The 72,089-nt window shown below is 41.7% G+C and overlaps 2 protein-coding genes across 3 annotated transcripts; both read right to left on the bottom strand.

Moving 5' to 3' along the window:
• Positions 1 to 5,725: 5,725 nt before the first annotated feature.
• LOC139343089 (sodium- and chloride-dependent betaine transporter-like) lies at positions 5,726 to 25,553 on the bottom strand. 2 transcript variants are annotated; one of them, XM_070980489.1, is made up of 13 exons: positions 25,450 to 25,553; positions 24,650 to 24,787; positions 14,321 to 14,432; positions 14,064 to 14,196; positions 13,175 to 13,309; positions 12,927 to 13,030; positions 10,384 to 10,508; positions 10,145 to 10,257; positions 8,640 to 8,777; positions 8,418 to 8,520; positions 6,880 to 6,980; positions 6,107 to 6,277; positions 5,726 to 6,011 (listed from the first exon to the last, which is right to left on the bottom strand). In XM_070980489.1, exons 1-13 carry the CDS (start codon positions 25,523 to 25,525, stop codon positions 5,895 to 5,897), a joined length of 1,566 nt encoding a protein of 521 aa, XP_070836590.1. In that variant the 5' UTR covers positions 25,526 to 25,553; the 3' UTR covers positions 5,726 to 5,894. The 2 variants fall into 2 exon arrangements, with proteins under 2 accessions (XP_070836590.1, XP_070836592.1); XM_070980491.1 differs by having other exon boundaries at positions 6,107 to 6,244.
• A 7,584-nt stretch (positions 25,554 to 33,137) lies between these two features.
• Positions 33,138 to 57,294, bottom strand: LOC139343160 (sodium- and chloride-dependent betaine transporter-like). The gene is made up of 11 exons (XM_070980645.1): positions 57,094 to 57,294; positions 55,924 to 56,058; positions 54,963 to 55,100; positions 46,078 to 46,189; positions 45,821 to 45,953; positions 44,739 to 44,873; positions 44,493 to 44,596; positions 35,210 to 35,334; positions 34,968 to 35,080; positions 33,675 to 33,812; positions 33,138 to 33,565 (listed from the first exon to the last, which is right to left on the bottom strand). Exons 1-11 carry the CDS (start codon positions 57,221 to 57,223, stop codon positions 33,455 to 33,457), a joined length of 1,374 nt encoding a protein of 457 aa, XP_070836746.1. The 5' UTR covers positions 57,224 to 57,294; the 3' UTR covers positions 33,138 to 33,454.
• Positions 57,295 to 72,089: the final 14,795 nt, after the last annotated feature.

Genomic DNA, 72,089 nt, shown 5'->3' with positions numbered 1-72,089 from the left:
AGCTAAGGACCGAGCAGCAGCCCCCTGATATGGCAACACAAGGTTAATAGTAGACAGAATCATACTTACAGAACTTTGTAATGAGATCCCAGTTAGTGCATCTTCCGTTGGTCAAACTCAGTTTGGATGATTGCTGTACAAACAAGTCAGTCCACAAGTGCTACTATAAACAGCAGCATTATCAGTGCAGCCAGTGGTGTGTTTGTGTGCCTGTGAGTGCAAGATTAAGTCCTTAATTTAAGTATTTTTAAGTAATTTAATTTTAAGGTGTCTGCTGAGATGCCTAATGACTGTTGAGATGTTCTATGTGCGAGTGTTGTGTATGCTTAAAGCCTGTGTGTATCTGGTCGTTGAGTGTTTTCATATGATGTAGTATTAAAAGTTTGGGGGAAAAAAAACTAGTCTTGTGTTCAGGTTGTGTTCGCATCTGTGATAGGCGGACAAATGATGAGTTTCTGTGTGGCTGTGTGCTGCTTGTCCAACAAAGGGTCTCTTTTATACTGGGACAGATCATCTGGCCGTCAGGCTTGGACTTTGGACTGGAGTGAGAGAGGGAGGGAGGGGGGCACACAGAGACAGGGAAAGATGAGGCTTCATATGATGACATGGATAAACTTGTGGTTTACAGAGGGTTGAATCTAAGGCAACTGGATATGATGTAGAAACCTGCAAACATCTCAGCTGTCATCCAAGGTGCTTTAGTTTTTGTGTTATATGTCACATCATTGAAAGCCCCATCCAGGACTAGCATGGCAGCTATGCAGTATTTCCTGCCTCTGTTGAGTAACTAGCTAAACCTGCATATCACGCTGGATGGTGCTCTCAGTTCAGCTTCGTTGTTAACTGTAGCCTGAGGACCACCAAAGACAAAGAGGCTCATTAGACAAGCTTGGGAAGTTCAGTTGATTGGTCCTGTCAGTTTGAGACTGACTGCTCTTCCACATTCAAATAGGAAACCTATGAGACCAGCTTAATTTTATCCAGTATCTTACCATCAAGATTATTGATTAGAATGATGATTAGATATTAGAATATTTATACAATGTGATTTGTTGAAAATAAAGGTCATTCTTCTCATTTGTCCTACACATAAATAAGACTGTACTGTAACATTTTTGGACAAGATATAAAATGAATGCAAGCAAGAGACATGATCAGAAAACATGAACAACAGGGGGTTAACAGTGAGGTTACTCTTTGAAAAACACAGTTGATTTCATGTTGGCCAGTATTATGTGTGACACTGTTCCACTTCCCCACCACACGTTTCCACTGTGACACAGGATCACCACATGGCTGAGGAGGAACACACGTGCACAGGCATGTCCACGTGTAAACACATCTGCTGGTCTGCAAACACATGCATGGATACACACAGACTGTATCCGATTGAGCATCCTCTGCACATCCCCTCTCCACTCATCACCCTGTCTGACTCCCCAGCAGTTTCTTTCTGTTTCAAAGCAATTCTCATGTCTTTCTTTGCCATACAGCCATAAAATGTCACTCATCTTCGTCAAACTTTAAAGGATCAGTTCATCAAAATTATTAAAACAAACATATATCTTTATATATCCAGTTACTTTGGACACTTTATGTAACAATTTAATCAATTTAATCGATGAGCAAAAAAACAGCAGGTTTGCAGGTCTTTGGTCATTAAGCACGGCGTCTGTCAAATAAAAATCCTGACCTGATGATGGAAGAAAAATTGAGTTAACTTATTTTCTTCTTCCTTCTCCTCACATGTAGTCTACCTGCACATCTGGTCACAGTTAGGCAGCACACTTATACAATCCACTTTCATACACACACTCAAACACAACAATCCCACTAACAAAAACTGAACTAAATATCTTCACTGTATTCAAATCACAACCTATGTTTGTTGTCTTGTGTTAATGCCTTTATATTTTGTGGCATCTTTGTCTAATTGATCACATTCCCACCACAATGCGGAAAAATAACGTTTAGGGGATCACAAAAATCTGGACCAAATTTCTAACCACTCCTGTGGCCATATTTACCTCAGGAACTTTGCTCTTTGCCCTATGTTATTGTGTTAGTTCAACTGACCTATTTTCACAGTCACAGCCATACAGCCACCAGTGTTTTGATGCACTGACCACATTAATTCCACTAACACACCCCTTCCATCACTGCCTTGCAGACACATACATTATGGTATGTACAGTAGCTAATGGATCATGAACCATATGGTGACCTACACCCTGCTACAGCTGGACCTGGTTGAGAAATGAGGTCACACACAACATGTTTTAAGTTGACAACACACTCTTGTTCCCAGGGTTGCTGCATTTGACTACTGCTTTAACCTTTTTCTGTCAATGACTGCACCACTCATGACGATGATCAGTTATTTACTGCAGTTGATAGTCTGCCTGTCAGACTAATGACAGGAGCTGATGAATCAGCGTACAGGATGAAGGTGACTAACTGACAGTAACTTTTGTTGTCCCTTTTCATAGAAAGTGGTAAAATTGTTTGTTTTAGTTAATGTGACACAGAGTCACAGTCCTAATGTCACCCCATTCCAGCCTATGTTAAGATTAAGATTTCACTTTTATTGATCACTGCACACAAGGAGGAGACTGCACACACACCATGCTTCGTGAAATTATTTTCTCTGCGTTTGACCCATCCTCTGTCCGTTGTTCCTCCGCGGCAGAGAGCCAGGAGCGGTGGGCTGCCAGCTGCCAGCCGATGCCGGTGCCTGCGCCCGGGGACCCATCCTTTTTTCGTCACCGTTGGTCAGGCGGTGATCTTCTTGCATGTTTTTAGTGGGGGTTATTTAAGGAGACACTCCACACAGAAAGGCCCCTTTTTCGAACCAGGGACCTTCTAGCTGTAAGGCGACAGTGTTACCACTTGTGCCACCGTGCTACCCAAACTCCACTGGCTTCTATAACTCAGTGTACTCTCTCATTCAGCATTTCTTTCATCGGTCTCTCAGAAAACAAAGAAAGAAACGTGTTCTTGGGATTTACTTTCCATATTCAATGCAACCCACTACAGCACCGGATATTAGAAGTTGATACCATGATACCCTCTTGATTTATAAGGTAAACAATTATTAATTTGTTAACATACATGCATTTACAGCTCCCCATTATGTCATTGTAACTTGGTTTCAACCATGGCCATAAAAGTCACCAACACTGTTCGAAAGTCATTGTTTCAACTTTTTGGCTGTAGGATGTGCTCAAGTTGTTATTATATGTGATTAGGAGTTTGTTTTGTCATTCGGTAAGTTGCACTGTGTGTGTTTTTTCTCTCTCCTTCTGTGTCTGCAGTGGAGGTGTGTCCTCGGGGTGCTGCAGGGAGACAGCGCACCTGAGGCTGACTCCAGTAATTTCCCCTGCACTTAAGCAGCGTGGCAGCTTTGCCTCGCTGCCAGATTGTCCAAGCTTCACGCCTTGACTTTCCAGCCATTTAGTCCTTTGTGCTCATGGTGTCTATAGAATTCGAGCTTGTTTCCTAGTCGCCTGTGTGCGGATCTAGTTTTGGTTTCCGATTGTTTGTTTTCTTAGTCTAGTTTCCTCAGTCTGTGTTCTACCTTAGTTAGTCTGTCTTTTGAGATGGTCTCTTTTCCTACCCACTCGCCACGGAGTAGTAGATATTTTTGTTTAGGGCTGAATTTGTATCCTCTTATCTTTTGGGTTTTTTTGGTTGTATTTAGTAGTGTCTTGATTGACCGTTTGTGTTAAATTTGTTCCTCGTGCTGTTTTCTGCCTCTTGGGTCAAAATCAAAATACTTAGACTCACTAGTCTTAACACAAGTGGGTTCAAACAACAACTCATTTCTACTCAACTCGCTTTTCTTACTTTTTGACAGGCATGACAGAGAAAAAAAGATGATGCAAAGTGATGCCCTATGCCCCCTGTCATGTGACACTGTAGCATCCAAACTGTTGCTGTGTGAGGGATCCTGGTGAGTCTGCTGAAGTTGTAAAAATGATTTGTCACATCTCCACATCTCCATCTCCACTTATGCTTCCAAACAATGCACACTTGGTTCTTAATACAAGTCAATAATGCACAATGTGATATGCATTATTGACTTGTATTAAGAACCAATCTTAGCTAGCTAGTTGGCTAACATATAGGCAGCAGGGCTAGGATTAGGGTTATTTTTTTCAGGTTGGCCGCTCAAAATGTTTATGCACATTCCTGTTTCTGATGTCTAAAGACTTTTACACCATTCACTCCTCTATCACCTGCTATAGACATACCGGAGCTGAATCACAATCCCTCAGCTTACCCAGGAATTCTGGGAAATCGTGTTTGTTAACGACAAAAAAAACTGTTAACAGAAATATTGAATTAAAAAAAAAATAACATAAGGTTGTTTAACAAATAAAAAATACCATCCTTGTCTCATCATTTGGACCACCATATGAACCACATGACATACTGTTATGTTCTAAGGCTGTATTTTTAGTTATGAGCATTATGCAAATGCTAATGGTATTTTGAATGAGGTACTATTTCTTCTGGCTTCATTCACGATATGTATTGTATGTCATTCCTAATATTTAAGACAAAGAACAAAATGGAAACATACCGAAATGGCCAATGAAACTGATTTCCCATCTTAGATTGAACAGTGTGATGAAATATCTTTGAGCAGCTGGTGCACTATTAAACTCTGTAACTAGTAAACTCACAGAACATTTACACTAAAAGTTACAACTCAACTTCTCAGTTCCAACTTTATTCTTTTACAATGCAGGAAAACAATAATCATTATAAATGCATGACAGCAGTAATTTTTCATCATGTTTTTCCCACCCCACCATTATTTAGCTAATATTTCAAACACATACACATGTACGCACATAAACACACACACACACACACACACACACACACACACACGCACACACACACACGCGCACACACACACGCACACACACACACACACACACACACACACACACACACACACACACACACACACACACACACACACACACACACATTTAACAAGTCCATGCAACAAAGCAGCAGGTAACATGCTACATGTGAGCATGTTGATAAGTAAATAAAGAGTACACAAACTACAAAAAAACATTGACCCATGACTTTTGAGCCAGACCAGCCCACCAAAACCCATTTGGACATACACCAGCAGCTCTACAGACCATGTTACACGGTACAATGTGACATTGATATGACTATGATAATTTGTAGAATAAACCCCTGTACAGTGTCATACAATAATAATACTAATACTAATAATACCACCACCACTACTACTACTACTACTACTACTACTACTACTACTACTAATAATAATAATAATAATGCTATATATAATATATTACCACAACTTATAACGTTATAATTGTTATTTACAGAGTGCAGAGTTATCATGTTTGTATGTCATGTCAGCGCTTTGCAACAGATTAAACATTTTAAAGTAGATGATGGTAATGATAAAATACACAACATCAGCAACATAGCTGATTGACACATTCAATCCCCAGCATCTTACTGATATATTACATAATAAAAATGTTGATCTTTTTTTCGTTACCTGGCATAAGAGCTTTGGAATCAAGTTAGTTGCTTAACTTTTTTAGCTTAAAAGAAAGATTTACTGATTGTGATGTAACAAATTCAACATGTTTGTAACACGGAATAAAAAGCTGAATAAGATTCTCATTTGTGAAATATTTATTCCCTGTAGCGTTGTTTTGGCATTTCTTTTGACAGAGCATATGAAAGCACCACAAAAGTCAAGCACATTCTGCTCTTTGAACGTTTCAGAACACCTCTGGTGTAAGATGCTGGCGGTAGCGATCCATCTCACAAGCACAAATGCAGCATCTACTGTATATATCTATGGTAATGACAAGAACGACAATAACTTATAACATGTCAGGTAAAGGAGCTGACACTGGTTTCATCTCCGTTTCATTTAGGAGTTCGTTGTTTGTCTTGGGTTCAACAGGATCTCTAACAGGATGCCACAGGACCGACAGGCGCTGTTGAGGACAGAAATAAGGGACATTTTGACATTGTGCATTTTGAGGTGTCAAAAAGAGTAAAAATTCTAAGCCAGATGTGTTGGTGGTCTTACTTGTCTGAGGGTGCCATCGGTGAAGCAGACCTTGTAGACAGCCCAGATTGGCACTGGAACCACAGAGGAGAAGGCCATGGCCCAGCCCAGATAGTAGGCCCAGTCTGGGTACACATAGCCCCCACCGGATGTCAGCGGCTGGTAGTCCAGAAATGTGCAGATGAAGAAAACCTTGAAGGACAAGCAAAGAAACAAACTAGTAATTCTGCAGACAAACAGATTACACTGACATGGTGATGTCATCCAGCTTTATGGAAGTAAACCTTTTACTGTAGCTTGATATTGTATTGCTTATAAATCAAGACATGATGATGTAACATCTGTTGCTGACAGTTGCAATATTCATGTATTATTCAGAAATTCCTTAGCATCTCAGAATCCCTGCACTGAAAGTGAACTACCTAGGACTAAAAACACTAATACCTCAGAGTAGGACATCAAAGTCATACATGAAGTCTCCTTCACTTAATTTCGTCAAATTACTTATGATGTATTTTTGATTTTTTTTTTTTGCCCAAACAATCGTTTAATAAGCTTATTGTCATTAAGTCCAAAACATCTTTCCTCTCATAGAATATGTTAGGTATGAATTCCTTATGTAAGACAGTCAACAGAATACACTTTAACACTTGACAATGGGCCCTGCAGAGACTCTCTCCACCTTCTTATTGATTGCTAATGGCCAAACCTTAATCGTCACCACAGTTGTCTTCATTTCATTCCATTTCTCCTTTGCATCAGACTCCTGCAGCTGTTAACAGTGTGTGACTAACCACGGTGATCAGAGGGGTGACGTAACGCCAGCACAGTTTGAACAGAACCCACGGCCTCTGTCCTGTCATGGCTTCAACTGCATCATACATCTGTTCAGCCCCTGCATGATAATTACAGTTTGTCAGTAACAGGTGTTAAAGAGCACACTTTTGTCCAAGCCCAACACTTACTATAGATGTGATCAGAAGTGCAGCTGACATAGAACTTTCAGACAGAGAGGACAGGTGAGGTGAAAATGGGAGGAGGGAATGGAAATGTACATCAGAAAGTACAACACCTCCAAAAGGAAAATTTCTGGGTATAGGAACTATGGCAGAGGAACTCAAATTGACATCTCTCCTGCCAGACATGAACTCTGACATTGGATGCTTCTGCAAAATCTTTATTATGTTCAATTATGTTTGTAATTTTGTAATGTTTCATAAACAATTAATACAATATCTGTGCTTGCAAACTACAGATACACAGTTATGGCAAATAAACTATAGGCTGGCTCTGTTTAAAGATAACAAAATTCATCTAACAGCATGTCTGTGAAGATACTCATTCATCCAGGTCATGGAACTAAGTCCTCTCCAAAGGCAACTGGACTTGCTTGCGGTTCCACGAGACATAATGGCTCTTGTCCAAGAGGTTTCTTCAGTTCTAACTAACTGGTGGAAGGTGCCAGGCATTTATCCTCTTGCAGGATCATAGCTCTGCTCAGCTATCATGTGAGTCCTTGGTGTCATGGTGTTGATGGGTCAATGGGTGTTAATGGGTGAGAATGGGTGGGTCGTAGACCCACTTGATGTCTTCTAAAACTAAAAGCAAGTCCAGTCGCTCTCGGAAAGCACTTAGAAGTACCATGAGCTGGATGAATGAGAATCGTCACAGACATGTTGGTATGCACTTTGGGAGGAACAGCCCTTGAGTGGTATGGGAATATGAAAGGACATCCAGAAAACTTGCGGATTATAGGAACCATCTGTGGTTCAACTTGAAGATGCAGGCAACACAGGATCATTCTCTATGGCCTACACCTGGGTTCCACCATGAAAGGCCACAGAGCTGATAGAATTCTCCAAAAAGCTCAGTATCAACTGCTCAACCAGAGAGACAGATTAATTTCACCATCAACACACTTGAAGTTAAGATGGACCAGATGCTCAAGGGACGGTCTACCAATCTACCTACTGAAGTCTCCAAGTTTGTGGACAAAGCACAGACATCACAATATACCAAGGGCAAGGAGCAGAAACACATGAGGGAAGCACTCAGAACGTGTGGTTACTCAAACTGGGCCTTCATTGAGATCGCAAAGAGACACAGAACAGAAAGATTAGGAAAGGACCATGAACACAATTACACTGTCATCCCTTACTTTGCAGGAGTATCTGAAAAACTCAGGAGGATTTTCAACAAACACCACATCCATAAATTGTTAGGCACAATCATCAAATATGAACAGAATTCCTAGGATACTGGGTTGTAATTTAAACCCTGGTCACCAGTGACAGATAGCTGGATAGTACAATTATATCAGGTAATCACTTACCAAAGGCCCAGCCAACAGCCACACACTCAATCAGAGACACAAACAATATGCATGCTCCATTTGCACCATAGTAGTCAATCAGCTGGAATAGGTACACTCCTCCCTGGACAACACAGAACAGGTAAATAAATGTAGTGTCACTTCTAATAAATAAGAGTACTTCTCCAATATGAGAGTGTTAGCTGGTGTTTTTTATTAGAATTACACAGGCCTGTGTAGTACCTGAGTGGTGAGAGGGATCTGTAAGATGAAGCAGACAGAGCAGAACAAGATGAGGAAGATTTCTCTGCGCCAGGGTTTGCGCATCTGTCCTGGGAAAATGTCAATCACTGACGATATTATAGCTTCCAAACCTGTAAACTAACACACACAAGCAGACAGAAGAAGATAATTTTACCAACTCATTACATCAAACAGGCAGAGTGAGGAGCCTGGCTGGGCCTTCAAGATCACTCCATATGTAACTGTTTTAATTATACCGGATGATTGACTGCCCTTTTCTCCTCCAATACAGTGAGCAAAGTGTGTACCCTGTTTATTTTCTTAGTGTTTGTTCTTTCGTCTCATTGGAATGCCTGGTGCATTATCCAAAGCAAAGAAATGCTTCAAAATTTCAGCAGCATTTCTATCGTTATTATATATATGTCATTGTTATCTAACCCGATCATACAGATACCATATACATATACTACCAAATACTACTAGCCATATTTCTATTGTTGCCAGAGCTGTTATTGTTATTACTGTCATTGGTGTGCATATCTGCTCTCTGACTCTCTCTCTCTAAACCCAACTGGTTGAGGCAGATGGCTGCCAACGTAGTGTCTGGTTCTGTTCAAGGTTTCTGCCTGTTAAAAAGAAAGTTTTTCTTCACTTTGACATCACCAAATGCTTCCTCATAGGGGAATTGCTGGGTCTCTGCAAATTAGAGTATGGTCTAGACCTGCTCCATATGGAAAGTGTCATGACATAACTTTTGTTTGCTTGTTTGGAAATATATAAATAAAATTGCATTGAATTGAATAAATGACTGCAGCGGCCATGTTTTGTACCAGCTAGAGATGATGAAAGGAGCCCTGGCTAATACTTGATTAACATGCATTGCAATAATCAAGCTGAGAATACATGAAAGCATGTGAAAATTTTCAAATCAGCAACTGATAAAAATGACTTAATATTGGAGGTTATGTTGACCTGGAAGAAACAAGACTGAACAACATTTGTTATTTGATCATCAAAACAGAGGTTAGCATCAAATGTTTCAAGCAGCTTGCTTAATATAATTTGACAGACTGCCAAGATGAGCAGCAGCAGTGCTGATGGAATATGGGAAATCAAACAGAACCTCAGACTTATCATACTTAAATTTAAGGAAATTTTTTGGGCATCAAGGATTAAATATTTGAGGGTCAGGCTATCAAAATCAAGCAGTCGCCTCATTAGTCAGTTACTTTCAAAAGTAAAGTGAAGTCAACCAAAATATTACTCTTACCATACCATACAAAATGTCATGGCAATACAACCAAAAGCTGTTGAGATATTTCAGAGATATTTTAGAGCCAGGCTGCTAGCATGGCTAAAAACATATACAAAGAAAAAGATTTGTTACAACTATATTAAATTCTCCACAAATGGACTCTAAGCTGCAGTTTTACATGTTCATTGTAAAACCATGGTTTTACAATGAACACAACACAGTAGTATGTTGTGTGTTCTCTTTATCTTACCACTGTGTCCAGTCCCAGCAGAATGAGCATAATGAAGAAGCACGCGGCCCACAGCTGAGGTATGGGCATCATGGCTACAGCCTGAGGAAAAGCTATGAATGCTAGCCCAGGGCCTGGAGGACGAAGACAAATTAAAAAATTGTTGTCCACCCGACTTGGATTATTATGCAGAAGTGTGAGGGTAAATTTAATCATCTGCATAACAGAGACAATAATGTTGAGCTTTAAGACATATGTACCCGATTCAGCCACCAAGTTGATGGGAATTCCTTGTTTGTGGGACATGAAGCCCAGAGCTGAGAAGACTGCGAAGCCGGCAACAAAGCTGGTGCAGCTGTTCAGCGCACACAACCACAGACTGTCCCTGCATACAGACACACAGAGCTTAGCATACAGAGCAGGATTATGTGGGAGAATGCACTTACAGTGTCTTGACTGTCCTACTGTTAGGCCTCAGATTGTCGAGCATCCTTGAATTTTTTTCATTTGCCATGTAGATCAGATCGACTGCCTTTTTTCACCTACGTAATATCGCAAAAATCAGGCATATTTTGTCTCAAAATGATGCAGAAAAACTAGTCCATGCATTCGTAACCTCCAGGCTGGATTATTGCAATTCTTTACTATCAGGCTGCCCAAATTTGTTGCTGAATATTCTCCAGTTGCTCCAGAACGCTGCAGCACGTGTTCTGACAAAAACCAGGAAGAGAGATCATATTTCTCCAATACTAGCCACTCTGCACTGGCTCCCTGTAAAGTTTAGAATAGAGTTTAAAATTCTCCTCCTTACTTACAAAGCCATAAATGGTCAGGCACCTTCTTATCTTAAAGAGCTCATAGTACCTTATTGCCCCACTGGAACACTGCGTTCCCAGAATGCAGGTCTACTTATGGTTCCTAAAGTCTCAAAAAGCAGAACAGGAGTCAGAGCATTTAGCTATCAAGCTCCTCTCCTGTGGAACCATCTTCCAGTCTTTGTCTGGGAGGCAGACACTGTCTCTACATTTAAGAGTAGGCTTAAAACTTTCTTCTTTGTTAAAGCTTATAGTTAGGGCTGGCTCAGGCTGGTCCTGGACCAGCCCCTAGTTATGCTGCTATAGGATTAGACTGTCGGGGACCTCCAAAGATACACCGAGCTCCTCTGTCCTTCTGTCCCTCTCCATCTGCACGCTTTCATGTCATGTCCTACCACAGCGTGTTACTAACTTAGCTCCTTCCCCGGAGTCTCTGTGCTTTGTCGTCTTGCAGGTTCCCATGGACAGTGGCTGAATCTGGATTGTGGATTGCAGCTGCGTCTCCTGCCTTGGCCCTGCCTGACATCCACTGCAACTGCTACTGCTGTTATTACATCCACTGTCACTGTTACTGTGACTGCATGTCTGTCTCTCTGTCTCTCTGTCTCTCTCTCTCTCTGACTGCATTTCTGTCTGTCTCTCTCTGTCTGTCTCACTCTCTCTCTCTTGCTCTCCCTCTCCAACCCAACTGGTCGAGGCAGATGGCCGCCCACCCAGAGTCTGGTTCTGCTCGAGGTTTCTGCCTATTAAAAGGAAGTTTTTCCTCGCCACTGTCGCCAAGTGCTTGCTCATGGGGGAATTGTTGGTTCTCTGTAGATAAAAGAGCTTGGTCTGTACCAGCTCTATATGGAAAGTGTCCTATCTATCTATCTATCTATCTATCTATCTATCTATCTATCTATCTATCTATCTATCTATCTATCTATCTATCTATCTATCTATCTATACTGTATATATGTAATCTGAAATTTATTTATTCTCACATCCCCTGCCTAATCCGACTGGCCAGATGCTTATCATCTCCAATCTAAAACATCAGATTTCAACAGGCTTCAACTCCACCACACTGCCAGTCCAAAGAGTCAGCTACACAGTTAGTCTGATTCCAGCCTTGGGAATATCTTTGTTTGATGAAACTCTCGCTAATTCTTGTTTCTCTGTGCCTGCAGCCTCTGCTCAGTCTTTGCTTGCCATTTTATCTGCCTTGCCTGGTTCACTCAAAGGTGCACTGCTCATCTTCTGCTCTCCCCTGGTCAAGTGATTTTGTTGCCAGCAAATTATTATTTGAATGTTACCAAACTCCCACATCTACTCCCTGCCTCAGCTTCTGTGTTTTGCACTTGGTCCACACAATTAGTCCTGCGTAACAGTATGATCTGGCAAACTAAGATGAACCAGACTCAGATGAGTCTTCAGACGTTTCTAAAATTAAGAGCAGTATCTCAGCCTTCCCCTCCAGATGCAGAGTTTTTGATTCAATGTTCACTGGTCTTTAAGCAGCAGCCCCTCTCACATGCCACAGATGGCATGCATATAGCGTATTTTAATTACTTTGTGACTAGATCTGCTCATGCCTGGGGATCAGCTGTGTATGTCAGCCCTATGGTTCTCCTGTGATGTCTTTACTTTGGAGATGCAAAAAAGTATTTGATGACCATGTTTGAAAGACTCTCCCAACCACCTTCTCTCCCTCTGCAGAGCTCCTGCATTGTCACAGAGCCGACTGTTAACTTCCAAAACCTGGGTGGTGTTCAAAATGGTTTGAATGATGTAAAAATGACACCCTTTGGTAGATCTATGTTTTTTAGGGTCGTTTTGAACCTGAATCTTTTGGTTCACAAGAGAAAAGACTTGAGAAATTATGTTGCGGAATCTTTCCAATCCCTGATTCAGAGCAGTACATGGCAAACCCATCACTGAATTAACAATACCAACAAGAAGCCTGGAGTGTGTTGAACATTAGTGGAACTACTGATCAAATGGCTTACCTGTAACAGTTGTTCTTGACTTTGTTGTAGCTGCCCAGTGTGATCATGCTTCCTGTTGCAATACTATATGAGAAGAGGACCTGAGTACAAGCCTCCATCCACACCTGATTAACAAAGATGAAAAATTGCATGTAATTCACTCATCTCCAGTGATAATTGGCCCAGGTGGGTGGGACACTTACACTTCAACAATAAAAAGAACAAACCAGACACTGTAAAGCTGCAAAGATTAATCCAAGGTGTCTCACCTGAAAATCTGCCAGACGAGAGAAATCTGGATACAGATAGTAGACCACACCCTGCCAGGCTCCTGGCAGAGTCAACCCCCTGACCAGCAGGATGACCAGTGTCACATAGGGGAACACAGCCGTGACGTACACCGCCTAAAATTTCAGTGATTATTTGGCATATTGCTGGTTATATGCAAGTACTGCATTAGGTGAGAGAAATGCTGCTGCTACTCTCCTGTTAATGTCGGTTACTTCTTTGAGTAGTGCTGTAGGTTTCAAGTAGTAGTAGTAAAGTTTCAAGTACAACAAGTACAAGACTTCAGCTGTCCTTCTGCAATGCCGTCAGTAACATAGACAAAATCAAAAGGTAATGCTGCTTTCATTTCATGTTGGGACAATGGGAAGAACGAGACGACTTTCTCCATTTACATTCAGCCTTCCTGCATTCTCTTTTAGTACTTGTGACAGTTGGGGTGTTACTCAGCTTGCTGAGAGAACCTTGTTGGTTCTCTGTAGATAAAAGAGCTTGGTCTGTACCAGCTCTATATGGAAAGTGTCCTGAGACAACTTCTGTTGTGATTTGGCGCTATACAAATAAATTGAATTGAATTGAATTGAATTGAATTTTCAGGTTTGAAGTTTTACAGTCAAAATCATTAAAGAGCAATTCAGTCCATGTTAATTCATTTATTAATTGTGGACTATAGAGGTGCTAGTTCACCTCTACAGGGCACTGTGTGTGTGTGTGTGTGTGTGTGTGTGTGTGTGTGTGTGTGTGTGTGTGTGTAATGAAAATAAAGTGTAAAAATTGAATTTTCCCAAATGAGATCAAAGAAAGTGTGAAATTTCATTTAATTTGGATAAGAGACTGGTTGGCCCCTGAATTTTCATGACAATGTTCACAGACCTTTCCTGTGGAATGGACCCCTTTCCAGATGCAGAAGTAGCAAGCCACCCAGCAGGCCAGGAGAGACAGCAGCAGCTCCCACCTGACTGTACCAATCTCCTCTATTCCCCCAGACATGGACAACACCCCTCTCCTGTATGGGAACACCACACAGTCAGTGAAGGTTACATGCATGAAGAATTACCATATTTGACATGAAAAGATTGCTGCTGCCCTATGTAATTTAGCACGAGTTTGATGTGACAAAATTGACTCACTCCCAGAACTCAGAGACGGAAGACTTGGTGAGATTTCCAGATGTCCAGTTTCCTGTCAGGTTGCTGCTGTGTATTGCAGTCCCGTTTGTTGAGGTGAGGTCCACACATCTGTCTGTTGATAGGAAGGGAAATGATCACAGTGATTAAATGTTAATCATCATAATGCATCACGTAATGGAAATTGTCATCAGAATGTGATGTAATTTGGCTCTTATTTTCAGTCTTAGCAGAACTTCTTTTTTTTGGCATTTAAATTAATGAATATTCCAATGATTAGCAGCCTGTGTCTTCAAGACAAAATTGAGAAATCAAAGTACCATAAAGAAAAGATGCATAAGTGATTTTGTATGAGCAAAAAAATTGTAGAAGTGGAATTTTCTTTGTTTGCACAATATTTGTTTCTTCACTGAAGATGGCGACATATGAGGTTGGTGTGTGGTGAGTTTCCAAATTGTAAGATGTACTATGTCAAAAACAGACAGCTAAACCAAACATTATGCCCACTGTGCCTAAGTTTTGAAAAAAAAGAACAATGTGAGTAAACGGAATAGTACCTAACAACATTTCAAACGCTGATATCCTGAAAGTGGTGGTTGAGTTGACAAAGTGCTTCACTACTCTTGAGCAAAACCTATCCAAGCGCACAAAAGACCTACAAACCATACAGCAAGGGATGGAACCTCCGTCTGTATGAAATGAGAGACACCTACAGAGGACATCAGAGGTGATATCAAACTTGTGGCATTGCCCACACCTGTAGGAAATAGTGGGCTTTCTTAGCATGTTAGCATGTTGCAAAGAGTTGGGGTGCCCAATGAAAATGCAACTCAGCCTGTTATTGTGCAGTACACAATGTGATCTTTGTGAAACAGAATCTGGAAGATTTGTCATAATAGTGGGATCCTGAAAGGGAAGAAACTACTAGTGACAGATGATTTGACACGTGATAGCACATGAAGGAAGGCAGTTATGCGCTTGAGTAGACTTCATGCAGGTATAGATTTCTTACAAAAAACTCTATCATGGAGTAATGATGAAAAATTTTGGAAATCTTGGTCGGGGCATACAATGAATTTTTCTCATGGTTCAAATTATTGGGTTAGGTTTGGATGAGGGCGCAGTGTTCTTGGGGGAGCACTCCGAGGGGCACGGGCTCTCGGGGGCTCAAAGGATCTTTGATCCTTGGAAATACTTAAAAGACTGCCCCAGTTTGATGTAGGATAAAATGTGCTTGGTGGATTGGGCCACGGTACAGGCCGGCCACGGGACCTTGTGTGTTTATCAAAGTCCCCCTTCTCTCTCCAGGGTCCCTGCTGTAACATTTAAGGCTGTCATTACTTAATTAAAGAGCAAGCTTTGTACAATGTAATAAAAGAATAAATAATAATAAGTGCTAAGATGTGAATGTAAGGAGTCAGACATAAAACAAGCGGGGTTAGTAAAACATAAGTGCTAAAAACATAAAATAAGTGCTTTCAAAAAAGTGCTGTTAAAAATCACACAATATATGCAAGTGCTAAAAAACAACTGTTAATTAAGAGAAAAACACACATATATATACACAGGGTTAAGAATAAAATCATGCATAATACTATTGTTCTTTGTCTAAAACCTTACATTTTGAAAAAAAAAAACAAATTCTAAAAGAAGCTTGCTCTTTGCTAAAAGATGTTTTAATGATAGCAATAAAAATGACACCAAATTTCCCAAGGTTTTGTAAAACACATTTTATTAATAGCAGGGATTAATTAGGGCTCAGGCTGCGGCGAGAGGCCTCTTTATGAGGAAGTAATCCTTTTGTAAATTTTAATAAGAACTAATAAGAATGATATATATGTACATGTAAAAGAGGAAAATTAAAACTATACTTAAGAATGTGCACCTATATAAATAAACACACACACACACACACACACACACACACACACACACACACACACACACACACACACACACACACATATACACATTTCAGCACCCCTACACATACATATCTGCACACATTCACACATCTAATCTAAACACATATATATCCATACATATAAGTAGAATAAATATATCAATAATAGGTACTAAAATAATTTAAGAAAAGAAGTTAAAAAGTTAGCCAAGGTAAAATGACAATAAAAGTAGATGGAAAGCAGAGGACATGTAAAGAAGAATATTTCATTCATGGATCGCCACAGCCGGAGCCCTGTCAGCAACCTGTGGGAGAAGAGACCCTGGAAAGTAAGGAGGTGAGCACTTCTAGTAAATGCTGTAAAAAAGGTTTGTTATCAAGTGGAAATGGACTCATCAGAATTTTCATTTAACCCAGTGGGATCTATGGTCTTTAGTAGATGAATCCATTTCCTCTCCGCCGCCTGTCTCTGGCCCGTGGTCCAATCCCTTCTGCTTTCCAGGCCCATGCTCTGGGCATTGTGTTGGCCATGGAGTTTAAAATGTGCATACAGGACACTGGTGCCACTCCCGTTGTTCATGATGTAAAAGTGTTGTTTTATTCTAGTTACAATTGAGTGTCTAGTCTGCCCCACATACAATTTGTGGCAGGCCTTGCACCTAATTGCATATATAACATTGGTTGTTGAGGGTTTGAAGGCCTGCCACAGGTTGATGCCTACTCTGGCATGAGGGTTAAAAATGTGGGGCAGAGAAATAAAACCACCCGCCGAGCCTCGGCGCGCTTCCCCAGTTTGTGTCGGTTTGTTTAAATTTGAATGAACCAAAATATCTTTAAGGTTAGGGTAGGGCTATTTACTATTTGCAATGTTTATGGTCTAAACTGTCTTTAAAACTGTCTTTAAAAGAATGTACAAAGAACCTTTCTTTTTTTTAATCATCAGAGGAGTCTTCAGTGATGCTCCAGACAATGAAGTAGATCGATGGCCTCCTAAATCTACAAACTCATTTGGTTTTAAACCATTGTCATTTATATGTGATCACCTGTTGCTTTCAAATGCTTGGAGATTCATGAACTCAGTGTCAAAAGCTACATATGGACGCAGGTGTTTTCAGTCAAGAATTTATTATGGTTATTGTCACCACAAGATTACAGCTTTCAGTTGTTTCTCATTCTCACGCTCAGCTGTCTCATCATAGAATCATGTTTTTGATTGAAGGGTTCTAAAGAATCCGAATCAACTGTCAGAAGATATTGGAATTTAAATAACAATACAGTGGATCATAGAAGTTTACTATTCAAAAGTCAAAAATGGAAATTCTTCAAATTCAAAGTGAGAGAAGATGCAAATAAAACACAGGGAAGAAATAATAATAATATTAATAATAATAATAATAAAATAAATTCTAGCTGAGAAAGTCTCTTAATTAGTCAGTTCTTAACATCTAGACACAATGTATCTTAAGATAAATAAAAAAGACTTAAAATTCTCAGTGAGCAACTTGATAGAATGTACATGTATATGAGTCTGGCCAGAGGTAGCTTCATCAGATGCAGGAAAAAGTGGTTTGAAAACAGAAACTGAACAAAAGAAAAAAAAACAGAGAAAGAAAGAATCGCATCTCATAACATAGCTGGTATCAACACCAGTAATATTGCTAATTAAATTGCATCCTTTTATAGTAAATTAAATTAGTGCTGTCAAAAATATCGCATAACGCGTTAATGCAAATCAATTTTAATGCCGTCATTTTTTTTGTCACGAGATTAACACTCTTTGTGACCTAGTGAACTTGTAGTTTTTTATAAGCTGTGGCCACTGCTAGTAACATAAGAAAAACTACAGGATCCGAATGTAAACCGGAAACAAAACAATAGGCACGCCCCACGCACGTGTTTAGTCTTGTCTGCTCGCTAGCTGTAGGCTACCGGTTTGTGTGGATGTCAAGCGTGAAACGCTGAATTGGTTGCGAACAAGATTCTAAATGGAAAGTTTAGTTTCAAAAAGTTGCCAGATGGGTCGACTGACAAGACCAAAGTTATCTGTGTGTATTGTTGGTGTGAACTGAATTATCATCGTAGCACATCCAGTCTGAAATACCACTTGATGGCCAAACACATGGCGAATGTGAATTCTCTGCCACCTCCTTGTCAAAACCAGGCGACAATGGATGGTTTTCGACAGAGGCATATGGATGCTATTATGTTCAAAGAAAACTTAAGAAAGGAAAGTTTAGGGCATGGTTTAACTGCACTATAGTCCTAGTTTACAATGATGTGCACTTCACCCTGTTTTGATCCCTTAAAAAGGGTTGTTGAATGTTTTTTTTTTAACCAAGTATTTATTTTTTTGTCATCTGTTTATTGACAGTGTTAAATTGTGTAAGATTTGATTCATTCAAATGTGAATGACTGCGCAAAGTGAGAATGTTAGTGTGAAATATAACACTACACACAAAGCAAGCCTAACCACTTTTACATGTTGATAACAGTATTAAAATGATAATTCAAGGGACATTTAGAATAGGTGAAAATGCGTGATTAATGTGTCGCGAGTTAACTGTGACATTCATGTGATTAATTGCAATTAAATATTTTAATCGATTGACAGCACTAAATTAAATACATCGAAATTTCAGTGTTAAAGTTTAAATGTAGCACATTTATGGAACATATAAAAAATGAGGCCCCCTGATTTCTGAAGATGTCTTTGAAGTTGTGCATTTGCACCCTCATAGAATCTATTACATCTATTACTCATGTTTAAAGGTCCCATATTATGAAGCTTTTTCAATAAGTTACATATGCCTATGAATTCCATAAAACATGTTTTATGTTTTATTTTAGGTGTTTGTTTTGAATGAGTCAAAGCAAAGTCTACAACGTTACCACAGGTAGAGCTTAGACTCATGTAGCGGACATGGTGGCAATGAACACACCTAGTTCTTCAGTAGTTCAAACGTACATGTTCGAACCTCAGATTCTGAAGGGAGGGGGAGGCTCCTGCAGAACCTCAGACTCAGAGAATTCAGCAGGACGCTTCTGAATGGTTAGTCAAACAATGTCTTTCAATTGTTTTTGGAACTTCGATATTTTAAAACCTGTTCCATACGAGTGCCCCCTGTACAGGGGGCAGTGTGAGATGCCCGCAGTTCAGATGGTCAATGCTCACACGAGGAAGCGCCAATCCTAACTTGTAGCATACCAGACTGACGGGGAGATACTCAGCTAAAAGCCTTAACAAGCATTGCCACCCAAACGAAACATAATTCCTACCCCAAGAAATTATATGGGCATGTAATGAAAACATGTAAATGGCGTATTTCCACTTTAGTGCGTCTCCTGATTTCACCACGTCATGCACAAGTCCGAACGTCTTGGTTGTTTACATAAACAGGAGCGGCTTTCTAGAGTGGGGGGAGCGCTCTACATGTGATATACTGTCTCTGGATCCTCCTCATCCTTCTTTCTGGATCATCATTGGTGTTTCTGTGGTGAACTTGGGTGCTGAGTCAGTCTACAATTTATAGGCCCCATGGATGCCATAGCAATAATCAAATCAAATCAAATTATACTATCATCAAAATTGTAATTAAACAAATCTTAACAGAACATGTTCAGTATATACAGTATTCGGCAGGCAATATGGAATCAATACAACTATTTACAATTCAACATTCGGAGAGCACAACATAACACAACTCACCATTTAATAACACACTCAATCATCACTTGACGACTGAACGGTAATTGCCTTAATGAAATGATGGAGTTGCAGTTGCTGGCCATGTCGATCTTGCAGTCTCCTGAGTCCCGAGAGTGCATGCACTGTGAGTATCTTTTTTTTAATGCGCTGTGCGTATAGTCCAAGCATGGATTAGTGTGTATGAATAGTCTGCTACGAAATGTTTAAATCTGGACAGTCGGGACCCAAATCCTTCACCCTCAAGATCCGCTCAAGATGGCGCCACGGACAGACAATGACAAACCCTGGTTCACAGCCAGACTCAGACAGCTAAGGTTGACAAAGGAAGTGTGTTACGGGCGTTATGTGCTTGACTGCATTTAACTAAGCCATTCATTCATAAGTATCTCCAGTTCTGCAGTGGGAACCGTGATGTCATCGGGGAATCCCTTTCGCGGCGGCTCCTGATTCAAAGACACCTCCCAACAGTCCCGGACCTGTGCCCTCGCTGAGTGTACTGCCCAATCCCGTGGTTCCACCTGGTCTCTCCTCCCTCCATTCATCAGCGCCCGCTCCAATACGGGCACTACCGCACATTATAAAAAGTGTGTGTCGTCGCTGCCCGGGGCGGCTGTGATTCAGTGATCAGTTCGCCTCGTTGTGCCTCTTCGAAAGAATGTAAAATTGTTAGTGCTTGCAAGTCCTGTGTAGATCCTGTTTTGTTTTTATGTCTACCAGTGAGTTTAGTGAGGTTAATTGCACTGAGGCACTAGGTTTCGGGAGCTGGGCTATAGTTAGTTTTTCACACATCACCGTGCACCACACCACAGGTAACTTTCCTGTTAGCACACTAGGTTTATGGGTGGCTGTTCCTCTGTGTTTTTGTCGAGGTTAGAAACATTGTAAATAGATCAATTCCTTTTTTAACTTTTTCTTTGTATGGTAGTTAGTTTTGGGGATAGGCGTAGCTGATTTTTGTTTGTTTTATGATTTGCCGCCACCCGCCGCCCTCTCCCTTTGTTATTCATTGCTTGTGGTTTTTGCTGTCTTTTGTTTTTTTTTGTGGGTTTAAACAATAAACAGTGTTTTTTTGCTCTTTAACATCACGGCACCGTGTTGCTTCCCTTTATCCCTAGTCTTTTCCATCAGAGGGTTGTAACAAAGAGGCTTCAGGAGTGGGGACAAAGACAGATTCAAAGAGTTTAGCAAGGCAGTGAAAGAGGCTAAATGACTGTACTCTGAGAAGCTCCAACACCACTTCTCAGCTAATGACTCTGTGTCTGTCTGGAAAGGGCTTAGGCAAATTACCAACTACAAGCCTAAAGCCCCCAACTCCAACAACGATCGATGCCTAGCCAATGACCTGAATGAGTTCTACTGCTGCTTTGAAAGACAAAGGGACAGTCCAGCAACCATCCACCACCACGACACCTCCCAACAGCTCCAGCTCCAGTCACCTCCACCAATTCCAACCCTAAAGGACCCCCCCTCCCCTTCACCACCCACCTCAGTGATGACTCTTTCCATTCATGAGAGGGACGTCAACAAACTCTTCAGGAGACAGACCCCCCGGAAAGTAGCTGGACCAGATTCTGTCTCCCCATCCGCCTTGAGGCACTGTGCTGATCAGCTGTCTCCAGTGTTCACAGACATTTTTAACACCTCACTGGAGACATGTCACGTGCCAGCCTGCTTCAAGTCCTCTACCATCATCCCTGTTCCCAAGAAGCCAAGGACCACAGGACTTAACGACTTCAGACCCGTCGCCCTGACCTCTCTGATCTCTGTGGTCATGAAGTCCTTTGAGTGCCTTGTGCTCTCACACATCAAGGACATCACCGACCCTCTCCTGGACCCCCTGCAGTTTGCCTATAGAGCCAACAGGTCTGTAGACAATGCAGTCAACCTGGCCCTCCACTTCATCCTCCAGCACCTGGACTCCGCAGGAACCTATGCCAGGATCCTGTTTGTGGATTTCAGCTCTGCCTTTAACACCATCATCCCAACCCTGCTTCAGGAGAAGCTCTCCCAGCTGAGCGTGCCTGACTCCACCTGCAGGTGGATTACAGACTTCCTGTCTGACAGGAAACAGTGTGTGAAGCTGGGGAAACACATCTCTGATGCTAAGACCATCAGCAATGGATCCCCTCAGGGCTGTGTTCTTTCTCACTGCTCTTCTCCCTGTACACCAACAGCTGCACCTCCAGTCACCAGTCTGTCAAGTTCCTGAAGTTTGCAGATGACACCACCCTCATCGGACTCATCTCGGATGGCGACGAGTCCGCCTACAGGTGGGAGGTTGATCAAATGGCAACCTGGTGCAATCTGAACAACCTAGAGCTCAATGCTCTAAAGACGGTGGAGATGATTGTGGACTTCAGGAAGAACTCAGCCTCACCTGCCCCCATCACCCTCTGTGACTCCACTATTGACACTGTGGAGTCTTTCCACTTCCTGGGAACTATCATCTCCCAGGACCTCAAGTGGGAGCCGAACATCAGCTCCCTCATCAAGAAAGCACAGCAGAAGATGTACTTCCTACGGCGGCTGAAGAAATTCAGTCTGCCAAAGACAATGATGGTGCACTTCTACACAGACATCATTGAGTCCATCCTCAGCTCCTCCATTACCATCTGGTACGCTACTGCCACTGCCAAGGACACGGGCAGACTGCAGCATGTCATTCGGTCTGCAGAGAAGGTGATTGGCTACAATCTCCCGCCTCTCCAGGACCTGTACACCTCTAGGACGCTGAGGAGTGCAGGAACGATTGTGGTTGATCCCTCCCACCTCAGACATAAACTCTTTGAGACACTCCCCTCTGGCAGGAAGCTGCGGTCCATCAGGACCAAAACCTCACACCACAAGAATAGTTTTTTCCTGTCTGCTGTCAGCCTTATTAAGAAGGCCCGGAACCCCCTTGACACACTCCACCTCTGACCCTACTTGTCATTGACATTGCCATAACTATATGCGTTAAATTAACGCTCTGCTTGGACTTCCTTTCGAAAAAAACAGACTGTGCCTCTGGAAAAAAAAACCCCAAAAAACAAAACTGACTTATGTACATATATTTATACAGTTAGATTTTTTACTTACTATGACAGTTTCTAATATTGTTATATATTTTACTTATTTTTATATTATTTACTTACTGTTATATTTTTTACTGTTCTGATAGCTTCTTTTTAATAGATGTGTCATGCACCAACCTCACCAAAGCAAATTCCTCGTACGTGTAAAATCGAACTTGGCAATAAAGCTTTTTCTGATTCTGATTCTGATTCTGATTCTGATTCTGATTTCTGATTCTGATTCTTTTCTTGTCCATATCTGACTGATGAAAAAAATGGAGTTTCATGCAGAGAAACAATTGAGTTTTCCTTCACCACAGTTGCCATCCTTCCTTCGCAGTCTCCACTAGTCATCTTTTCTCTTCTCTGGAAGTAGTTACAGCTGTGGTGCGATGCTTGCTGATGGATGTGATCGATTCAATGAATTGTCCAATCACGCTAACATTAAAAAAATGGAAAACAATGCCATTGGTCTGGGCGCACAGAGGTGTGAACTGGAAGGGAATTTTCATGCGCCAATGAAAAGCTGTCTTTGCTCGTAAACAATAAATAAGTTTGCTAGCTCTCATAGACTCTGGTTTTACCGGCGCCCTTGAGGAGGAGGGCTTTATATCGAATGGCAAATTGCAAGTCTAGCCTAAAGTCGGAGGCATTTAATGGTTGCCGGCAGTGTGGCGGGTACCACTACACCATTGCAAGTAAAAACACGATGTATTTTTGTTTATTTATTTTGTATTTGTTAGGTTTTATTGATTCATGGTTGATCTTGGTAAATATATAAAAGAGTAAATATTTCATGGGAGGGGCGGTGCTCTAGCGCCCTCTATTGACCAGCCGCCACTGTATGGGACCTTTAAAGAATGCATGGATAGAAAGGAGATGGCAACAGTCATGAGATATGGTCTGATAACCCTAATTCCTCAACCAGAAAAAGGTCATTTATTAATTGAAAACTGGAGGCTCACGTTTAAACATAGATTGTGCAAGTCCATCATAGGTTAATGATAAATGTTAAAAAAAAAAAAGAATCTGGAATAGATAATAAATAAGAAACCAAAATAGCTTCATGGCCAAAGGTTACATTCGCTCTAATATCAGATCAGAGATCAGATGGCATGCAGCATCACTGAAAAGAAGTGAGCAAAAAACACAAGTTTCAAAAAAACAGTTGTTATCAAGGACAGGAGAAACTAGAATTTCAACCATGCCATCTTTCAGTTTTGAACCACCTGTGTGAGGATATCAGGCCTTTATATTTAGTAAAAAATTTAAATGTGTTCTCCAACTATTATTTTTTCTGAACTTTATAACTTTATATGTGCAGTTCTTTGTTCAGAAGAGATGAAGACTAAGCAGTAAATTTATCACAGTGACCTTACATGGTGGTACATGACAAACGTTTCTATCTGCATATTTTGCCTTATGCTGCTGCAGCCTTTACATTCAAATCAAACTTAAGCCGCATTGAAAGGTCCGACCTACTTAGACTGCCATCATGACTTTACATGCAAGTGACCAGGGCATGTATTCAAATATCAAACCAACATCACATTAATGTAAAGGGGAGCATGTCTGAAATGTGCTAAGACTCATATCATGAATTAATAAAAAAAAAGTGCTGAGATTCTTTTAATTTGCTATACATCTACCCACCCTCATACCGCACTGACCTGTGTTCCAGGGATTGTTGCAGGTGGTCCAGGGCAGAGGGTCTCTGAAGCAGTAGATGAGGTAGATGAAGGCCCAGGCCAGGACAATGCTGTAGAGTCTGGAATACAGCTGGACAACTATCAATGAATACCCCGTCCCTGGAGGGAGACAACAGCCAAAACAACCCAGTTTAAGCTCATCCCCCTCGTCTATCTCCAGAATTCACTATCATTATTATGGCTACCCTTAGATCTGCTGGAGCAGGGATTTCAAAGTGGGACCCCCAGTGAATGTTCCATCAGTCATTCTTTTTGTTTTGCACCTTGGAACAGGAAAACTAGAAATTCCTTACTTTATATCCTCTCCTGCTCTGCATACAAGCAGTGTCTTGTCTCTTATATGACACCTACAGAACCATGAGAAAAGTGTGAATACTGTCCCTGATTGGTGTTGGGAGAGTAAGGTTCAAGGTTCAAGCTTCGAGCAGCATTTTTGTCCCCACAGCAAGATTAGAGCCAGGTTTTTAGACCTTTGTTTGTTTGTTTGTTTGTTAAGAATTTAACACAAAAAACTTAATTTCAATTTAAAAAAAAAAAAAGGCTGGTGATATTTTATATTTTTGTCATCTCACTAAAACACCAACTAACAATGTTCACAGTTCAGTTCGAGTCCATTTTGGCTGTTATCAGATTAAATGCTCAATGTATGTATTTAGCCACACACAGACAGAGAAGACATACAGTATTTCAAATTCACAAACCCACAGAGTTTGTGAAACACTTTTTGTTAACAGTGACTTAATTAGAAATAATGTGATTACCCTTTGCCAGGGGGCAGAGCTTGTTCCAGCTGGTGATGGCGCCCTCCTGTGTGTACTGGCCAATTGCAGTCTCCATCAGGAAGAGTGGCAGGCCACACAGCACAGCAAAGAGTAAGTAAGGCACCAGGAAGACACCTGCACACACACAAATACACCTGAGACCAGTGACGCTCTAGTGGGATGAGCACTGGATCAGCATTAGTTAACTGAGTGTTGTGGCTCTGTTTTTCTGTTATATGTTTTTGGTTTTGCTCACACTGACACTCTCTCTCTCTCTCCCTCCGGTAGTGCGAGTGACGGGGGGGCGGAGCGATCTCCAGGAGCGCTGACTCTCCTGGCACACCTGCAGCTTGTTTCTGCCTAATCATCTGGCTTCATAAGGCACCTTCTCGCAAGTACCCAGTGCCAGATTATCCTCTATGCTTCCTGCACTTGCTACGCTGTTAGAGATCATCCGCCTCTCGTCACGAGCTAACCACAGTGTGTTTTTTCTCTTGAGTCACTAGTTTATTTCTGATTGTCTTTTGTTGCACTTTGCCCTGGCTTTTTCCCTATCAAGGTGATTTTCAGTTTGGAGTTTTTAGTTGGTACTTTGTCATGAGTATTACTGTTGCTACTTTGTTTTTTGGTAGTCGTTCTTATGAACTGATTTTCTGTTGTCACTTTGTAAAATAAATTATTTTTGTTGAACTCTGCTCCTGGGTCCTGGTTTCCATTGTCTGGCCGTAACACTGAGTGTCTGATCCAATGTAGAGTATACTTTTCATTATGAGTTACTCTGGCCAATACTTTCCTGATTCATTGATTAATCTGTTGATCTATAAAATATCAAAAAAAGTGAAAAATGTCCATCAGACTTTAGCAAAACTCAGAAGTGATGTCCTCAGTTGTCTTCAATTATCAGACCTATTGCCCAAACCCAAATACATTCAGTTATTAAAATACACACAGTGACAAAGACGCTGCTGTAGGCTGATGGGAATGTCAACCGCAACTGAACGGCTCAAACCTGCGCACAGTGGAGTGGAACCACAACTATTCAGTTCAGCATATTTGTGTCAATAGTCACTTGACTTGGCTTGCTTTTCTTAGTGTAAACTGTATAACAAGTACAAATCAATGTTGCACTTACGTTGGACTTATGTTGGCAGTTCTACATTTAGACTAGATTCAGAAATAGTATCATGTTTTTATTTTTCATTAAAATTAGCAGCTTCCTTTTTGTTGCCCACAAATATCATTATTCTGGTAACTTTGTTTTAGCTGCTGGTCCCAGTTATGCATGTTGCTTATACAGTGAAGATATACAGAGTTGGGGTAAGCTTTCATAAACTTTTACAAATAAAATCTGAATAAAGACTTTCTCAATCACAAGCTGCTGTAGTATATACAGTTAGTTTAACCATGTTCTCCTGCAACCAGGAAATGGTAGATTAGTTTAATTCTTGTTCTTGAAGTATCATTTCAGATACACTTAATGTGCAAATAGTGACAAATTCATTACGATCAACTTGCAGTTCCTTTAGAACAATCCCCATTTCATTTGTCTGACAGAGTTGAAGTTCTTCTTCAACCATTCTACTTCTAGGTGTAATGAAGAAATTGATTAACTGATCCTAACCTTTACCTAAAAAGTTATTTCAATGAAAGGTGAAAGCACTCAGTCAAATGTGACAGTTCATTGACTTTGTGTGTTCCAGCTCACCTCCTCCGTTCTTATAGCACAGGTAGGGGAATCTCCACACATTGCCCAGGCCAACCATATTGCCTGCAGCTGCCAGAATATATTCCCTTTTCTTCCTCCACTGTTCCCTCTTTTCCACTTGCATCTCCATCTCTGTGTCACCTCCCCAGTGCCTGGTCAGTACTAGCAGTGCACACCTCTGTCAGGCTGGTGTCACGCTCATCTGTAGTCACAATACTGACTGTTGGCCCGAGGCCATGGCTGTTTAGGAAAGCTCAGTAAGGCAAGGACACACTCATTGGTAGAAGTTCTGTAATTTAACACCGTCATCACATGCCTTTCAAAATGTATGTTCTGTTTCAAATTACTAGTGTTAAATCCAGGTAACAGGATTGTCAACATTTAATCATTTTATAGCAGTAATAAAAATAAAATTGAGTACACTTTCCTCTGAAATTTATTAGTAGAGGAAAATGGACTAAATATACATTTAAAGTGTATGTTGTTTGTGATGTTAACAGTGTGATAATTTGATAATGATAATAATGTATAAGCCAAATAAGTTCATAAAAATAATTGTTAGAGAACACATTTAAAATTGTTACTAAATTTAAAAGCCTGATAGCCTCACACAGGGGGTTCAAAACTGAAAGATGGCACGGTTGAAATTCCAGTTTCTCCTGGACTTGAATAACAGGTTTTTTTTTTAAACTTGTGTTTCTTGCTTGCATGTACTTCTTTTTAGAGATGCTGCATGACAAGCAGGGGTATCTCTTGGGGCTGACAAGCCGAGACTATCTGGGGCCAAGGTCAAAAGTAAGTGCAGCACGGAATGCCCACCACATTCTCTTTTGGTGTGGTCTCTGCTCCAGAACACTGCTGCCTAAATTTCATTTGTTACTGCACTGTATGTCTGCCACCTATATTACATTTCATTTGCAATCAAATTTTTATGGCAATGTTAAAGAAAGTGTACAAGATTTCCACCCTCACCGCCTTTTTGGTGGCTGCTAAAAATGTGAAAATGCAAAAACGTACTCTCTAGAGCGTGTTGAGTCTGTCTGTTCTCAGCTATGGTAGAATAATGGTGGTCCAACATGATTCCATCCATTGTAGCTATAAAGAGCTCATTCTAAGGCAGACATGTCCAAACTAATCCACAAAGGGCAGAGTGGCCGAAGGTTTTCTTTCCAACCCAGCAGCAGCACACCAGACTTGCCTTATGTCATCAGCTGATCTCAGTCTTCAGACAGCTGATTGGTCAGACTGCATCCTCTTGATTGGTTGGAGGAAAAACCTGCAGCCACACGGCCCATTGTGGAATAGTTTGACCATGCTTGTTCTAAGTAATAAAGAGACATCAATTTTTATGTTCAGGTTATTGTACGCTAATGAAACCTGTTACGAACCTACAGACCTGTTTTCTCCCAGTGTGCTCTCTTTCCCTTTCCTTGTTATTGTTGCCTGTGTGTTCTCCCCTGTCCGTCTAACTCAGTGTTTCTCAATTCCGGTCCTCGGGCCCTATTGCCCTGCATGTTTTAGAGGTTTCCTGCTCCAACACACCTGATTCAGATGAGTGGCTCGTTAGCAGAGCTTAGTTTAAGAGCCACTGCAGAGCTTGATGATGAGCTGATCATTTGACTCAGGTATGGTGGAACAGGAAACATCTAAAACATGCAAGGCGGTGGGGCCGGAGGACCGGAATTGAGAAACACTGGTCTAACTGGTTGGTCACCTACACCCAGCCAGCTCCGCCTCCTCAGGTGCTCACCTGACGCGCATGATCCTGATTAGGCACAGATTAGAGGGGGAGAGCTCTCTCCTTCCGGTTGCTGGATTCTCCTGAATCCCTGGTACTACGCTACACTATCTCCTCTCCACGTGAGTTGCTAATGCTAACTGTTTTTGGACTACCACTTAAAGTGTGTTTTTGTGTTTCAGTGTCTGCCTGCAGTGCCAGTGCGTGCCTTGCCTCAAATCTCCTTCATCGGAGCTCCCTTAGTTGCTCTCCTGCTTCTTTTGAGTGTGCCTTACATTATTTATTATCCACTCCTTATGAGTGCATTTTTTGTTTCTCCAGTTGTGTTTAAAATAAAGTGTAATTATTTTTATATCTCTGTCTCTGGTCTGCATCTTCGGGTCCGAACAAAATTCTCAGGCAAAAGCCTAACAGAAAATACAATTATTAGTACTATATTCCTCGATAGATCCTCCTATTTCATGCAGAGAGTCAGTTGGAAGGAGTGATTATGAAAGTGGTGGTCATTAGTGGAGCATGTTTCTGCACTTTTTGGGTGCTTATGCTTGGCAGATTTGTCACTTTCCCTATAATAATGATAGATATCAATGATAGACAGCCTCTATGTCAATGGGAGCCTCGCTATCCTGTGAGGGCCATCTTGATAGCTAGCCAGGTCCTCTAAAGTGGGAAACATGGGAGGTGGAATCAGGCAGGAAGCTAGCCAACTCAGGAAGAGGAACTGACTAATGACAAATTTTTTTTATTTTTATGTAATGTAATTTCATTAATTTCATCATATTTTGTTCCCCAGCACAGTTCAGTCTGAGTTTATCTCTTTATGGAAGTTGTTCTATATTTGAATAAAGTTGTACTGTGTATAATATATGTAGGCTACGTACCTGAAAATACAAACTCCAAACCTCAATTGGCATGATCTGCCTGATTACGTAACAGGGAAAGCCATCACTTGACTGATGTTGAAAGATTACTGAATTCAGTCACACAAATAAAAAGCTGAATAAAATTCTGCTTGTTTATTGCCTGTAGCATGGTTTTGACATTTCTTTTGATAGAACATATGAAAGCATCATGAAAGTCTAGCATATTTTGCTGTTTGAACATTTCAGAACACCTCTGGTGTAAGATGCTGGCGGTAGCGATCCATCTCACAAACACAAATGCAGCATATACTGTATATATCTATGGTAATGACAAGAACTTATAACATGTCAGGTAAAGGAGCTGACACTGGTTTCATCTCCGTTTCATTTAGGAGTTTGTTGTTTGTCTTGGGTTCAACAGGATCTCTAACAGGATGCCACAGGACCGACAGACGCTGTTGAGGACAGAAAAAAGGGACTTTTTGACATTGTGTGCACCAGGACCAGGTGTCCTGAATGGTAATCAATTATTAAAAAGTCAGACAGAGTAAAAATACTAAGCAGGATGTGTTGGTGGTCTTACTTGTCTGAGGGTGCCATCAGTGAAGCAGATCATGTAGACAGCCCAGATGGGCACCGGAACCATAGTGGAGAAGGCCATGGCCCAGCCCAGATAGTAGGCCCAGTCTGGGTACACATAGCCCCCACCGGATGTCAGTGGCTGGTAGTCCAGAAACGAGCAGATGAAGAAAACCTTGAAGGACAAGCAAAGAAACAAACTAGTAATTCTGCAGACAAACAGATTGCACTGACATGGTGATGTCATCCAGCTTTATGAAAGTAAACCTTTTACTGTAGCTTGATATTGTATTGCTTATAAATCAAGACATGATGATGTAACATCTGTTGGTGACAGTTGCAATATTCATGTATTATTCAGAAATTCCTTAGCATCTCAGAATCCCTGCACTGAAAGTGAACTACCTAGGACTAAAAACACTAATACCTCAGAGTAGGACTTCAAAGTCATACGTGAAATCTCCTACCCCTAATTTCGTCAAGTTACTTATGATGTGCTCTTGATTTTTTGCCAAAACAATCTTTTAATAAGCTTATTGTCATTAAGCCCAAAACATCTTTCCTCGCATGGAACATCTTTGCCTGACGTACATCTTCTGGTGACTCCTGAGAGCTTAAGACTCTACCACGTCAATACTAGCCACGTTAGGAATGATTTCCTGAGTTAAGACAGTTGACAGAACACACTAATGCTTGACAAATATGGGCACTGCAGAGTCCCTCTTCACCTTCTTATTGATTGCTGATAGCCAAACCTTAATGATCACCACAGTTGTCTTCATTTCATTCTGCTTTGTGTCAGACTCCTGCAGCTGTTAACAGTGTGTGACTAACCACGGTGATCAGAGGGGTGACGTAACGCCAGCACAGTTTGAACAGAACCCACGGCCTCTGTCCTGTCATGGCTTCAACTGCATCACACATCTGTTCAGCCCCTGCATGATATGATGTTTGTCATTAACAGGTGTCAAAGAGCACACTTTTGACCAAGCCCAACACTTACTCAGTGGTATAGTTTACGTGATATGCACCATATACACCATATACCCACTGGAAAAGGTCAGTGATTTGCGTATACCCAGTGGTTTAGTCTGTGTGATGCGCGGCATATGTAAAAACATCATTTTGTGAAAGCTTTCAAACATTGATTAATTCATTTATTATGTTCATTCATTGACTGTTAAAATTGACTGTTGCTCTCCTAAGATGATTTTTCTTCATGCACTAAGCAAAAAATCTGAATTCAGATTCAGATGATTTTTATTCATGTACTAAAAAAAAAATCTGAAACTGGTTATGTTATCAACATGTTAGAAAGCAGCATCAGACACAAGGTCGTGATGGTGCTTATGAGGTGTTGCTCCAAGATGAATGTTGTTCTAAGATGCATTCTTCTGGGATGGGTGAGTACGAGTATAGACAGTATACCCACTACAAAAAACTAGACTACACCACTGCACTTACTATACATGTGATCAGAAGTGCAGCTGACATAGAACTTTCAGACAGAGAGGACAGGTGAGGTGAAAATGGGAGAAGGAAATGGAAATGTACAACAGAAAGTACAACACCAACAAAAGGGAAATTTCTGGGTACAGGAACTATGGCAGAGGAACTCAAATTGACATCATTATGTTTTGTAATGTTTTATGAAGAATTTCTAATACAGTATCTGTGTTTGCCAACTACAGAAACACGGTTATGGCAAATACACTATAGGCTGGCTCTGTTTAAAGATAACAAAATCCATCTACCAGTCTGTGAAGATTCTAATTCATCCAGGTCATGGTACTTCTAACTGCTTTCCAAAGGCAACTGGACTTGCTTGTGGTTCGAGAAGACGTTTTGCCTCTCACCCAAGAGGTTTCTTCAGTTCCTACTGACTGATGGAGCCAGACATTTATCCTCATGCATGATCATAGCTCTGCTCAGCCTTCATGTGAGTCGTTAGGGTCACAAGTCATGGTGTTGATGGGTAAATGTGTGTTAATGGAGGAGAATGGGTGGGTCGTAGACCCGCATGACAAGCAAGTCCAGTCACTCTTGGAAAGTGCCATGAGCTGGATGAATCAGAATCTTTACAGACATGTTGCTACACACTTTGGTAGGAACACCCTTTGAGTGGTATGGGAATATGAAAGGACATCCAGAAAACTCGTGGACTATAGGGATCATCTGTGGTTCAACTTGAAGATGCAGGCAACACAGGATCATTCTCTATGGCCTACACCTGGGTTCCACCATGAAAGGCCACAGAGCTGATAGAATTCTCCAAAAAGCTCAGTATCAACTGCTCAACCAGAGAGTGAGACAGATTAATTTCACCATCAACACACTTGAAGTTAAGATGGACCAGATGCTTAAAGGTATGTCTACCAATCTACCTACTGAAGTCCTGCAGGAAATCTCCAGGGTTGTGGAGAAGGCATAGACTTCACATCACACCATGGGCAAGGACTGACAGACATGACAATTTCAGACATTATAGGCCCAGCAGAGCAACTTCCATACAACAGAAAAGGATGACAACACAACACAGCAGGACAGTTGTGACAAGTGGATTAAGAACTTGTCCAACAGAGTGCTCACCTAACCAGAAAAGGATGTCTTGGACTGAATTTTGCAGTCACACTTGAACAGATACCAGTGATAGACCTCATCAAGTCCACAGAATCACCCATCAGAAACATCATTGACCAACCACGATATTACTGCCTGTACCCTGGAGAAGCTAATCTTTGTATTTATGGAGTTGGGGGTTTGTCAGAACCCTACACCACCAGGCTCAGACTGTTCCCACAAGGACAGAAGGCAAGGACAAGGAGCAGAAACACATGAGGGAAGCACTCAGAACGTGTGGTTACTCAAACTGGGCCTTCATTGAGACCGCAAAGAGACACAGAACAGAAAGATTAGGAAAGGACCATGAACACAATTACACTGTCATCCCTTACTTTGCAGGAGTATCTGAAAAACTCAGGTGGATTTTCAACGATCACCACATCCCTAAATTGTTAGGCACAATCATCAAATATGAACAGAATTCCTAGGATACTGGGTTGTAATTTAGACCCTGGTAACTGGTGACAGATAGCTGGATAGTACAATTATATCAGGTAATCACTTACCAAAGGCCCAGCCAACAGCCACACACTCAATCAGAGACACAAACAATATGCATGCTCCATTTGCACCATAGTAGTCAATCAGCTGGAATAGGTACACTCCTCCCTGGACAACACAGAACAGGTAAATAAATGTAGTGTCACTTAAAATACTACTCCAATATGAGAGTGTTAGCTGGTGTTTTTTATTAGAATTACACAGGCCTGCGTAGTACCTGAGTGGTGAGAGGGATCTGTGAGATGAAGCAGACAGAGCAGAACAAGATGAGGAAGATTTCTCTGCGCCAGGGTTTGCGCATCTGTCCTGGGAACATGTCAATCACTGACGATGTTATAGTTTCCAAACCTGTAAACTAACACACACAAGCAGACAGAAGAAGATAATTTTACCAACTCATTACATCAAACAGTGTTATTGTTATTACTGCCATTGGTGTGCATATCTGCTCTCTCGCTCTCTCTCTCTCTAAACCAAACTGGTTGAGGCAGATGGCCGCCAACCCAGAGTCTGGTTCTGTTTTTCTTCGCTTCTTCGCCCATTACCAAATGCTTCCTCATAGGGGAATTGCTGGGTCTCTGCAAATTAGAGTATGGTCTAGACCTGCTCCATATGGAAAGTGTTATGACATAACTTTTGTTTGCTTGTTTGGAGATATATAATTAAAATTGCATTGAATTGAATAAATGATTGCAGTGGCCATGTTTTGTACCAGCTAGAGATGATGAAAGGAGCCCTGGCTAATACTCGATTAACATGCATTGCAATAATCAAGCTGAAAATATATAAAAGCATGTGAAAATTTGTAAATCATCCATTCATCCATTATCTATACCGCCTATCCCTTTCGGGGTTGCAGGGGGCTGGAGCCTATCCCAGCTACAATGGGCGAGAGGCGGGGTACACCCTGAACCGGTTGCCAGCCGATTGCAGGGCCAATTTGTAAATCAGCAACTGATAAAAATGACTTAATATTAGAGGTTATGTTGACCTAGAAGAAACAAGACTGAACAACATTTGTTATTTGATCATCAAAACAGAGGTTAGCATCAAATGTTTGCCCTCAATTTCAAGCAGCTTGCTTTATATAATTTGACAGACTGCCAAGATGAGCAGCAGCAGTGCTGATGGAATATGAGGAAATCAAACAGAACCTCAGACTTATCATACTTATGTTTAAGGAATTTTTTGGGGCATCAAGGATTAAATATTTGAGGGTCAGGTTATCAAAATCAAGCAGTCGCCTCATTAGTCAGTTACTTTCAAAAGTAAAGTAAACCAAAATATTACTCTTACCATACCATACAAAATGTCATGGCAATACAACCAAAAGCTGTTGAGATATTTCAGAGATATTTTAGAGCCAGGCTGCTAGCATGGCTAAAAACATATACAAAGAAAAAGATTTGTTACAACTATATAAAATTCTCCACAAATGGACCCTAAGCTGCAGTTTTACATGTTCATTGTGCACAACACAGTAGTATGTTCCGTGTTCTTTTCATCTTACCACTGTGTCCAGTCCCAGCAGAATGAGCATAATGAAGAAGCACGCGGCCCACAGCTGAGGTACGGGCATCATGGCTACAGCCTGAGGAAAAGCTATGAATGCTAGCCCAGGGCCTGGAGGACAAAGACAAATTTCAATTGTTGTCCTCTCCACCCGACTTGGATTATTATGCAGAAGTGTGAGGGTAAATTTGATCATCTGCATAACAGAGACAATAGTGTTGAGCTATAAGACATATGTACCTGATTCGACCACCAAGTTGATGGGAACTCCTTGTTTGTGGGACATGAAGCCCAGAGCTGAGAAGACTGCGAAGCCAGCAACAAAGCTAGTGCAGCTGTTCAGCACACACAACCACAGACTGTCCCTGCATACAGACACACAGAGCTTAGCATACAGAGCAGGACTATGTGGGAGAATGCACTTACAATTGTCCTGACTGTCCTACTGTTAAGCCTCCTTGAATTCTTCAATTTTTCTTTTGCCATGCAGATAGTTTTGGTTTGGAGATTGTCATGGTCTCAGGTTTTGTTCTGGCACTTTAACTAATTTCTACCTTCTTTCCTCTCTGCTTCAGCAGGCTCGGTGCGGAGAGGCGGGGGCGAGGCACATGAGTCACACCTGCAGCAATTAGCCGGCTGCGTATGCTCCACTCACACTCACTCCTGTGCCAGACTATTCCTCAGTCCAGCCGTGTTCTCTCCTGTCTCTCGCTCTCGAGCCTACTTATAGCCTGCTTTATATTAATGTGTGATTTGAACGTATTTGTGCCATCCGCCAGTTTTTTGTATAGGGCGTGTTTTCTGTTGCAAGCAACTGTAAGTCTTGTCTCTCCCTTTTGGAGTGTTTCTGTTTATTTGCATACTTTGAGTTTCCGGTTGAAGTTAATCATCCGCCAGTTTATTTATTGGGCGTGTTTTATTTTTGCAAGCGAATGTAAGTCTTGCCTCTCCCTTGTGGAGATTTTTCTGTTTTATTTATTGCACTTTGAGTTTCCTGTTGTGGTGATTTTTGGTTGTACTTTTTATTCAAATGAATCCCTGATTTGAGACTCTGCATCCTTGGGTTCAGGCCTTGATTTATCGCACGTAACAGAATAGTCTGGCCATCATGAACCCAGCAGAGTTTGAATCATTGAAGCAAGCCCTCTCAAGCCAGGCTGCTATTGTCAATCAGCACGAGTCGTCACTGCACCAGGGTATGGATCACCTGCAACAGCTCTCAGCCAGTGTGGCTCAACTGGGCGGCCAACTGGCAGCCATGAGGGATCAGCTCAATCCACCTGCCGGTCCTTCATCCCATCAGCAGCCTTCAAATCATCTCATCGACCAGCTCGTCAGCTCCACCCCGCAGCCAAGAGAGCCTTTCATCCCCATTCCGGCCAGGTATTCTGGAGACTTAGGGACATGCGCCCAATTCCTTCACCAGTGTTCATTCGTCTTTTCCCAGCAGCCTAATACTTATGCCACCCCTTAGGCTAAAATTTCTTTTGTGATGAGTTTACTTACTGGACAGGCTGCAGCATGGTCACTTGCCATTTCGGGTCAGCAATCCGAACTGTTAACAAACTATCAGGCCTTTACTGATGAAATGAAACGCGTGTTTGACCACCCCGTTAAAGGGAGGCAGGCTGTGGGACATTTACTAGACCTACAGCAAAGAGGTCTATCTGTTTCCCAGTATGCTTTAGATTTCTGCATTTTAGCAGCGGAAAGCGGGTGGGGGGATGCTGAGCTTCGGCAATATTTCGTAGAGGATTAAATGGGGAAATTAAAGACGAACTTGCTGTACTCGTTAAATCAACTAATTGATCTGGCCACAAAGCCAGACAACAGGCTAAAAGAAAGAGCTAGGGAAAGACAGGAGGCTCGAAGAAGACGACAGCACCCTGCAGCCCAGCCGCACGCCCGAGACTACGCTCCTCTCAGCCCCAGCTCCGATCACTCTGCTTCAGGGACTCTGCCGCTCATGCAACTTGTCTCACCAGACTGACACACGCGGAACGCCAGCGCCGCATGCGGGAAAAGTGCTGTCTCTACTGTGGCCAGAAGAGTCATTTCATCAACCACTGGAGATCCCAAAAGACCGGGCTCGCCAGTGAAAAGGGGGTCGCTGGTGAGCCAAATTTCGTCATCCTCCGCCTCTCGTATACACATTGCATCACACTTTCCCGGTCGAGGTTCTTGTTGACTCGGGAGCTGGTGATAACTTTATTAATAGAGACTTTGTAAAAGAACATAACCTTCCTATGTACGAACTTAGCCAGCCTAAGGAGGTTGTCGCTGTGGATGGCAAACTCCTGGAAATAGTCATGCACAGAACTGAACCGGTAAAATTGATTCTGTCTAGCAATCATCACGAGTACCAGGAGCTGTATATCATTAACTCTCCCATGAACTCACTATTTCGGGTATTCCATGGCTTAAGCAGCACAATCCTCATGTTGACTGGACCATGTGCACCATCCGTAAATGGAGTTTGTTCTGCCACGCACATTGCCTTCAGTCAGCCCTGCCGACCAGAAGCCCCAGCAATTTGCCACAAACAGAGGTAATTGACTTATCAAACGTTCCATCAGAGTACCATGATTTAAAGGATGCTTTCAGCAAAACCTCTGCCAGGACGCTACCTCCCCACAGATCATACGACTGCGCCATAGGCCTGCTTCCCGGATCATCTCTTCCCACCCAATGGTTATATAATCTCTCCAAGCCGGAAAAGGAGGCTATGGAGAAATACATAACCGAGTCGGTTGCGGCGGGGTTGATCCTTCCCTCATCTTCACCCGTAGGAGCGGGTAGCAGGAAAAGGAGGCTATGGAGAAATACATAACCGAGTCGGTTGCGGCGGGGTTGATCCTTCCCTCATCTTCACCCGTAGGAGCTGGATTTTTATTTGTGGAGAAAAAGGATAAAATGTTACGCCCCTGTACAGACTATCCCAGACTGAACAACATTACTGTTAAAAACAAGTACCCCCTCCCTCTGATTGACTCGGCTTTCGGTCCGTTAAACTCTGCTTGTGTCTTTACCAAATTGGATCTCAGGAACACATACCATCTGGTTAGGATCAAGGGGGGCGAGTGAAAAACAGCCTTCAACACTCACCTCGGACATTATGAATATTTGGTAATGCCATTTGATCTAACTAACGCGCCTGCTGTATTTCAGTGTCTGGTCAATGAAGTTCTCAGAGACTTACTCATTCATGTGGTTTTTGTAAATTTAGATGATATATTGATTTTTTCGAGCTCTCTTGATGACCATATAAACCATGTTTGTGATGTTTTGCAGAGATTGCTCGAGAACAAGCTCTTTGTTAAAGCTGAGAAATGTCACTTTCATGCTTCATCTGTCAGCTTGACGGTTCAATTTCAGGTTACGTGATAGAGAAGGGACAACTCCAGGCATATCCCTCCAAGGTGGAAGCGGTTAAGGGCTGGCTGGTTCCATCCACCCGCAAACAACTCGAGCGCTTTCTGGGGTTTGCTAATTTTTATAGATGCTTCATTAGAGGATACAGCCAGATAGCTGCTCCTCTCACCCAACTCACCTCCCACAAACAAAACTTCACCTGGTCTCTTGCTGCTGATGGTGCATTTGTTAAACGGAAAAATATCTTCAGTAATGCACCTATTCTCGTTCATCCAGATCCCAAGCAGCAGTTTGTGGTCGAGGTTGATGCCTCGGACTCAAGGGTCGGGGCTGTACTCTCCCAGCTCCAGCCTGCGGACAACAAGCTTCACCCCTGCGCCTTTTTCTCCCGCCAACTCTCCCCGGCTGAACAAAATTATGTGGGGAACCAGGAGTTGCTGGCGGTGGTGCTGGTTCTGCAGGAGTGGCATCATTGGTTGGAGGCCGTTCGTTGTCTGGACAGATCATAAAAATCTTCGGTGCAACGTCTCAATTCCCGTCAGGCTCGGTGGGCATTGTTCCCGGGTTCCAGAAACATCAAGCCTGACGCCCTTTCCAGACAGTTCTCCCTGGAGGAGGGGGAGTCTCCCAGCGAGACCATCCTTCCTGCGACCTGCGTGTTAGGGGCAGTCAGATGGCAACTGGAAAAAGAGGTGCAAGATGCCCTGCAGGGACAGCCCGTGCCTAACGGTTGTCCTCCTGGCCGCCTTTTCATTCCATCCATGGTGAGATCATCAGTGCTTACCTGGGGACACGCATCCTAGATCGCCTGTCATCCAGGGGTCCACCGCACCCTGGCTGTTATTCAGCAACGCTTCTGGTGGCTGTCCATGGGAGCGGACATCCGGGCTTTCGTTGGCGCCTGCTCTGTCTGTGCCCGTAATAAAGCCTCCCACCGTCCACCAGCGGGTCTTCTTCAGCCACTGCCTGTTCCTCCCGGTCCGTGGTCTCATATTGTGGTGGATTTTGTGACTGGGCTGCCTCCTTCAGAAGGTAACGATACCATATTGACTATAGTAGACCAGTTCTCCAAGGCGGTTCACTTTGTCCCCCTCCCCAAACTTCCCTCTGCCTTGGAGACCGCGAACTTGCTGGTTTCTCATGTTTTTAGACTGCACGGTATTCCCCAAGATATCGTCTCTGACAGAGGACCACAGTTCACATCTCAAGTGTGGAAAGCTTTCTGCAAAGCCCTGGGAGCCTCCACCAGTCTCACGTCCGGGTATCACCCACAATCTAATGGCCAGACAGAGCGGGCTAACCAGGACTTGGAATCTGCTCTGCGCTGTGTGGCTTCACGTCTCCCATCCTCATGGGCTTCCCACCTCCCCTGGGTGGAATATGCGCATAACACTCTGATCTACTCAACAGGTATGTCCCCGTTCATGGTTAACCACGGTTATCAACCTCCCCTATTCGCCAGTCAGGAGTCAGACGCCGCTGTGCCCTCTGTTTGAGCCCAGTTCCGCCGTGTGCAGCGAGTGTGGCGCGAGACACGAGCCGCTCTGGGATGGACCGCTGAGAGGAATCGACGCCTGGCAGATTGTTGCCGGATCCCAGCCCCCAGTTATCAGGTGGGACAACAAGTGTGGCTGTCATCTGGAGATCTCCCTCTACAGACTGAGTCGCGCAAAATGGCTCCTAGATTCATTGGTCCCTTCATGGTGGAGAAAATAATAAACCCCAGTGCCATCCGCCTCTGCCTCCCCCCCTCCCTCCACGTCGACCCAGTCTTCCATGTCTTCCTCCTGAAACCTGTGATGGAAGGCCCTCATCAACCACCGGTGCCACCGCCTCCACCTCTGCGTCTCATAGACGGACACCCTGCCTACACCGTCACTCGGATACTGGACATCCGCAGGCGAGGGCGAGAATACCAGTACCTCGTGGACTGGGAAGGGTACGGCCCAGAGGAGCGCTCCTGGATCTCGTGCTCCCTCATCCTCGATTTGCAGCTGCTGCGTGAGTTTTATAGGAAAAATCCAGGTAAACCAGATAGAACGCTAGGAGGCGTTTCTTGAGGGGGGGTACTGTCATGGTCTCAGGTTTTGTTCTGCCACTTTAACTAATTTCTGCCTTCTTTCCTCTCTGCTTCAGCAGGCTCGGTGTGGAGAGGTGGGGCCGCCGGCTCGGGGGCGAGGCACACGAGTCACACCTGCAGCTCATTGGCAATTAGCCAGCTTCATATGCTCCACTCACACTCACTCCTGTGCCACACTATTCCTCAGTCCAGCCGTGTTCTCTCCTGTCTCTCGCTCTCGAGCCTACTTCTAGCCTGCTTTATATTAGTGTGTGATTTGAATGTATTTGTGCCATCCGCCAGTTTTTTGTATAGGGCGTGTTTTCTGTTGCAAGCAACTGTAAGTCTTGTCTCTCCCTTTTGGAGTTTCTGTTTATTTGCATCCTTTGAGTTTCCGGTTGAAGTTAATCATCTGCCAGTTTTTGTATTGGGCGTGTTTTATTTTTGCAAGCAAGTGTAAGTCTTGCCTCTCCCTTGTGGAGATTTTTCTGTTTTATTTATTGCACTTTAAGTTTCCCGTTGTGGTGATTTTTGGTTGTACTTTGTATTCAAATAAATCCCTGATTTGAGACTCTGCATCCTTGGGTTCAGGCGTTGATTTATCGCACGTAACAGATCTATCTATCTATCTATCTATCTATCTATCTATCTATCTATCTATCTATCTATCTATCTATCTATTTTGAAATCTATTTATTCTCACATCCCCTGCCTAATCCTACTGGCCAGATGCTTATCATCTCCAATCTAAAATATCAGGTTTCAACAGGCTTCAACTCCACCACACTGCCAGTCCAAAGAGTCAGCTACACAGTTAGTCTGATGCCAGAGATGCCGAGATTTTTGACAAAACTCTCGCTAATTCTTGTTTCTCTGTGCCTGCAGCCTCTGCTCAGTCTTTGCTTGCCATTTTATCTGCCTTGCCTGGTTCACTCAAAGGTGCACTGCTCATCTTCTGCTCTCCCCTGGTCAAGTGATTTTGCTGTCAGCAAATTATTATTTGAATGTTACCAAACTCCCACATTTACTCCCTGCCTCAGCTTCTGTGTTTTGCACTTGGTCCACACAATTAGTCCTGCGTAACAGTATGATCTGGCAAACTAAGATGAACCAGACTCAGATGAGTCTTCAGACTTTTCCAAAATAAAAAATATCTCAGGGCCAACTCCTGGGGCAGCATGAGCGTATTTAAAAAGCCCTCCTTTAAAGCAATCAGGCAATGGTAAATAAACTGTCCAGGGGCCCATTGCACAAAAGTAGGATTGCACAATTGCAAAATGATGTTCCTCCGTCCCCCTGTCCTGGAGAGACTGTACTCCCAAATCGAATTTGCTAGGTCCAAACTGCAAAGTTCGTAAGTCCGAACTTGGTGTACTTGGTATTGAGAAATGGCCTAAGACTTCCAGGATAAGTGACTGAGCTGAGTTCACCCAATCCAAAACATGAGCGTCCAGGCTTAACCGGTTGCACAAAGACCAAGCCAGGATGAGCAGACACGGATTCAACAAGCCAAGTAAAACCTATCCTGGATAAGTATGTGCACGCGACTTCCTCAAATAGACCCCGCAATCGATCACAGATTCATCGATTCACCATGGCAACTAGAGCGGCGTACTTTTCCCTGTTGGAGGCAGAAGTCCTAATGGAGGCTTACGAGGAGGTGAAGAACCAAATTAAAAAGAAAGGCAACATCACCACAGTTATAAAACAACGAGAGAAAGCGTGGCAAAGTATTGGAGACTGCCTGAATGCGTAAGTAGTGCACAAATACCCACTCACTGCTCCGCTGAAACCATCACAATTACAATCCAAATAGTTGATTAACATCTCCGAAAACGTAGTTGTATTCTGATTATGAATCAGTTGAAATTGTAAGTGAAATTGTGTAAATGTAACTCCATCAGACTGTATAACTCCTCGTTATACCATGGTCTGGGTGAATGCTCGATTCTGATTGGCTGCAGCGTGTCCATTAAAAAGTGTTGAAGGACACCTATAAAAAACTTCCGGTCAAATAACCTGATTGTTCTAAATTATTGCGCTGGCTCAAATGCTAGTTGGTAACCGTGGCAACAGAAACTGTCTTGCTTACCTTACTTACTCGCTTGATACAGAGTGAATGGTGGATAATATTTATAAAACGATTTAGGATAGACTTACTTGCTTGATACACATTCAATTATCAGAGTCAATGGTGGATAATATTTCTTGCAATAAAAACGATTTAGGAAACTATCTGTGGACTTTGATTCTTTGAAACAAAATTTCGCATCATCCTCTGGACACACACAAGCAGTAAGAGATGCACTTGCCCTCTGAAATGATATTTTGTATCACGTAACATAACATTAAGCAATCATCTCACTTCCCTTCACTGATTAGGCCTAATATAACAGCTGCGGCCGATCGAGCTGCAGGTTCTGTGGCCAGAGCCGGTTACCTTGGCAACGCATCACAATGAGAGATATTAAATAGTCCACTCAGCCACTTCTTGTGGAAAAATGTACGATTTTAACGGTAAAAAACAACATTAACGTATTAATAATTGATTTAATATTTATTTCTTTCCTAAGTGACCATGGTATAAGCGGAGCTTCGTGTTGGACGGTTCACGCCTCCGCGTCGTCAATTCATTTTTGATAATGGACACCTTGTCGGGCATTATCCCTTACATAATTTCTCTTTGGGATTAATAAAGTTGATCTTATCTTATCAAGTTAGATTGATTTGGCCTTTTATGTTTGTTCTGTATACAAGCTTGCAGGCTACTGCATCCATTCATTTGTCTGTTCATTTGTTGTGTACGGATTTGTCCTGCATTTATTTCGGTCTGCAGACATGTGGGGTGTACTATATACAGACCGTTGGATGTGTATTTATTCTTGTGTTGTATAATATGCTTTGATTCTGTACTTTCTATCTTGTAGAGTCACTGTGTGACTTCAGTTTTGAAAGGAATTGATGCTTTGATTTATCCTTATTTAGTAAAGGAACATCATGTTACTCTTTACTATTTATATTTATATTGGATGTGTTTTTTATATATAGTCTATGGGGAAGTGTCTATCTGATGAAAGCAACATCATCTAAAATTATCATTTATCTGCAATGATTGAAATTAATGAAATTAATTAAAATTGAAATTAATGATGCTTATGTTTTGTGTTAATGTTTAAATAATGGCCATGGATCTGGTTGAAGGTGATAACAATGTGTAGTGGTCAGTGGAATAACTATTGGTTTCCGTTTGTGATGACTGCTGACTGAGATAAAGGATGAGATTAAATAGATCCTGGAACTTAGCCTGGTCTGGAGCAGGCTAGCTCCACAGAATAAATCTCCATGGTAACTTATCCCATAACATATCCCACTTTCCGCTATCCTGCTTTTGTGCAACCAGATCACGGATAGGTTGAGCCCGGATAACCTACATATCCTGGCTTAATCCCTTATCCTAGTTTTGTGCAATGGGCCCCAGGTAACCACTGATGACTCAACCCAGCAACCACAACTTACTCAGTGCTTCCCTCTCCACCTCAGCCTTCCCCTCTGGTTGCAGAGTTTTTGATTTAATGTTCACTGGTCTTTAAGCAGCGGCCCCTCTCACATGCCACAGATGCCTTGCGTATAGCGTATTTTATTTACTTGTGTGACTAGATCTGCTCATGCCTGGGGATCAGCTGTGTGATAAAGCCAGTCAGCCCCATGGTTCTCCTTTGATGCCTTTACTTTGGAGATGCAAAAATGTATTGATCATCATGTTCGAATGGCTCTCCCAAACATCTTCTCTCCATTTGGCAGAGCTCCTGCCTTGTCACAGAGCTGGCTGGTAACTTCCAAACCCTGGATGATATTCAAAATGGTTTGAGTGATGTAAAAATGACACCCTTTGGTAGATCTATGTTTTTTAGGGGCTGTTTTCAACCTGAATCTTTTGATTCACGAGAGAAAAGACTTGAGAAATTATGTTGCGGAATCTTTCCAATCCCTGATTAAGAGCAGCACATGGCAAACCCATCACTGAATTAACAATACCAACAAGAAGCCTGGAGTATGTTGAACATTAGTGGAACTACTGATCAAATGGCTTACCTGTAACAGTTGTTCTTGACTTTGTTGTAGCTACCCAGTGTGATTATGCTTCCTCCTGCAACACCATACGAGAAGAGGACCTGAGCACTAGCCTCCACCCATACCTGATTAACAAAGATGAAAAATTGCATGTAATTCACTCATCTCCAGTGATAATTGGCCCAGGTGGGTGTGACGCTTCAAGTTCAACAATAAAAAGAACAAGAGACACTGTAAAGCTGCAAAGATTAATCCAAGGTGTCTCACCTGAAAATCTGCCAGACGAGAGAAATCTGGATACAGATAGTAGACCACACCCTGCCAGGCTCCTGGCAGAGTCAACCCCCTGACCAGCAGGATGACCAGTGTCACATAGGGGAACACAGCCGTGACGTACACCGCCTAAAATTTCAGTGATTATTTGGCATATTGCTGGTTATATGCAATTACTGCATTAGGTGAGAGAAATGCTGCTGCTACGCTCCTGTTAATGTCGGTTACTTCTTTGAGTAGTGCTGTAGGTTTCAAGTAGTAGTAGTAAAGTTTCAAGTACAACAAGTACAAGACTTCAGCTGTCCTTCTGCAATGCCGTCAGTAACATAGACAAAATCAAAAGGTAATGCTGCTTTCATTTCATGTTGGGACAATGGGAAGAATGAGACGACTTTCTCCATTTACATTCAGCCTTCCTGTATTCTCTTTTAGTACTTGTGACAGTTGGGGTGTTACTCAGCTTGCTGAGAGACCTTTTCAGGTTTGGAGTTTTACAGTCAAAATCATTAAAGTCAGTCCCTTTACGAATTTTGGACTATAGAAGTGCCAGTTCACCTCTATAGGGCACTATGTGTATGTTTTGGGTCTTTGTGTGTGTGTGTGTGTGTGTGTGTGTGTGTGTGTGTGTGTGTGTGTGTGTGTGTGTATGTATGTGTGTGTGAGACCTGGTATTTATCACGTTGTGGGGACAAAAATCTGTTTACACAGTCACATTGTGGGGACTCACCTGCCTTATGGGGACAAAATGCAGGTCCCCTTAATGTAAATCATTAAATTTTAAGGTGAAGACTGAGGATAGGGTTACAGGTTAGGTAAGGTTATCTTAGGTACAGGGTTCGGGTTAGGGTAAGGCTCCAGGAAATGAATGTAAGTCTATGTAATGTCCCCAGAAGTGATAAAAACACAACGTGTGTGTGTGTGTGTGTGTGTGTGTGTGTGTGTGTGTGTGTGTGTGTGTGTGTGTGTGATGAAAATAAAGTGTAAAAATTGAATTTCTTCAAATGAGATTAAAAAACATGTGAATTTTTTATAAGAGACTGGTTGGCCCCTGAATTTTCATGACAATGTTTACAGACCTTTCCTGTGGAATGGACCCCTTTCCAGATGCAGAAGTAGCAAGCCACCCAGCAGGCCAGGAGAGACAGTAGCTGCTCCCACCTGACTGTACCAATCTCCTCTATTCCCCCAGACATGGACAACACCCCTCTCCTGTATGGGAACACCACACAATTAGTGAAGGTTACAAGCATGCAGAATTACCATATTTGACATGAAAAGATTGCTGCTGCCCTATGTAATTTAGCACGAGTTTGATGTGACAAAATTGACTCACTCCCAGAACTCAGAGACGGAAGACTTGGTGAGATTTCCAGATGTCCAGTTTCCTGTCAGGTTGCTGCTGTGTATTGCAGTCCCGTTTGTTGAGGTGAGGTCCACACATCTGTCTGTTGATAGGAAGGGAAATGATCACAGTGATTAAATGTTATTCTTCATAATGCTTCACGTGACTGAAATAGTCATCAGAATGTGATATCATTTGGGTTAGGGTCTTAATCTCCTGGCTACCAGGAAAAAAAAATGTCTAATCACAATTTTTTTTTTAAATTCCCCAATCTTTGTTAGGTAAGTAGATTACTGAAAACATTTTTTTGGAAAAAAAAAAAAAGTTTTTATTTTTAAGATATCGTGTGTCCACTACAGTGGACATCGGAATGCCATACATGTGAAATTGAACCTTGATGGCAACCAGTTAGTTCCAAAGAAAATACCAAAAAGTCAACATAAGAATGAGTTTAACATCCACATAACTGTACATCATCACTTTTGTTTTGTTTTGTTTTGTTTTGTTTTGTTTTGTTTTGCTTTGTTGTGCTTATTTGGTATGATGCTTCAAAAAGCCATTCCCCTTCTTGGAAAAACAAAGGAATGCCTTGCACTTCGTGCACATCACATATGCTTTGCTCTTGCAGCCAGATCTGCAACACCTTGATGCATGTGTTTCGTCCACAATCTCTGGAAGATGGATGGTGCCATCGTGTCTCAGAGCTGCATTTGGCTGCAGTTTCCACTTTTGACATGGGGGAGTGTAGTCATCTTTGCTGTCACTTGCGATTCCTGCTTGGGCCCGAGTAATCAACTCTTCACCATGGAGCAGTTTGAAGTCAAGGAACTTCAGTTGTTTCTTCCCCAGAAACTGACAGTCACTCTTATACTGAAGCCATGAGTTGGTGATTGCCAGGTCACAAAAGTGGAAAACTGCACGCACTGTCCATTTCTGAGTACAAGAGGCCATCCTGTAGAAACACGGTAGAAACATTCGATCAACCATGTCCACGTCACCCATGTTGGTGTTGTACTCAGCAATTGCCAGTGGCCTTGACACCTGGACAAACCGTTTGTCTTTCTTGGACCATCTTCTGCGTGTGTCTTGGGGTTCAATGTCACAGGCAGAGGATGCCATGACAACTGGCTTGTTGTCCAACCACTTTAGGACAGCAAGTTCAGGAGGGCTTTGTCTGACTACCATTTGTACACTCCTTTGGAACCCTGTTATTCATGAGTGTTCCAGTCCCTGTCAACCCATTTGTCATTAGGGTGTTGCGGATTTTGTTCTGTCAAAGAACAGGTGGGTTCCTTGGGGAACAGACTCTGCCAAATGAAGAACAGCTTATTCTCCAATGGCCTTCACTCCTGTAATTCTGAAGTTAGTCTTGCCTTGGTAGACCACAAAGTCTAAGACCAGACCAGTTGGTGCAGCCAAGACAAACACCTTCAATCCAGTTGGGTATGGTTTGCCCGGTACATACTGGCGCACTGGGCATTGACCAGTAAATGGAGGAAATAACTACAAATGTCCACTACGGAGGACATTTTTTAAGCACTTAAATAGTTTTCTAAAATACAATTAAAATAATTTAGACAATGTTTTAATGTGTTGTTAAGAGACTTATGTAAAATATCCCAACAACATTTCAAGCCAAAATTTTCTCAATAAAAATTATAGAATTGAAAAGAATTTGCTCTGATGGATGCCAGTCTTTAATGAGAAAAAGAAACAAAGCTGCACCCCTTCAAATTTGGTGTTATTGAAAAGCCCTAAATGTCCTTTGTAGATAGCAAAGGAGTTAATTCAGTAGTATGCAGTGGGTGGGAGATATTCAGGTTTACAAATGTCCTCCACAGAGGACAAATTTGAACTACTAGCAGTCAGGAGGTTAACAGAACTTTTTTTGTTGCCATTTAAATTAATGTACATTTCAATGATTAGAACCCTGTGTCTTCAAGAAAAAATTGAGAAATCAAAGTACCATAAAGGAAAGATGCTTAAGTGATTTTGTACATGAGCAAAAAAAAAATCGCAGAAGTAGAATTTTCTTTGCATAATAGTTGTTTCTTCACTGCTGACACTGCAAAGACGAGGGATCTAGCGAGTGCTAACTGTCTCTCTGCCCAGATGAGGTGACGGCTCTAAAAACTGTGGCTGCCTCGATCTGGCGAGGTTATCATTGCTTACATCTGCATGACATCTGAGGATGTGGGGATCAAGATGGCGACATATGAGGTTGGTGTGTGGTGAGTTTCCAAATTGTAAGATCTACTATGTCAAAAACAGACAGCTAAACCAAACATTATGCCCACTTTTGAAAAAGAAGAACAATGTGAGTAAATCAGAAAGAATCAGAATCAGAAAACCCTTTATTGCCAGTTTTACACATACGAGGAATTTGCTTTGGTGAAGTTGGTACATGACACACCTAGTAAAAGCTGTTAAAGTAATAAAAATATATCAATATAAATATATGTACACAAGTCTTTTTTTTTTTTTTTTTTGGAAACGCAGTCTGTTTTTCCAGAAAGTCCAAGCAGAGCGTTAATTTAACGCATAGAGTTATGGCAAAGTCAATGTGACAGATGAGGCAGAGGTGAAAGTGTGAAGAGTGTCAGGGGGGGTTCCGGGCCTTGTTAATAAGGCTGACAGCAGATGGGAAAAAACTGTTCTTGTGGTGTGAGGTTTTGGTCCTGATGGACTGCAGCCTCCTGCCAGAGGGGAGTGTCTCAAAGAGTTTATGTCCGGGGTGGGAGAGATCAGCCACAATCTTTCCTGCACGCCTCAGGGTTCTGGAGGCGTACAGGTCCTGGAGAGATGGGAAATTGCAGCCAATCACCTTCTCTGCAGACCGCATGACACGTTGCAGTCTGCCCTTGTCCTTGGCAGTGGCAGCAGCGTACCAGATGGTGATGAAGGAGCGAAGGTTAGCACACCTTTGACCAGAATGTCCAAAATTTCCACTGTTGGGAGTAGGAACGTAGACGATAAATCCTCTGGTGTTGCTCCTCTGATGTTCATGAGCTCATCTCTGGTGAAAGAGTTCCGGGTGCCGTCGCAAAAACCAGAGGTAACACACAAAACAAAACAACACGCACCAACACACCAAGGCGGCCGTCTGCGGCACCATCTTGAGGTATTCAGGAAATGGAATAGCACCTAACACGGCTTTCTTGTGAAATGAATGTAACATCCTAGCTTTGTCATTTTATGATCAACAAGCCAAATAAAAAGTCTAGAAGAAACAGTGTACTAATGGCGGGAGAGAATTGAAGGACATTTCAAACGCTGATATCCTGAAAGTGGTGGTTGAGTTGACAAAGTGCTTCACTACTCTTGACATGAACATCAGAGGTGACATCAAACTTGTGTCATTGCCCACACTGGAAGAAAAAGATGGGCTTTCTTGTTAACATGGTGCATAGAGTTGGGGCACCCCACGAAAATGCAACTCAGCCTGTTATTGTGCAGTACACAATGTGATCTTTGAGAAACAAAATCTGGAAGATTTGTCATAAATGTGGGATCTTGAAAAAGAAGAAACTACTAGTGGCAGATGATTTGACATGTGATAGCACATAAAGGAAGGCTTTGCCGCGGTACATAAGTGTACCAGGATAAATCATTGTGTGTGACGTGGAAGACTATTCAATTTCACCTTATTGGTACTCTAAGTGAGTGAGTACTGACAGGCAGAACAATTAAATGCTCTTCCAGAGAGGGCAGTGTATCAGTGCTAAATACAGAAGTACATAGTCATGCTTAGAGTAAGACAGTGCAAGTAATAGCAATGGATAAATATCTGAAACGAAAAAGTACTCAATCTGACCTGGGTCCTGGAGAAAATTCCATCCCAGATGAAGGCCCTTGCATGAGTAGTGGTCAGAAGAAAGCAAAAAAGGTGAGCTCAAGACAATACAATGAAACTTATCTTGCCTTTCTATTTACTTTTACTGGGGAACCAATCAAGTCTACTCTGCTATGCCTGGTGTGCAGGCAAAAGTTGTCCAACAGTACCATGATCCATCCATCCATTTTCTATGCTGCTTATCCCTTTCGGGGTCAAATAAATCAAAACAGCCACACACTGTGGCAGAGACATTAATACTGCCTGACTGCAGAATTATCTTAAAAGAGATGCTCAGCCCAGGGCGGCATGGTGGGGCAGCAGGTAGTGCGTGTGCCTCACAGCAAGAAGGTCCGGCAGGGCCTTTCTGTGTGAAGTTTGCATGTTCTTCCCGTGCATGCGTGGGTTCTCTCCGGACACTCCGGCTTCCTCCCACAGACCAAAAACATGCTCATTAGGTTAACTTGTCACTCTAAAATTGTCCTTAGGTGTGAGTGTGAGTGTGAATGGTTGCACGTGAGTCCCACAGGTACTATTGTCCAGAGGGGGCAAGGCGAAACTCGTATTCGGGGTCACAGAACAGGGGTCTTTACAAGGAAACAGGAGAGCAGACGAGGTCAAAAACAGGCTGGGTCTAAACCGAGTAATCTGTCCGAAAGAATACGCTGGATAGTCTCGCATAAGGGCTAAGAACAATCTGGCGAAGAGTGAATGTGAGTGAGCCACTTAAGTATGGCACAGATGGAGATTGGTCTCAGGTGTGCACTGGCTGAACAGGTGTGCAGATGAGAGAGAGAGAGAGAGAGAGAGAGGGAGAGAGGGAGAGAGCAGAAAAAGGAGCTGGCTGATGTGACAGGTTCAGGGTGTACTCCGCCTCTCGCCCGTTGACAGCTGGGATAGGCTCCAGCCCCCCGCAACCCCAGAAAGGGATAGTCGGGTATAGACAATGGATGGATGGATGGAGATGCTCAGCCCTGGCGCCGCTGACAAAATAGCCCAAGTCCCTCTATCAAATAATATAATAATACAATTTCCAGACGTATTGAAGACATGTCTGCAGACATTGAGAAGATAGTTTTGGAAAAGTTGCACATTAGTAGGAAATTTGCATTGCAACTCGATGAATCTACGGATATCAGTGGACATGCACAACTTATGGTAAATGCGCGCTTTGTAGACGGAGACACCATCAGAGAAAACCTTCGAGTTGTGTCAGAGTACCTTGAACAAGGAGGACTAAAGTGGCAAGACTGCATAAGTGTTTGCAGCGATGGAGCAGCTGCCATGCTTGGATGCACCAAAGGATTTGTAAACAGAGTGAAATAGCAGCATCCAAATGTCATTGTGACGCATTGTTTTCTGCACCCGGAAGCACTTGTGGCCAAGACATTACCAGACCTAGCTCCTGAAAACTGGAGGCTCATTTCATGTTCAAACATCGATTGCGCAAATCCATTGCAAATTTATGATAAATGTTTAAAAAAGAATCTGGAAGAGATAATAAATGAGAAACCAAAATACCTTTATGGCCAAACGTCACTGTTATGATCCTGTAGACCTGTTCTATCCTTAATATATGTTTTTCCTGTTCCCCAGTGTTATTGTTGCCTATCTGTCTGGCTGGGTGTTCACCTACACCCAGCCAGCTCTGCCTCCTGAGGTGCACACTGGATGCGCATGATCCTGATTAAGGCACAGGATAAAAGGGGAGAGCTCTCTCCTACCTGTGCCGGATTGTCCTGAATCCCTGGCAATGTCTTCGTTCATGTTTTGTGAGAACTATGCTACACTATCTCCTCTCCTGTTGAGTTGCTAATTTTAACGAATTTTGGTCTACCACTTATTGTGTGCTTTTTATGTTTCAGTGTCTTCTGCTACTGTACATCAGTGTGTGCCTTGACTCAAACCTGCTTTGTCAGAGCTTCCTGAGTTTCTCCCCACTCCTTTTGAGTGCGCCTTTTGTTTATTTCTGTATCCACTTCTTATGAGTGTGTTTTCTGTTTCACCTGTTGTGTTTAAAATAAATTGTGTTATATTTGATATCTCTGTCCCTGGTCTGCATCTTTGGGTCCAAAACAAATTTTCAGGTGTAAGCCAAAGAGAACAATCCAGCTAGTATGGACCCAGCAGATCCAGTTAAAAAGGCTGTTACCACTCATGGCGCCTTATTCGGTCAGCACGAACAATTGCTTCAGGCATTGTGTCCATCCACTCAATACATGGCGTCTCAGGTCTCTGGGGCTCCTTAACAGTTTCAGCCACAGATTGTTTCTCCTGAGCTGCAGCTCTTGGGAGCCAATACAACCAATCCCGAACCATTTGATGAGACCCGCAATAAGTGTCAGGGTTTTCTGCTACAAAGTAGTATTGTTTTCCGTTAGCATCCATGCTCCTTCTCCGATCTGCGCTTTTGGGTTGCTTCAAGGCAAGGCGTTGACTTGGGCAGAGGCACTAAACACTACCGTTGACATTAGTACACTCTCACTTGCCAAGTTTGAGAGGAGACTACAGTTAGTGTTCAAACACCCGAACCATGCTGGAAATGTTTCGAGCCATTTGCTTCGGCCTTTGTAGGGCAGCCAAACGGCAGCGGATCATGCCATTAACTTTCTTACCATATCTGCCGATGCCAGCTGGGCCATTACCGCGCCACGGTTTCTGCACTGTCTCTCTGAGCTCTTGAAGGACCAGATCTCTACAAGGGATGAGCTTCCAGACCAGAATGCCTTGATTGATTGATCCTGAACTTCCACTCGATCTCCTTCCCGCTACCAGAGATCTCTGTTTTCCATTCCCCGAATCAGATCAGACCCGCAGGATCCGAGCGGGTGAGTGTGTATATTGTGGAAAAGTGGGTCACATTCTGTCTGTCTGCCCCATTCGACCAAAAGATCCCGCCTGTCAGTAGACAGACTGACGAGCCCCATCTCCCAAGAATCTAATTGCCCACACAGCTGCAAGTTTCAAGGACAGACTGCTCTCTGTATGGGGGAAGAGGTGTTCTCTGTTTTGGCTCTCATAGACTCTGGAGCGGAGGAAAACCTGCTGGATAACCATATGGCCACGGATATGGGTTGCCGACTGGTGGAGCTGGAAAGACTGGTGAAGGCCCACACCTTAATGGGAGAGTCATGATGGAGATAACTCACTGCACCACCCCAAACCTGATGGTCATATCCGGTAAGCATGAAGAGATTTTGTTCCTCATTGTACACTTCTTCACTCTGGTCTTAGGACACCCCTGGCTATGACAGCATAACCCGCTAATCGATTGGGGCCAGGGTAGAATTGTGAGTTGGAGTTCTCAGTGTCACTCTCTATGTCTTCATTCAGCCATGCCTCCTGCAGGTGGAGCCGCCGAGAGCATAGTCTCTCCTCCTAAGCTCCTAAGGGCCGCACTCTGTCCCTTCCTCCACCAGCCATATGACTGATCTATCGACCTCCTCCCAGGTGCACCGCTCCCCACGAACCGACTCCACAGTGTGTCATGCCCAGAGCGGGAGGTGATGGAGCAATATATAAAGGACTCTCTGGCAGCAGGTATCATTCGACCCTCATCCTCTCCCTTAGGTGCTGGGTTTTTCTTCATCGCAAAGAAGGAGAAGACTCTCAGGCCTTGTATTGACTTCAGGGCTACCTCTTCAATACGAGCACCCCCTGTACAGGGGGCTGGGTGAGATGCGCACAGTTCAGATGGCCAGTGCTCACGCTAGGAAGCACCAATCCTACTTTGTAGCATACCAGAATGACTGGGAGAAACTCAGCTAGAAGCCTCTGCAAAGCATTGCCACCCAAACAAAACATAATTCATACAGCAATGAATTATATGGGCATGTAACGCAAACAAGAAAATAGTGTACGTCCACTTTAGAGCATCTGCTGAGTTCAACACTTCACACAAGCCAGAAATCGTGTTAGTGGTCTGCATCTTTGGGTCCAATACATATTCTCAGGCGTAAGCCTAACAGTCACATTCACTCTAATATCAGATCAGGATTAGATTTACTTGACTATTCAAACTACACAAATTCAGACAGATTAATCATCTTCCTCGATTTTGCATTTGATTTAATTGAACATTCTTTCATTATACAGGCCCTGTAAATTTATGGTTCAGATCATTTTTTCTTAATAATATTAACATGTTCAGCATGGACATAATTAGCTCTGTAGCTGAGGACACAGTATTATTTCTTGAGGATAAATGGCAAATGCACAATGCATTACATATAACTGGTGAATTTTCATAGGATTCAGGTCTCAAGCTCAATATATGCAAAACTGAAAATTTATGTTCAATACCCCTGTAAAACTGTATGTGAACACATATTCCAAAGGACATGGTTCTCAGCTGGTAAAACTCTCAGGAGCCTATCAGCAGGCTTTACTGTGTTGTGTTTACAACTTTTCACCACCTAAGGATACTATGTGGAACAGCCGTAATATTACTGTTAACAATAAAAGTATACGTAAAGAGAACTAAGTTAAAAAGGCCTTACCTTTGTTACAGCCTTGTTTGATGATTCAGGAAATCTTTACAGGTATGAAAATTTCAAAATCTTTTCCAGTTACATATTTAGAATTTGTGTAAAGATTTCATTCATTCCAGAGTTAGATTTCAGTGGAAGGACTTTTCTTCCAACATTTCCTACAAATGCTGATAATGTTCTTCAAAGACTGTGCATATTGCTTTTTATGTGTGCAGTTCTTTGTTCAGAAGAGATGAAGACTAAGCAGTAAATTTATCACAGTGATCTTACATGGTGGTACACGACAAACGTTTCTATCTGCATATTTTGCCTTATGCTGCTGCAGCCTTTACATTCAAATCAAACTTATGCCGCATTGAAAGGTCCGACCTACTTAGACTGCCATCATGACTTTTACATGAAAGTGACCAGGGCATGTATTCAAATATCAAACCAACATCACATTAACGTAAAGGGGAGCGTGTCTGAAACCTTGAATCATTTATAAAAAACAAAGAAAGCGCTGAGTTTCTTTTCATTTGCTATACATCTTCCCACCCTCATACCACACTGACCTGTGTTCCAGGAATTGTTGCAGGTGGTCCAGGGCAGAGGGTCTCTGAAGCAGTAGATGAGATAGATGAAGGCCCAGGCCAGGACAATGCTGTAGAGTCTGGAATACAGCTGGACAACTATCAACGAATACCCCGTCCCTGGAGGGAGACAACAGCCCAGACACCCCAGTTTAAGCTCATCCCTTTTGTCTATCTCCAGAATTCATTATCATTATAATAGCTGCCCTTAGATCTGCTGGAACAGGGAATTTGTTTTGCACCTTGGGACAGGAAAACTAGAAATTCCTTACTTTATATCCTCTCCTACACTGCAGAGTCCAAACAAGGTGCAGTTTTATTTAGCTTCAGGGGAAGAACAGGCCAACATAACAAACAGAACAAACTAAAATCCCCCTACACTTACCTAATAAACAAAAGGAAAATGAATGACAAATTTCTAACCTAAGCTCCTGACCTAGAAAAACAGGAGAAAACATGTTCAAAACAAAAAGGCTTCTCCCCCCTACTTAACTGCCCTAGCTATTTACATGTATTTACACTATTTACAATAGTTCAAAACTTGATTTTTACACACTCAGCATCTTTTAACCCAACAATTCAAACACCATGCTGGTGGTTCTTTGTGGTAGAAAGGCTGAAGAGGGGACCAGAGTGTAGGCCGCTGGTGTTCAAACAGACCGGGGATCAGCCCCCTGACCAATTGCGCTGCAGCAGTCATCATCTTGCTCCATTCATGCTGAAGAGAGAGAGAGAAAGAAACACACACACACACACTGGGAGAGGAGACACTGCAGCAAAGAAAAACACACACACAGACACTCACAAATGACTCACAGGGTCATAACAATGTATTTAGCCACATACAGACAGAGAAGACATACAGTATTTGAAATTCACAAACTCACAGAGTTTGTGAAACACTTTTTGTTAACAGTGACTTAATTAGAAATAATGTGATTACCCTTTGCCAGGGGGCAGAGCTTGTTCCAGCAGGTGATGGGGCCCTCCTGTGTGTACTGGCCAATTGCAGTCTCCATCAGGAAGAGTGGCAGGCCACACAGCACAGCAAAGAGTAAGTAAGGCAACAGGAAGACACCTGCACACACACAAATACACCTGAGACCAGTGACGCTGTAGTAGGATGAGCACTGGATCAGCATTAGTTAACTGAGTGTCTGATCCAATGCAGAGTATACTTTTCATTATGAGTTAATCTGGCCAATACTTTCCTGATTCATTGATTAATCTGTTGATCAATAAAATATCAGAAAATTGAAAAATGTCCATCAAACTTTAGCAAAACTCAAAAGTGATGTCCTCAGGTGTCTTAAATTATCTGACCTATTGCCCAAACCCAAATACATTCAGTTATACATTACACACACGCCGCTGTAGGCTGATGGGAATGTCAACCGCAACTGAACGGCTCAAACCTGTGTAACTACAGTGGAGTGGATCCACAACTATTACATTCAGCATATTCATGTCAATAGTCACTTGACTGGGCTCGCTTTCTCTTAGTGTAAACTGTATAACAAGCACAAATCAATGTTGCACTTACCAAGTTGGCAGTTCTACATTTAGACTAGATTCAGAAATAGTATCATGTTTTTATTTTTCATTAAAATTAGCAGCTTCCTTTTTGTTGCCCACAAATATCATTATTCTGGTAACTTTGTTTTAGCTGCTGGTCCCAGTTATGCATGTTGCTTATACAGTGAAGATATACAGAGTTGGGGTAAGCTTTCATAAACTTTTACAAATAAAATCTGAATAAAGACTTTCTCAATCACAAGCTGCTGTAGTATATACAGTTAGTTTAACCATGTTCTCCTGCAACCAGGAAATGGTAGATTAGTTTAATTCTTGTTCTTGAAGTATCATTTCAGATACACTTAATGTGCAAATAGTGACAAATTCATTACGATCAACTTGCAGTTCCTTTAGAACAATCCCCATTTCATTTGTCTGACAGAGTTGAAGTTCTTCTTCAACCATTCTACTTCTACAGTAGGTGTAATGAAGAAATTGATTAACTGATCCTAACCTTTACCTAAAAAGTTATTTCCATGAAAGGTGAAAGCACTCAGTCAAATGTGACAGTTCATTGACTTTGTGTGTTCCAGCTCACCTCCTCCGTTCTTATAGCACAGGTAGGGGAATCTCCACACATTGCCCAGGCCAACCATATTGCCTGCAGCTGCCAGAATATATTCCCTTTTCTTCCTCCACTGTTCCCTCTTTTCCACTTGCATCTCCATCTCTGTGTCACCTCCCCAGTGCCTGGTCAGTACTAGCAGTGCACACCTCTGTCAGGCTGGTGTCACGCTCATCTGTAGTCACAATACTGACTGTTGGCCCGAGGCCATGGCTGTTTAGGAAAGCTCAGTAAAGCAAGGACACACTCATTGGTAGAAGTTCTGTAATTTAACACCGTCATCACATGCCTTTCAAAATGTATGTTCTGTTTCAAATTACTAGTGTTAAATCCAGGTAACAGGATTGTCAACATTTAATCATTTTATAGCAGTAATAAAAATAAAATTGAGTACACTTTCCTCTGAAATTTATTAGTAGAGGAAAATGGACTAAATATACATTTAAAGTGTATGTTGTTTGTGATGTTAACAGTGTGATAATTTGATAATGATAATAATGTATAAGCCAAATAAGTTCATAAAAATAATTGTTAGAGAACACATTTAAAATTGTTACTAAATTTAAAAGCCTGATAGCCTCACACAGGGGGTTCAAAACTGAAAGATGGCACGGTTGAAATTCCAGTTTCTCCTGGACTTGAATAACTGGTTTTTTGAAACTTGTGTTTCTTGCTTGCATGTACTTCTTTTTAGAGATGCTGCATGACAAGCAGGGGTATCTCTTGGGGCTGACAAGCCGAGACTATCTGGGGCCAAGGTCAAGAGTAAGAGCACGGAATGCCCACCACATTCTCTTTTGGTGTGGTCTCTGCTGCGCTGCCCAGAACACTGCTGCCTAAATTTCATTTGTTACTGCACTGTATGTCTGCCGCCTACATTACATTTCATTTGCAATCAAATTTTTATAGCAATGTTAAAGAGACAGTGTACAAGATTTAGTAGTATCTGGCAGTGAGGTTGCAAATTACAACTAACTGAATACCCCTCCCCTCATTGTCCTTATGGTGGCTGCTAAAAATGTGAAAATGCAAAACGCGCTCTCTAGATCCACCTGTCAGTCTGTCTGCTCTCAGCCCCTGCAGAATAGTGGTGATCCAACATGATTGCATCCATTGTAGATATAAAGAGCTCATTCTAAGGTAATAAAGAGACATCAATTTTTATATTCAGGTGATTGTACACTAATGAAAACACAATTATTATTAATTATTATTATATTCCCCTATAGATCCTCCTAAATCATGCAGAGAGTCTTTCTTTTCTGAACTTTTTGGGAGCTTATGCTTGGCAGATTTATCACTTTCCCTCTATATAATATCAGATGTTTTGACCATCTCACTTTTCTCCAAACTGTGTTGTCAACTCCCCAAGTATGTTATATCCACAGATTTCAAAGTGTGCATTTTCTGTTATTATGGTTGGTTTCACTGCATCCACAATTATTGCAAGATTCTTATCACTCTTGGAATCTCTTCTGGACTCACATGACGACTGTTGAAGATTTTTTTTTGGATTCTAGGACTAACCAAGATTCCTCTGCAGGTTGGAACACGTTTCCTCTTTATTCACTGTAGACTGAATTTCTGACTTGTCCATATCTAATTCATACTTTCTGAGTTTTATTTGAGTTTTTACTTACTTTTGTTTTTATATGTCATCTCTTGTGAATTATATGCCAGGATCCTGGGGGGTAGAGGAGGTTTTTGAATGCAATGTACCACAAGATTTTTTTATAAAATTGTGAAAAATATTTTTAAAAAGCCGAATGTTAGTTTATTAGAGGGCCACTGAGGGAAAAGCAATGTGAGCATGACAAATCTCTCTTGCCAGTAACATCTCTCAAAATCAAAACTGAGTCAGAATGCCTAAGTGATGTGTACGAATCCTTCAAGTAATACATCCATAAACTAAGTGCTGAATTTATATGTCTTTTAGTGTTTTCATTGATATAATGCAGGGCTGTTCAGGTATCTGATTCTGACTGCCTAACTGGAGTCACTTAATGAAGGAACTAGTTACTCCAATCCTTGTTGTCTTGATATTTTAAAGCTTTAAAGACAACTGGAACTGAACTCTAAATGTCTGTGGAATAGCACAGAATGCAACAAATCTTTCCTTTGGGCCATGTCCACAGTACATGGAGACAGTAGTTGATGAAAACATCCCTTTGCTTGCATAAGAGAAAAGTAAAATAAGGACATTTCAGTCATCACATTTGACATTTGAAAAGAACAGTTGTTCCATAAAGATTTCACCTGAGTAGTTTCTCCTCTTCCACTGCACTAATGTCGCCCTCTAGAATGAGAGTGCACACAGACATTCATGCACAAACATGGTCTCCATTTTCATACTTGCAAACAACTTTCCACAGAGTTTCAGACAGAGACAGTGACCTCCTCTACTCTCAGTATCTTTATATGCATTCTGAAGTGAGACCACCTTAATGTGAGTGACTGCAACTTCAGAGTACTGTCCTTGCTCATATGCTTCACACTCGCTTTAAGAACACTCTGGCTTAATTAGAACAGCCTGACTATATGGTAGCTCATTGGACCGCTCAAAGGTTAAGGCTTTATCTGTCTGTATTTTTACAGTGTGGTTCCTTTGGCCAGGCCAGGATCAGGTGGGGGTTCTACCTGGTTCTATGCTTTCCAACTGGTCATGAGTTTGAAGAGTTTCTTAAGAAGAGGAGAAAATGGCAGAAAGACAAAGAGGCACAAGAAATATTCTTGCTGAATGACAGTGAGATAATGAAATGCTACAGATTAGATTGTACAGGGATGATATTTGTGGTGCTATATCTGAATGAAGTTGTACTGTGTATAATATATGTAGGCTACATACCTGAAAATACAAACTCCAAACCTCAATTGATATGATCTGTCTGATTATGGAACAGGGAAAGCCATCACTTGACTGATGTTAAAAGATTACTGAACTCAGCCACAAATGTTGAAAGTTACACTGCTTATTAGTAAAGCACTGGGCTGGTTATATCACTTGTTTGAAACTTGTTTGTAAACTACTTGTGGTTTGACGCACAGGATAATGTGCAGTGAAGTGTGTAGTACATTCCTACATTCCAAGCATCGCTCCTCCTTCTCTTCCTCTGCTTTCCAGTCCAAAGACTAAATAAGGTATTGTTGTAGAATAAAAAAGCTTCGGGGCGGCATGATGGTGTGTGTGTGTGTGTGTGTGTGTGTGTGTGTGTGTGTGTGTGTGTGTGTGTGTGTGTGTGTGTGTGTGTGTTTGTGTCTGTACCATGCATCCTATTTAAGTTTTAGAACAGATGCCGTTTGGAGCGGCTCCATATTTTTTTTTGTATTTAAATTCTGGATGTTCGCTGCTGAATATTCTCCAGTTGCTCCAGAACGCTGCAGCACGTGTTCTGACAAAAACCAGGAAGCGAGATCATATTTCTCCAATACTCGCCACTTTGCACTGGCTCCCTGTAAAGTTTAGAATAGAGTTTAAAATTCTCCTCCTTACTTACAAAGCCATAAATGGTCAGGCACCTTCTTATCTTAAAGAGCTCATAGTACCTTATTGCCCTACTCGAACACTGCGTTCCCAGAATGCAGGTCTACTTATGGTTCCTAAAGTCTCAAAAAGCAGAACAGGAGTCAGAGCATTTAGCTATCAAGCTCCTCTCCTGTGGAACCATCTTCCAGTCTTTGTCCGGGAGGCAGACACTGTCTCTACATTTAAGAGTAGGCTTAAAACTTTCCTTTTTGATAAAGCTTATAGTTAGGGCTGGCTCAGGCTTGTCCTGGACCAGCCCCTAGTTATGCTGCTATAGGATTAGACTGTTGGGGGACATCCAAAGATACACCGAGCTCCTCCGTCCTTCTGTCCCTCTCCATCCGCACGCTCTCATGTCCTACCACGGCGTGTTACTAACTTAGCTCCTTCCCCGGAGTCTCTGTGCTTTGTCGTCTTGCAGGTTCCCATGGACAGTGGCTGAATCTGGATTGTGGATTTCAGCTGCGTCTCCTGCCTTGGCCCTGCCTGACATCCACTGCAACTGCTACTGCTGTTATTACATCCACTGTCACTGTTACTGTGACTGCATGTCTGTCTCTCTGTCTCTGTCTCTCTCTCTCTCTCTCTCTCTCTCTCTCTCTCTCTGACTGCTTTTCTTTCTTTCTTTCTGTCTGTCTGTCTGTCTGTCTGTCTGTCTGTCTGTCTGTCTGTCTGTCTGTCTGTCTCACTCTCTCTCTCTTGCTCTTCCTCTCTCACCCAACCGGTCGAGGCAGATGGCCGCCCACCCAGAGTCTGGTTCTGCTCGAGGTTTCTGCCTGTTAAAAGGAAGTTTTTCCTCGCCACTGTCGCCAAGTGCTTGCTCATGGGGGAATTGTTGGTTTCTTTGTAGATAAAAGAGCTTGGTCTGTACCAGCTCTATATGGAAAGTGTCCTGAGACAACTTCTGTTGTGATTTGGCGCTATACAAATAAAATTGAAATTGAAATTGAAAATTGATGTTTGCTCAAGCACACACATGTGATCTGTGGTCCAGTCAAGCCTTTGTGCTGAGAATATGCAAACTGCAGTAGTGTTAAACACGCTACTGTGGCAGACAGCAATGCACTAGATAAAAGCTTTGGTATTTACTATATTAGGCATGGTAAAAAATCAGGAGTTCATAAAAAACTCATTGTTGTATGCATTGTTTTTTTTCCCTTTGTACTTGAGTGTTTGTGTATACTATGTACGGTATCAGTCTTCGTGGAGGGTTTTGTTTGCCATTCATTATGAAAATATGGAGTCTTTTATTGTCGGGTCTTTAGACCAGTTAATAATTTGACTCATTGCCAAGACACAGAGGACAAACTCAGGAGAGCTGTTAAATGGTTTTATTTAGTCAAATGAAAAGCCAAGAACTAAAATCCCTCTCACAGAAGGTAAAAACTATAAAAAACAAAACGACTAAGATAACAAAGAGTGTCCCTAAAACAGAACAGTCTGAAAGGAGGCAGACAGGCAGGAATGCAAGTATACCAAAACACATTCCCAGAAGTAAGCAGCAGCCGTGCGGCAGCGAAACCTCAACAGGAACAACAAAACAGGGTTCAGAGTTCACATGCAGAACACAAAAACAATCTGACAACAAGGAGCAAGAAACGAGTGAGACACCAGAATCTCAAAAAACAATACAAAGCCCCCAAACCACCACATTTATGGTTTCCATTTTTTGACGCAGTTGCAAAAGCTTAAGAACTATTGTGTGCAAAACATTCTCAAGGTGTTTACAGGAAGTTTCAAGGGTACTTGACTCAAAATAACAAGCCAGTTTCATCCAGTTTATGTTATATTCCTGGTTTGACCTGTCAGCTACAGCCCTAACAATTGAGCTGAGCTGAGTCTAGCCAGGTGCAATAGCCTTTCTGGCAATAATTTAATGTATTTTCTTGAGTATATTTGTGTAAGCATGAGCAAGGCTTTCCTGAAAGTTTCTCACGCCCCTGTCCAGAGTTTGATGGAGCTGTACAATGCTAACGTTAGCATGTCAGGATTTGCTTATTAGCACGAAACACCAGTGCATCTCAGGCTGATGGTAATGTCAGTAGTTATAAAGGTATTTGGTCATAAACCAAAGAGGACAAGTCAGGGTGTCAACAAGGTCACAAGGTGTCAACCTCTGTGAAGGTAAATGTCTGTACCAAAACTTCAACAGCAAAAGCAATGCAATATTACATAATATGCAATATAGACATGCAATAATTGTTCAGATCTGGCCAACAGACAGGGCTTTATTTCTTGTGTGAGAGCAGCTCCCTCTTCTTGTCACAATGTGTAAAGACAGATAACAGCAATCATCCGATTTGTTCCCAGTATTTCTACTGGGTTCTCAAACTTGCTGAGGATGAAATAGTACCTGCAGTATACAGCTCAAGTAAGTCACAAAGGATTGGATGTGTAGATGGAAATAAACTGAAATGTAAACAGTTATGTGGGCATGAATCAGGGAGCTTTCTAAGGTTAAAATGACAAAAGTCTTACAGAGAAAGACCAGACGCTGCAGTCTCTGTCTCTGTAAAAGGACTGAGTGGAGGAATGTTACAGACTAAGGCACACAGGTTCAGCTAATAACATCACAGATATAAATCTACTCCACACAGTTTGTATATCTCTGTCTCTCCCACTTCTTTCCACAGTGGAAAGAAGGGAGGACATAAAAGCAAATGTTATTCATTCAAGAAATGTAGTGAAGACATCAAGTCTTTGCAATCCCTCATCAAACTCCTACGCTTTCTTATTATGGGAGAAACAAGGGGGGGTTGTAATATCTTTACCTAATTAATAGGTGTTACAGAGCTACTCAGATGTACAACCCTGTTTTCACAAAAGTTGGGACGCTGTCTAAAACGTTAATAGAAACAGAATGTAATGATTTGCTAAACATTGAAACCTTATATTTATTAAAAATAAAATACACAGAGACAACATATCAGATGTTGAAACTGAGAAATTTCATTTGTTTTTGAAAATGATATCCTCATTTAGAATTTGCAACATGCTTCCAAAAAGTTGGGACAGTGGCAACAAAAGATTGGAAAAGTTGTGAAATGCTAAAAGCAAACAAATGGTGGACAATCTCACAATGAATTAGGTTAACTGGCAACAGGTTAGTAACATGAGTCTTTCTGAAGGAAAGATGAGGAGGGGTTAATCACTCTGTGACAGGTAGTCACTGACAAGTAGTGCAAGTTTCTCAACGTAAGATTACAAGGAATTCTTTTTGGAAATCATGGATCATGGTATGGAGGTGCATTAGTCCACATGGCATCGCTAACCTGCACATTTGTGAAGACACCATTAATGCTGAGTGATGTATACAAGTTCTGGAGTAACATGTTTCCAAGAAGACAACGTCTTTTTCTGGGAGGGCCAAACCACATTCTGAACATATTTCAACAGCGGCTATGTAGTAAAGGAGTGTGGGTGCTAAACTGGCCTGTCTGCAGTCCTGACTTGTCACCCACTGAAAATGTTTGGCTCATTATGAAACATAAAATGCAACTAAGGAGACAATGAATGAATGTCTCCTCAGTTCCTAAACACTTACAGAGTGTTATTAAAAGAAGAGGTGATGCAACAGAGTGGTAAACATGAGCTTGTTTTTTTTAAGTTTCTGAGAAAAAAAAAAATCACAATATTTCAAGAAAAAAGGTTTCAATAATCCTTGTTTCCTGCTTTATCCCCACCCCTATTTAGTTTGTAGTAAATAGGTCAGAGCAGTCTATGTCTATGTGTAAAAAGAGGGATGTGGATTTAAGTTAAAGGTTTTCCCAATGAGTTCCTTATAAGATTTTAACATATGGAAATGAATGAAGCTGGTTACATGATTTTGAAATCATACCATCAGACATTTTGAAGTGGTAGCTGGAGCACAGCAGGAATTTGGTTTGCTTTGGTTGAGCTAAATTAGAAAGCAATTATAGCTGGAGAAGATTAAAACACATACCAAATAACCGAATGTCTCCCGCTCAACTCCCAGTTGCGGGCAAGGTTATTATTGTAAACTAAAATGAAACTAAAACCTAAAACTAGTAATAATAAATACTGGAAAAAAAAAGTAACTGAAATGATATTGTGTACTTACCAAACTAACTGAGATAAAATAAAATATACTGGAAAAGTCTTTAGTTTTACATTTTGTGAAGTTGGTGAAATGTGTCAATACAAGTATGAGGAGGCAGTGGTGTGTATGTTTGTTGAGACTGGCATGTCACATGTCAGTCATGGACACAAGTGTTTCTATTTACAACCTAAAAAAATTTGAAACAACAAAAACTCAACTGAAATGAGCAAACCTACTCTGGAGAGTAACAGAAACTAAACCGAAATGAAACAAACAAACAAAATTAGAATAATTAATAAAAAACACAATACAACAAAAACTGGTCAGGGGACCCTCGATGCAGGTCATAGTTAGCCCCCTCTTTCTCCACCCTCTCCTGTCTCTTTCTGTGCCAATTATTGAGATAAGGACAAAAATGCCAAAGAATAATAAAATAAATTACAACATTTTGTTCTTGAAGCAACCTACCTTGAAATATTATAGCTTTTTTCCTTGAAAAATAAATTCTTGGTTGTTGCTGTTTTTCTAACAATGGCCCTGACATCCCATTGTAGCATATAAGTTTCTCCTTTTTAGGTGTGGATGTTTTTAACTAAAAAGCTATAAATAAAATATTTGATAAAGAAGTACAGTTCCATCTGAACCAACAGACTGCAGCCAGTGGAGGGGGAATGGAAAAGATGCAATGGAGGGATGATGGGAGGAGAGATTTGCTTATCGCATCAAGAGGAAGTTAGGGATCTTAGGAATTGTTGTCAGAGTTGTATCGCACGGAGACTTGTGCATACTCAGTCACATTGATATAACCTAGAGGTTAATAATACGGTGGAATTAACTGCTCAACATTCATTCTGGGAATCCAAAAGGACGAAGAGAACTTACTGTAGGGCACACATGGTTTTATACATATGCGTCACATGTCCCTATCAACACATACGATTGGCCATCATCTACTCAGGATATGTTTTATAAAATAAAAGCTCCTCCTTTACAATTGAGGGCATACTTAGTCCATACATGTTAACAGGAATGAATTAAGTGTGTGTGCAAATGTGATGTGTGTATATGTGTGTGTGTACGTGTGTGTGGGAGAGACACTTTTTTTTTTTTAAATTACTTTTAGTTGTTAATCATTTACTCACCCAAACATTATAGGAAAGGGATCAGAGGTCAGTCAGTGGTGACTGGTCCTGTTCTCCTTACAGAGAAAATTTAAAATTATTTAAAATCGTATTCAGCACCTTCACACATCTGTGAACATAAACATGCTGTTAAGTTAGTGGCTTTGCTTGACAGGGAAAAGAAGCATTTAAGTTGTGTGTCAGGAATAAAATGGTTTAGAAACCTAAAGGGTAATATTGTATCAGTCCATCAATAAGTATGAACAGCTCACTGTGTCAAGGAATAATTTATTGAGTTCTTGTAAGCAAGCAAAGTACCATCACATGAAAGAGTCAGGAAACAGATACTGTTTAATTTTTTAACTTGATCTTGCTAGATTGCAAATGTGTGTGCGTGCGTGCGTGCGTGCGTGCGTGCGTGCGTGCGTGCGTGCGTGCGTGCGTGCGTGCGTGCGTGCGTGCATGTGTGTGTGTGTGTGTGCACATACAGCAACTGGTTAGAACCGGTCATGTCCAGATCACATGAAGGTCAACTTGGAGTGGAAGATGTTCTTCAGTCCTTATAAAAGGAATGGGAAATTCCAAGTCAGAATTTACATGTTTTGCTCTCACAGTCCTTCTCTTGTACGTCTAGTTGAATAAACTTTGCAGATACGTGACTCAGATCAGGGGCGTTGGCTGGACTGCTAACCATCAGGGGCTGAGCCCAGATTCTTCTCAAGAAGAGTCAGAGAACTAACATTACAGTAGCTGGTAGTCTCGGAGCAAGCTTGATCGCAAAAGTCAGCTAACATTCTTTAACACTAAATTTACAACCGACACTTTCACTTTCCAGACAAGTCACAGCGACAAATTTGACCCAACATTCTCTGTAAGAACATTCTGCCATTTGAATTGCTAACGTTTCAATTTACTTGTGTTTTTTTTTAGTCTGAGCTGCCATGATATTCAAACTTTACCTTCTCCTTCTCATTTTGACTGGTGGACTGAGCTAATGATTGGTGGTAAACCCATCAATTAAAGAACTGACAGACCTGTCAGCCAATAAGACATGAGTATTTCCACATATTTACTTGTAAAGCCTATCTGATTGGTGTGGCTTCTGTTGCATTCTCAGAACACCAGAGTCTTATATAGTGACAAACTCAAAAGCTCAATGTGGACTGTGGATAATTATTTGGGGCTGAAGAAAAAAACTGACAAAATGACAAAAGACTGCTGTGCTCCTGTACACATGCAGATTTCTTTACAATCCTGATTCCAAAAAAGTTGGGACGGTGTGCAAAACCTAAATAAAAATAAAATGCATTCATTTACAAATAAATTGTGTTTGCCACCAACTGTTTACAACGTGTTCCCAAGCCCATGTAGATGTAGATATATCCTTTATACAATTATTTATGTTTACAAAGTGCTGAACCTCGCCCCACCCTCGCTTGTTAAAAACAAAGGCTTGATCACACATACACCATATCATACATCGTTTACAGGCAAACAGTATTTTAGGTAATTAATACAGAGACTTTTTAAAAATACCCTCTGAAGTGGAGATTTTTCAAAACTCCAGTTTCTGTGTATCAGTGTGTACATTTAAAGCCTAGTTTGGCAAACAATGGCTTCATTACCTCAATTTGTGCATGCCCATTGTTGCTTCATGTGATCATCTGAAACAACAGCAACAGCAGACTGTTGGTTTTTGAAGAATCTAATGTCATGTCAATTACAAATATTGGGGCCGAGTAGATTTTCATGACACTAGATTACACAAACAGAATTTTGAATTAATCCATGTAACTGATTACAAGATATGAACTTTTTGCATTTGTGGCACCCTCTAGTCATTGACCAAATTTTACACAGAGCCTCATTCCAGCGAGGGAAAGTACAGACCTAAGTCACTTCCTGTTTTGAATGGAACCTACAGGAAGTTGTTCTTTTATAAGTTAGACATTTTTTAACAATATAACAGGTTTAACATATTTCACAATTTCGAGGAAAAAAAAAGTAATATTAGCAGTCATGGTCATGACCTATGTATATCACAAGATTCAGATAAATTTAGGGAAGGCATGCATGTAAAGTTTTTGAATGTGCAATATACAATGTTGGAGTTACTGGCCAAAATGCACTTACCTTGATATAGTGCTGCCTGCTGGTGGATGTGTGACATTTTTGGTGTTTGATGTATTTGTACAGTCCTATACCACTCCTGAAATTTGAATTTACTTAACTTTTACAGTGTATGCTGTACTACCACTTTCATCAAGGGAAGAAAAATCTCGTTTATAAAAATAGAGGCCCAAGCCTGAGGGTACTGGGGGCCATGCATGCAAAGCAGCAGCACCCCTAATGCTTGGACCCCCTAATGAAAACCAAAAACTTAAAGTAACACAGTATCAATAGAAATAAATGCCAACACAGGACAAATCTAAAAATTAGGAAATAAGAAGCAATAATTAAAAGGAACGTGATGCACATGAATTATTTATTCATTTATTTATTATTTGTAACTCTCTGAAGGAGAATCTACTCTTGATGTTGGTGGGGAGCATATTCCATGCAGAAGACTCGAAAAGAATGGTCTGCATCATGTGTTTGTGGACATCACCCCCAGATGACCAGTGCTCACTTAACATGTATTATACCTCTAACAATAACAGGTTATGGCAGTTTTTCACAAAATATTTGTGCTGTATTATTCCAAATGACATTTGCATGAAACAGAAGACTAGATTTTGATTTAGTCGGCGCAGTTATCCCAAATATCAATTTATGTATTTCAGACACTTTAGTATGGAGAGAACAATGAAGAACTAATCTGGCTGCTCTGTTATATATAGAGGTAAATGCACAATGTAAATACATTTCTGAAAAAAATGCACACCATCTGATTAAAATCTTGAGGATTAAAACTTTAACAGGTTGTAACTAACATTTTATATAACTTCTTAAATCCATGAAAAAGCAGAGGAGCTTTAGAGGAAGGACCACTTTCACAGAAGTGTGCAAAGCAGTTGGGGGTGGGAGCTTCAACATCCTGTTCACTGACTGCGCCTCATTTTTAATGAAACAAGAAGAAACAGTGGGGACTTTCAGCATTTGTAGCTCCTGTAACAGCTCCAGTTGAGATAAGTTAACACTAAAACAAACTATGAAAGCATAAAAGAATCCACCAGAGAATTTGAAAGCAAATGATACACACTGCATTCCAGCATAGAGGGAGATCTCTGATGACTTGGCCATCTGGAGCTGAGGCTGAGAGGGGGTGTGTGTCCAGAAAAAGTTGGAATGTACGGAGAGCACAAGGTCAATCTAAACAGCCATTTATAAAGCTTAAGTGGGAACAGTGTGCGTGTCTTTGTGTGGAGGAGAGCCTTCCTGAATGTGTGTTAATTTGAACTGGATGTGCAAGATCCATGGGTCCATACAAGTGTGTAACAACTGTGTGCTCTATGTGTGTGTACAACTCATTACATGTGTACAACTTAAGCAGTGCAGTTATCCATCCAGCAGTCTATTAACATTCCCAAATGTGTGTGTGTGTGTGTGTGTGTGTGCGTGCGTGCGTGCGTGCGTGCGTGCGTGCGTGCGTGTGTGTGTGCTGGACAGAGAGTTGGCAGCCCTCTTCTTCCTCTTAGCATTCTTTTGAATATTTACCACAGTAAACCAGAGAGGGTTTTTCTCAGGTCAGCTGCCATTACAGGCCAATCAAAGAGGATGAGCTCTGACAAGAGGAGTTCTAACGATTATTGCTTCTTGATTAACATTACTTCTTAAGGTAAAAAGTTTGCTTCTGCTTTGCAAGAAATTAGGTATGGCACCACAAAAGCAGTCTGCACTTCTTTCTTAAGAAAACACAGAGAAAAGGGATCAAATGGTGAACTCAAGATGACACCTGTGTGAGGAAAAAGAGAAACAACATGCACAAAGGACATGCATAAAAGCAAAGACACATAACATTTGTATTTCTTTAAATAAAAGAAGAAGAGACTGAATGGTGGTCGCACACAGCAGAAAACAACGATGCAGAGAACACAAGGAACAAAGCATTGCTTTAAAGTACAACAGAGAAAAAATGTCACTTTTGTCAGAGGTCAGAATGGTGCGTTTTCCATATGCAGAAGACAACATGTCAGTCCTGTCTGTGGACAAGGGGCCGGTATCAGGGGACTTTCCAGCTCTTTTTAGGCTTAACTCAGGTTTTCTGGTACCACCAAGTCACCTCTCTTTTAACCAAGGTAGATCACCATGAATGCAGCGCTAACCTGCTCCAGGTTAACTTCAGAGAGGAAAACTTGAAAGTGTCTGAAAACTTTCTGTATGTGGCTGCAAAACAAAATGTTTCAGTTGCAGCAAAGGCAGTTGTTTTCAGAGGAAAAGCTCTTAAAAAACATCTGTGTGTCAGTATTCATAATCAAAATAGTTTATTGTGAATTGCACATAAAAAAGTCACTGTATTACAAAACTGTGTTCATTCGAGCAGACTATACTCTGTGCCAAACTCTGTTTCTGTTCTCTTGTATCCCTCCCTCTCCAACATGTTGGAGGGAAGGCTGAAAAATCCATTGGCTATCAGACACATCAGAATGTGGGAGAAAATGCTGGCTACAAGCTTAATCTGACAAAAACATTTCCCACCAGGCTAACAGGAAGCCCAGCAGGTCAAGAGCCGGCCAATTAGAGCTGCTTTCCTTTTCTGTGTGACCCGACAGGACCTGGAAAAAACAACAATGGGCATCTATTGTTGGTCCTGCACTTCCAGCTTCATTGATGGGAGAGGAGTCATTTAGGGAAGGGAGCGAGATCTACTAAAATATTTAGCTAAAATTGGAAAGTTTATTTATTACACCTATCTTGCTATGAGGATGTTAAATATGAGTCCATATTTCACTGTGTAGGGGAACTAACTTAATATGATGTTGCATTCGTTGACAAAATGACGGGGCACCACCTTCCTCAGCTAAGAAGGACTGCAGGAATTAACTGCTATAACGCTGATAAGAAACTAACGAATGAACTAACGGTAAACCAGTCTGATAATCTGAAGTGTAAACTCTGGATACAGGGATCATTTATATTCAGCTCAAAAGGACACCGTCTAACCAGGACTTAAATCAAAATCTCATTTATTAAGCAGAATTATGGATAATGAATGATATATCATGAATGGTATGACAGAAGATGTGATATGACAGAACACAAAAGAAACTTATGGCAACACAATGGTAAAACAAGTTTGGCGATAGTGAGAAGTAGTTGTAAGGGATAATAGGGACGCGAACGTAAAATTAAGGGATTAAACGAATAATTGAGAGAATTTGTATGAATTGACAGTATCATAACCTCACGGACCAACTCTTATTCAAACCCGCTTAATGAATGCCGACTTGTCAGCAACGCTCCTGACAGGCCTGCTTCAAACTAGCTGAAGATGCTTCCAGTGTCCGTCCATGGCTCGTCTGCTCGGCAATCCGGTGGAAAACCCAGGCACACCAAGGCTGAGAGCTGATATTGGACAGTGACGATTCAGGAACTGGATTTCGACGGCGTCGGTGACAGGCGAGGAACGGCTTTGAATGGTTATCTGACCCAGAACAGCGGGTTAGCAGCAGGCTGCAGGGTTTTAGCTTGGTTGGTAACCGCGAAGCAAGACTTTAGATTTAACAATAAGATTGATAACCTCTTCGATGGCCGGTCGAAAAGTGTCTCCCAAAATTATTATTACTTGACGAGAACTTACTAAAGACAAAACAAATCATGCGGCTTAGCGTGGCGAGTAAAATTAAACTTTCAAGGAGAGTAAACTAGGAAAGTACGTCTTCTGAAGAGTGAAATCAGTGCAATAGACTTAGAAAATGACGGAACAAAAACACGAAGACAAAAAGACTAGACAAGAAGAAACAAAAAAAACAACTAAAACTAACGGAGTAACGCACACTGCCTTCTCGCTGCGTCTGCAGACGTTGAAATCTCGCTCCGGGCGGCTTAATCATTAGACCGTCCTTCACGAGGGATGGTTCGTAGAATTTTGTTTTATGAGGCGAGGAGTAACTAATGATTTACACGAGGGGCTCATCTGCTTCTCACTATGGTCAATCACGTATATCTTAAATGGATGATTCTTCTATGGCATTTTAACATTGTTCATAACAGGCATTAGGCAACTCTTATGGGCGGATAACAATCTTCAACAATAATCAAGACAACAATTTCTAACACATTGTAATATGTATCTGATTGTTCCAGGGATAATTATAATAACATA

This window comes from Chaetodon trifascialis, chromosome 15 (genome assembly GCF_039877785.1).
Source record: "Chaetodon trifascialis isolate fChaTrf1 chromosome 15, fChaTrf1.hap1, whole genome shotgun sequence".
NCBI lineage: Eukaryota > Metazoa > Chordata > Actinopteri > Chaetodontiformes > Chaetodontidae > Chaetodon > Chaetodon trifascialis.
Note: the sequence above shows the minus strand (reverse complement) of the source record. Positions and strands in the feature narration are given on the sequence as shown.

Coding starts and splice junctions, on each gene's coding strand:
- LOC139343089 (XM_070980489.1), bottom strand. CDS start 25,525: ATGGAGACTGCAATTGGCCAGTACACACAGGAGGGCGCCATCACCAGC. Junction 14,433..24,649: donor CAACAATCCCTGGAACACAG/GTCAGTGCGGTA, acceptor TCCTATCAACAG/ACAGATGTGTGGACCTCACC. Junction 6,012..6,106: donor CCGATGGCACCCTCAGACAA/GTAAGACCACCA, acceptor TGTCCTCAACAG/CGCCTGTCGGTCCTGTGGCA.
- LOC139343160 (XM_070980645.1), bottom strand. CDS start 57,223: ATGGAGATGCAAGTGGAAAAGAGGGAACAGTGGAGGAAGAAAAGGGAA. Junction 33,813..34,967: donor TGCTGGGACTGGACACAGTG/GTAAGATGAAAA, acceptor TGTGTGTGTTAG/TTTACAGGTTTGGAAACTAT. Junction 33,566..33,674: donor AGATCCCTCTCACCACTCAG/GTACTACGCAGG, acceptor TGTGTTGTCCAG/GGAGGAGTGTACCTATTCCA.